This window comes from Haliotis rufescens, unplaced genomic scaffold (genome assembly GCF_023055435.1).
Source record: "Haliotis rufescens isolate VD_foot unplaced genomic scaffold, xgHalRufe1.0.p SCAF_46, whole genome shotgun sequence".
In the NCBI taxonomy this organism is placed as follows: domain Eukaryota; kingdom Metazoa; phylum Mollusca; class Gastropoda; order Lepetellida; family Haliotidae; genus Haliotis; species Haliotis rufescens.
In genome coordinates, this window is record NW_025964179.1 from 2,622,731 (window position 1) to 2,694,819 (window position 72,089).

General features: G+C 37.8%; 1 protein-coding gene across 1 annotated transcript; it reads right to left on the reverse strand.

Moving 5' to 3' along the window:
• Window positions 1-13,158: 13,158 nt before the first annotated feature.
• Window positions 13,159-15,021, reverse strand: LOC124141644 (ankyrin repeat domain-containing protein 17-like). Its single transcript, XM_046509675.2, has one exon. It carries the CDS (start codon window positions 15,019-15,021, stop codon window positions 13,159-13,161), a length of 1,863 nt encoding a protein of 620 aa, XP_046365631.2.
• Window positions 15,022-72,089: the final 57,068 nt, after the last annotated feature.

Genomic DNA, 72,089 nt, shown 5'->3' on the forward strand with positions numbered 1-72,089 from the left:
CGCTTGACTCGACTCTGCAAGCAGTTGCAGTTAGACTAACACTGCATATTGCCTTCACACTTTGCTCCTTATACATTCCTCCATCTTCAAATCTTCAGCGTAATGATCTACAAAATCTATACGACCAGCTCCCAAAGCCCTGTGTCATCATGGGTGATCTAAATGGGCATAATCCTTTATGGGGAAGTTCCACCATTAATCAAAAGGGAAAAGTGATTGAGGATTTTGTTTCTGATAATGACCTTTGCATCTTTAATGATGACTCCGACACTTACTTACACCCTGCAACTGGTACGTATTCATCATTAGATCTGTCTTTGACGGATTCAGTTTTGTTAAATGAATTCTCATGGTCTGTCCATGATGACCTATGTTGGAGTGACCATTTCCCCACGGTGCTTAAGCCCATTAATCCAGCTGTTGATCCACCTTCACCTCGATGGAATTTTGTGAAGGCTGATTGGCTTTTATTTCAATCTTTATGCAAAGATAAATTACAACCTACTTCTTTTCAGAATGTTACTGACCCAATTCAGTTGTTTTCAGATCAACTGAATGAAATTGCTAATGAATCCATACCTAAGTCCTCTGTCAACCCACGTGTTCGTAAACCATGGTTTGATGCTAATTGCAAACAAGCTAGGAAATGTCGTAAGAAGGCGGAGAAGTACTTCCGTAAACATCCCACTGTCCATAATTTAAATACTGTTAAAATTTCAAATGCCAAGGCAAGACGTCTATTTAAGCAAAATAAACGTCAATCCTGGCAGACTTATGTCTCCAAAATTAACTCCCGTACCCCTATGTCCAAGGTATGGAACATGATCAAAAAGATCAAAGGCAAGGGATCAAATTCTACAGTTAACCATCTGAAGGATGGTGATACTTTGTTAACTGATAAATCTGCCATTGCCAATAGCATTGGTGAAACTTTATCTCATCATTCTTCTTCAACTAATTACGCTCCTGTATTTCAAAAATATCAGCTCCAACAGGAGAAGAAAAAAGTAAATTTTACATCTGATAATGGTGAAGATTACAATGAGGTATTTTCACTACATGAGCTATATACTGCCTTAGGGCAAGCTCATGATACAGCAGCAGGCGCTGATAATATTCATTATCAGCTACTGAAACACTTGCCCGAATCATGCCTTGAAACTATGTTAAATATATTCGATGATATTTGGACATCTGGGACGTTTCCAACTTCATGGCATAATGCCATTGTTATACCAATACCCAAACCTGGGCGGGATCATTCTGATCCATCAAATTACCGACCTATATCTCTCACTAGCTGCGTTTGTAAAACTATGGAACGGATGGTAAATAATCGATTAGTGTGGTACTTGGAAACAAATAATCTTCTTACCAATATACAATGCGGTTTCCGGAAGAACAGAAGTACTATCGATCACTTAGTGCGTTTAGAATCATTCGTTAAAAATTCCATTGTAAATAGACAACATGCTGTATCGATCTTTTTCGATTTAGAAAAAGCATACGATACAACATGGAAACATGGTATTTTAAAAGATCTTCATGATTTTGGATTACGAGGCCGTCTGCCTCATTTTATATCCCAGTTTTTAACAGACAGGCAATTTCAAGTCCGAGTGGGTACAACCCTGTCTGATCATTATAATCAGGATCAGGGTGTCCCACAAGGCAGTATTTTGTCTGTCACTTTATTCAGTATAAAAATTAACAGTTTGTCAAAAGTTTTAAATGATTCAGTTGATGGATCACTTTTTGTGGATGATTTTAATCTATCTTGCCGGGGTAAAAATATGCACACAATTGAAAGGCAATTACAATTATGTCTTAATAAAATTAACAAGTGGTGTCTAGAAAACGGGTTTAAATTTTCCAAATCAAAAACTAATTGCATACATTTTTGCAGAAAATATAAACCGCATAAGGACCTTGAACTATTTCTGAATGGCTCCCCTATCAAAGTTGTTAAGGAAGCCAAGTTCTTGGGACTTATTTTTGATCATCACTTAACTTTCCTCCCGCATATTAAATACCTAAAAGCTAAATGCCTGAAGGCACTCGATCTATTGAAAGTTGTTTCTAATTCAAAGTGGGGAGGGGATCAAACAACCCTCTTACACTTATACAGGTCACTCATCCGTTCAAAACTTGATTATGGCTCCATCGTCTATGGTGGAGCCTGTAAAAGTAATTTAAAAAAACTTGATACGATACATCATCAGGGCCTGAGGCTTTGCCTTGGTGCCTTCAGGACGTCTCCAATTCACAGTCTATATGTAGAAGCGGATGAACCTTCTCTTAAACACCGCCGTCTAAAATTATCTTTACAATATGTCACTAAATTATATTCTAATCAGTCCAATCCAGCTTTTAATTGCGTCTTCAATCCTCTTTACCAAGATATTTACAATAAAAAGTCATCTCTTGTTCCACCACTCGGAATCAGAATCCAGTCTGCCTTGTTTGCTTCCAATATTCAACTGCAAGATATAGCTCCAACTCAACTGTTTTCAACACCTCCTTGGCAAATGGTACGGCCAGAGGTTGACCTTACATTAACAAAATTAAAGAAATCAGCTACAAACCAATTAATTTACCAACAAGAATACCTTCAACTAAGAAACACTTACGACACTTATAGATCTATATTTACAGATGGATCCAAGGATGGTGGCGCAGTTGCTAGTGCCACTGTCATTGGATCCAGAACAATATCTTCACGTTTACCTGATAACAGTTCCATATTCACTGCAGAAGCAAACGCCATTTTTACAGCACTTAAATATATCAGTAATCAAGCTAAACATAAACAATTCATACTGTTTTCAGATTCTCTTTCATGCCTTCAGGCGATTAAAAATATGTCATCCAAACATCCACTTTTAATCGAAATTCTCGAATTATTTAATGATCTTGCTACTGGCCAATATGACATCGTCTTTTGTTGGTTACCAAGCCATGTTGGTATCATTGGTAACACAATGGCCGATGCTGCTGCAAAAGCAGCCCTCAACAAATCTGTGACACCACTTCTGATCCCATACACTGATTTTAAACCCATGATTCGATCTTACATCAGAGATCTTATGCAACAGAAGTGGGACACCCAAGTAGGTATCAATAAATTACATGAAATTATACCAAATATCGGTTACACCTACTTGGGCTGTCAGTCTAGATTTGAAGAGGTCATTCTAAGACGATGACGTATTGGCCATTCAAGATATACAAATGAATATCTTTTAAAAGGTGAGGATCCTCCGTTTTGCATCCCTTGTGATGAAAGAATCACAGTCAAGCATGTCCTGCTTGATTGTATTGATTTTTCCATCACAAGGGATAAATATTATAGTGTCAAAACAGTCAAGGACCTTTTTAGTCAAGTTAATTCTCATTTAGTATTGCACTTTTTAAAGGAAATTGATTTAATACATAAATTTTGATGTACATAATATGTTTTTATATATTGGTAGTGCTAATATATAACTTAGATTGTTAGTGGCTGTACCCTCGAGGGGGGTTGAAGTAGCGTAAAATTATTGTCCCCCTAAGAGGGTATGTAAGTCCCACATCATTCAATGTATTGTTATGCATACCAGAATTTTAAAACGTAGTATTTTTGTCATTTTAATCTAAGGCTTAACTGGTCAACTATCGCCAGTGACTGAAGGACTGATATAAATCCAGCCAGGGTCCATGCAGGAAGCAAAGGCACTGTAAGTCCCCATGGTCCCTGGTATGGTGTTCTCCCTTTAGTTACTGACGATCTCTAGCCCATTTTTATATTGTGTTGTTAATTCTTTCTGCTTTTATATGTTCCTCAACTAGTTTTAATACACTCTGTGATATTCTAGTTATTGTACTGTCCTTTGCTGACAGGTTTTTTATAAATTATATATACTTATTTGTTATTAATGTATTAATTCTCGTCACGATATGGCTGAAATATTGCCGATGTGACGTTAAATATTAACTCACTCACTCACAGACACCACTTGCTTCAGTGTATTAGCTTCGTGTATTTCATTTGTGCATTTTGTATGTTTATGTTCATCACTCTCTTATATATATCCAGCTGTTGTTAAGTTGTTACCTGGAGAGGTATTACATAAGCAAGTTTTGCTTGTTTACCGATCCAGATTTCTTTTGAAATAAAAATACGTTTAAGCCAACACAGCTAACCCTAAAACACATGATTGTAAACTATTCAAAAAGGGGCACCAATCTCTGGCTTCTTCTCGGGTGTCGGACTCAAACTAAAACTCATTTATTCTTAGAATAACATGACATAAAATTATCTCCAATTTTTATTATGTACAATTTAACAAAAATAATGAAAATAGGATTCGTGGATACTAATACAATTTACCAATTGTATTGTACACATTGTTAAGGAATTTAGATAGGCCTTTTAAATTTCTACACTGTTAGTGGTCATAATTTTCTTAAATGTTTGGAAACTTAAGATATTGCTTATTTAAGAGTTCATATCGCCGTTGGTGAAAAGCTTCACATTGGAATAAATAATGCAATTCATCTCCCACAGCGAAAGATTCACAGAGTGGACACTGGCTGTCTTCCCTGGGAATGTTCAGCCATCGACCAGTTTCAACTGGTAATCCTTGGTTAGAAAGTTCTGACTTTAATTTTGAGAGCAGTAGATATTTCTCAAATGAAGGTTGATTCTTCAGGTAATACGACCTTTGGATTTCCGCTTGGGCTTTCTAGCTGCCGAGAGTCAATTTGCTCGTTAACGCAACCGAGCGTGACAAGAGACTGGGCTACGAGTCTGCAAGGACAGCTAAATAAGCTTACGCATTTTTGAAAACTGATTGGTTACCCGTGATCTATGAAGATTTCAACAAAGGGCGCATGGTAATTAATTTCTTCAGCCTAAACAAACAGACAAATAACGGCGAGAGCTCATCGGATGTCGTTATTTGGAAATACCCCTGATGGTTACAGTTTAATAATAAAAAAGTATCCCTGAGTGAAAGCATTTGCGGATTGCGGATTGCGGATTGCGTGGATGATACAATTACTACTCCCTTGTTGTCATCCACATTTTCTGGTATAACCCTACACATGTGTATTTGTCGTAATTCACTTGCAGCTCAGTTCATGAATTTATAACATGTATACTTAGTTGTAGCACCACTCAGATTATAAAGGTTCAAATTTGGTCTGTCTTGTACCTGGGGTAATTATTCAATCTAAATCCAGGTTTGAAGTGAGGTGGAATGTGAGTTATGTGATATGCACGTGGCAGCCCAGCAAGAGATGTATGGTCAGTTGCTTTACTTTTTTTTGTAAATCAACTGATCATTCCCAGACATCAGAGGATCAACAGGAAACACGTTGATTGATTAATTACTGTTATCTTGCACAGTGGATATGTCAAAAGTAAGTGTTTACATGTGAAGGTAGGTTTACTAAACCTAGGGAATACACTCATATCATGGCGTGAAGTACAGATGTAAAAACAACATACTTTGTTCAAAGGGTAACCGATAATACACTGACTGGTTGTTCATTGTTATCTAACTCAATGTATGTTTTTAAGAACCGTGGACATTATAAAAATAGTTGTCACGTGGGCTTTCTCAGCTAACTTGACACCTATGTGAAACAATTGAAACAAACTAAGTGATCAGTTAAGAAACAAACACGAGTAATAATATTCGATACATTTAAATAACGTTTAAAAACGATATATTTCAATATTTTAATATATTTCATATATATTCCAAATATTGTTTCCAAATAATTATTATTAAAGTATTTGATTCTCACATAGACATTTGACATCGAATAAGTATTTTTGTACAGCTGCAGACGCAATGGATATTGTTCCTTTATGTTGATATTCCCGGATACATTATAACTTTGGTAGGTTTTAATAATGATATTTGCATTTTGTTTTCATTCATTCGCTGCAGCTTTGAACAGAATCATTCTTGTTCCTTTTCGTTTGGTTGGGAAGTTTTTCGATGCGCGATAGACGTTGTTTTCACAAGTATTTTCTTTTGTAAGCGTGTATATGTTACAGTCAATGTGTAAAATATGATTCACTCAGGCAATTTATTAAATATCTAAATATTTCAGTCATTTTACAAATTGACTGAATAATCCATTCATTTATTTAACCGACTGACTAAAAATGATAAAGACGATCAAAAGAGCTTAAACACATCACAATATATTAATTATGCTAAGAAAAGAAGCCAAACAATATAGAACTGTACTTGGTGATGATATTAAACATAAACAAATATTTGGAATTCGTTATCATATTAATAAAATGGACATATTTGAATGTAAACATATACACACGGTAAAATAAGCAATGTTCAGATGAAATATTTACTTTGTGTTGCAAGTCAAAATAGTGTACACAAAGATTGCACAATTATCAAGCAAGTGACTTACGAAAACTGCATCACCATTACCGATGCTCCCCACAAATATACCTACATTTCCAAAACTGTATTTCATTTTTGTTGATCAGTGTGACCATACGTCCTTCTACTTTCAATAAAAATGCTCTTACGAATGGCGAGCACAGGTCGCGAACAAGTCTAGATTTCTGCTATATCATTCGGGTACTCACTGGGAATATACAGTAATGCACAGGTAACAACTACTCCCGCGGAATTGCTTTAGATCAGTGCTCCTTTGTACGTTGAAATACTATATATTGTGAATGCCAAAATGATGTATCAAGGATCAAGTAGAAGATGCATTGACCGTAGCGCTGCGAGTTTATTCAACAGACCCGTGAAAATAACACTGCTGTATCTTATTATTTATTTTAGATGACGCAGTCAAAGCTCACTGTTTACTTCTTCTGGCGGCCATTATCGAACGGCCAGCTAAAACACAACCCCGCGCTTACGTCTACAGGTCTCTTCCTGTAGTACGGTAATTAGTATTCTCTCCCTCAAGTGTATCCTCAATGATATAACCCACCCTCATTAATTATATGCTGCTCTTTTCCAGCCTCACGGCTATGGAGCTGAGGTAAAGAGTCCAAGTCATCATAAAGTAATTAGGGTCCAATAAAAACAATGCGCCGCCAAACCTCATACATATTATCACTGAAAGTCGTACTACAGACGGTTATTGTCAAATCACAATAAAAGCATTTCAATTGCAATAACATGTTCCAGGACCATGTATTCTCTTAACACCATCGGATTTAGAAGCAATGGTCGTATAAAACAAGACAGATCTATTTAAACACAACAGTATTGGTGTTATTCCCACAAAATCACATAAAGAAAGGAGACATTAGCAAATACATGTGTATTATCATTTTTCGTCAGGATAACAAAATTTTCTCTCCTTGTTACCACCTCCAGGTTCAGCTTGAGACGGGTCCTCCTTTGGTCAAAAGTTTGTTCCCCCTCTAATGAGTGTGTCACGCGTTGCACACGAGTGACGGACGGGGTGCACACCCGTGTGCAACGCGTTGCACACGGGTATCACACGCGTGACCAACCCGATGCACACTGGTTGCGTAACGCGTTGCCACTGTGTGTAAGGGGAATGAACTTCTAGGCAGTAGTGTACATCCTGCTACTGGAACCCATTCTGCCCTTCATCTGTCCCTCACGGATTCAAACATTTACAATGAATTTGATATGGTCTGTGCATGACGACCTATGTGGAAGTGATCACTTCCCTACTGTCTTAAAAACTGTAACACCGGATGATGACCCAACTTCATCACGGTGGAATTTTAGCAAGGCCAACTGGTCCTTGTATGAAAGTTTATGTGTTGATATATTACAACCTGACAACTTCATACATGTACCTGATCCCATCCAGTTATTTTCGTATCAACTCAATGATATTGCTGACAAAACAATTCCTAAGTCCTCTGTAAATCCTCATATTCGTAAACCATGGTTTAACTATGATTGCAAACAAGCAAGAAAGTGTAGGAAGAAAGCGGAAAAATATCTTCGCCGACATTCTACAGTTCACAACTTGAATACTGTTAAAATTACTAATGCCAAGGCACAACGTGCTTATAAACAAAATAAGCGTCAATCTTGGAGGAACTATGTCTCCAAACTTAATTCACGTACACCCATATCCAAGGTGTGGAACATGGTTCAAAGAATAAAAGGCAAAGGTTCAAAATCTTCTGTACACCATCTAAAAGAAGGTTACAGATTAATAACTGATAAATTAGATATTGCAAATAAACTTGTCGAAACTATTGCCAAAAATTCTTCATCAACAAATTATGTCCCTGAGTTTCAGAAATATCAGAAACAACAGGAAAAGAAAAAAAGTTAATTTTGATTCTAATAATGGTGGAGATTACAATGAAGTATTTTCATTGCATGAGCTACATACCGCTCTTGAGCAAGCTCATGATACTGCAGCGGGTGATGATAATATCCATAATCAGTTACTGAAGCATTTGCCTGAATCATGTCTTGAGACACTTTTAAATATCTTTGACCAAATATGGACTTCAGAGAATTTTCCTCCTTCGTGGCCTAATGCCATTGTAGTCCCCATCTCAAAACCTGGCCGGGATCATACAGATCCCTCAAATTATCGCCCTATATCGTTAACCAGTTGTGTTTGCAAAACCATGGAACGAATGGTGAATAATAGATTAGTTTGGTATCTGGAAACCAATAACCTTCTCACAAATATTCAGTGTGGTTTCCAGAAAAATAGAAGTACTATTGATCATTTAGTACGGTTAGAATCCTTTGTTAAAAATGCTATTGTTAATGAACAACACGTAGTATCAATTTTCTTTGATCTTGAGAAGGCATACGATACTACCTGGAAGCATGGCATTTTAAGGGATTTACTGATTTTGGCTTGAGAGGTCGTTTACCTCATTTTATAGCTCAGTTTTTAACAGACAGGCAATTTCAAGTCCGAGTGGGTACAACCCTGTCTGACCATTATAATCAGGATCAGGGTGTCCCACAAGGAAGTATTTTGTCTGTCACTCTATTTAGTATAAAAGTAAATAGTCTTTCAAAGGTTTTAAGTGACTCAGTTGATGGATCACTTTTCGTGGATGACTTTAATGTTTCTTGCCGTGGAAAAAATATGCATACAATAGAGAGGCAGTTACAAATCTGTCTGAATAAAATTCATAAATGGTCCCTCGAAAACGGGTTTAAATTTTCTACATCCAAAACTAATTGTATACATTTTTGCAGAAAATATAAGCCGCATAAGGACCCTGAACTGTACTTAAATGGTACCCCTATCAAAGTTGTGAAGGAGGCCAAGTTCTTGGGACTTATTTCCGATAGCCATTTAACTTTTTTACCACACATTAAATACCTTAAAGGTAAATGCCTGAAGGCACTTGATTTGTTGAAGTCGTTTCTAATTCCAAGTGGGGAGGGGATCAGACAACACTCTTGCACTTGTACAGGTCCCTGATCCGTTCAAAACTTGATTACGGCTCCATCGCCTATGGTGGAGCCTGCAAAAGTAACTTAAAAAAACTAGATACTATCCATCATCAGGGCCTGAGGCTTTGCCTTGGAGCCTTTAGAACGTCTCCAATTCACGGTCTGTATGTAGAAGCAGATGAACCTTCTCTTAAACAACGCCGTCTGAAATTATCTTTACAATATGTCACTAAATTATATTCCAATCAGTCAAATCCAGCTTTTAATTGCGTCTTTAATCCTCTTTACCAAGATATTTACAATAAAAAATCATCTCTCGTTCCACCGCTCGGAATAAGAATCCAGTCTGCCATGTTTGCCTCTAATATGAAATTGCACGATATTGCTCCCTCTCAACTGTTTTCATCACCTCCTTGGCAAATGGTAAGGCCAGAGGTAGACCTCACCTTAACCAAATTAAAGAAATCAGACACAAATCAACTTATTTACCAACAAGAATACAATCAATTAAGAAACTATTGTGACGCTTATAAATCTATATTTACTGATGGTTCCAAGGATGGTGGTGCTGTTGCTAGTGCCACTGTCATTAGATCCAGGACAATATCTTTGCGATTACCAGATAACAGTTCGATCTTTACAGCAGAAGCAAACGCCATTTTTACAGCACTAAAATATATCAAAAACCAATCTTAACATTAACAATTAATTATTTTTTCAGATTATCTATCGTGCCTTCAGGCGATTAAAAATATATCATGCAAACATCCACTTTTAATCAAAATTTCCATTTTTACAGCAGAATCCAAAGCTATTCTAACAGCCCTAGAATACATTAATCACCAATCTAAATATAAAGAATTTATCATCTTTTCTGACTCTCTCTCGTGTCTTCAGGCCATTCAAAATAATGCATGTCATCATCCACTTTTATTAGAAATTGTTGAATTATTTAATAATCTTGCTACTGGCCAATATGACATCGTCTTTTGTTGGTTACCAAGCCATGTTGGTATCACTGGTAACACAATGGCTGATGCTGCTGCAAAAGCAGCACTCAACAAATCTGTGACACCACTTCTGATCCCATACACTGATTTTAAACCCCTGATTAGATCTTACATCGGAGATTTAATGCAAAAGAAGTGGGACGCCCAAGTAGGTATCAATAAATTACATGAAATTAAACCAAATATCGGTTACACCTACTTGGGCTGTCAGTCCAGATTTGAAGAGGTCATTTTGCGACGATGTCGTATTGGCCATTCAAGATATACCCATGAGTATTTGTTAAAAGGCGAGGATCCTCCGTTTTGTATCCCTTGTGATGAAAGAATCACAGTCAAGCATGTTTTGCTTGACTGTATTGATTTTTCCATCACAAGGGATAAATATTATAGTGTAAAAACAGCCAAGGACCTTTTTAGTCATGTCAATTCTCCTTCAATATTGTGTTTTTTAAAAGAAATAGACTTAATTCATAAATTTTGATGAACATAATGTGTTATTTTATATATCTGTAGTGCTTATTAATAACTTAGACTGTTAGTGGCTGTACCCTCGAGGGGGGTTGAAGAAGTGTAAAATTATTGTCCCCCTAAGAGGGTAAGTAAGTCCCCCATCATTCGAAGTGTTTATATGCATGCCCGAATTTTAATACATAGAATTTTTGTCATTTTAATATTTGGCTTAACTAGTAAAATATCGCCGGTGACTGAAGGGATGATATAAATCCAGCCAGTGTCCATGCAGGAAGCAAAGGCACTGTAAGTCCCCATGGTCCCTGGTATGGTGATCTCCCTTTAGTTACTGACGATCTCTAGCCCATTTTGATATTGTGTTGTTCACTAATACTTATGACTTTTATATATTCTCAACTAGTTTTAAATAGACTCTGTGATATTCTAGTTATTGTACTGTCCATCGTTGACAGCTATATATATTGTCTAAATATGTGTATTATTAATGTACTTCTCGCCACGATATGGCTGAAATACTGCCGATGTGACGTTAAATCTTAACTCACTCACTCACTCACTCTAGTAATTTTATTGTCCTTTGCTATATCCTGCTGGGGAGCCGTGCAGGTAGCAGAAGTAATGTACTCGGTCCCTAGTAAGGTGGCCTAACTTTGGTTGCTGGTGATCTATAGCCCATTTTTATATTGTGTTGTTGATTATAAATGTATTGTTTTTACTGTTCTCAACTAGTTTTACAATTGAAACTGTGATATTCTAGTTATCTTACTGTCCATCGTTGACAGCTTTTTATTAAATCAAAATGTAATTATTATAACTGTTTTGTAGCGATATGGATGAAATACTGCCGATATGACGATAAATTTTACTCACTCACTCACTTATTGTCCTTTGCTGACAGGTTTTTATATAGTCTAAATTAATGTTTCCTTAATGTATGAATCGCTTTAGTCACGATATGGCTGAAATATTGCCGATGTGACTTTAGATATTAACTCACTCACTCACTCACTCTCCTTTCAGGCTTCTGTCTTCCCCTCCTTGGCAACTTATCAGACCGGAGGTGGACTTTACTCTTACACAATTTAAAAAATCAGACACAAATCAATTACTATATCAGCAAGAATATATTCAGGTAAGGACTAAATATGAATCCCACCGTTCCATTTTTACAGATGGATCCAAGGACGGTAGCACAGTCTCAAGTGCTGCTATCAGAGTGATGGTGTAAATCCTGCTGGGTTACCATGTAGGTAGCAGAAGTATCGTAAGTCCCCATGGTACCTAGTATGGTGACCTACCTTTGGTTATTGGTGATCTATAGCCCATATTTATTGTGTACTGTTCTGAATTGTTATGAATTTTATTATGATATGCTAGTTTTAAATTTACATCTGTGATAGTCTAGTGTTTTTACTGTCCTTTGTCGACAGATTTTAATGTCTAAATGTATTAATATATAACTTGATTTAGTCACTATATGGCTGAAATATTGCCGATGTGACTTTAAATATTAACTCACTCACTCACTCATATACTTATCTTTGTTGTAATTATAAAATCTAGCTTTAAACTTCAGAGATTGTTGTGTGATTCTTGTAATAGTTATTGGATGTATTAGCGGGAACCCCTGCCTTTCATCCCGGAGGTAACAAGAAGTCATTTAAAGCAATATAGCCAAATTACCCCTATCTGGCCCCACACTTCAGCCCTTTGGGGGGTCAGCCCCACCTTTTGTACAATTTTTAAATCCTCACCACCTAGGAATGCTTAATATGGTTGATATATATCTCCTAGTTCCAGAGAAGAAGTCGTTTAAAGCAAAATAGCCAAATTACCCGTATTTGGCCCCGCCCCTTAGTCCTTTCAGGGGTCAGCCCAACCATTTGTACAATTTTGAATCCCCACCACATATAGATGATTCCAGCCAAATATGGTTGATATCTTTCTCTTAGTTCCAGAGAAGAAGTCGCTTAAAGCAATATAGCCAAATTACCCCTACCTGGCCCCGCCCCTTAGCCCCTTGGGGTCAGCCCCACCATTTATACAATTTTGAATCCCCACCTGCTAGGGATGTTGCCCACTAAATATCATTGATATCTGTCTCTTAGTTCCACTTCCAATTCGTGGTTCAGAAGAAGAACTTGTTTGAATAAATTGTTGACGTACGGACGGACGGACGGACGGACGGACGGATGTATTCAAAAAGTGTTTACAACATGAATATATACAACATGTCAATGTCTGTAAGAATATGCTTGTCTGCACAAACCTGTCACCTAATACATTTGAGCACCATGTGACACAAGAAGATCAATAATGTCTCTTCGCCCTCGAGACGTCGCTTTATTGGCTGCTGTTTGTCTTTTGCTGTTCCTGGCGTTGATGTTCACCATATCCTGTGAGAGGACAAACTTCACCACCTCCACATTTCCTCCCCGACAGGCGAAGTGAAGGATGGTGTCACCTCCTATATCCGAGAGTGACAAATCAGCCCCTTTACTTACAAGTAACTCTACCACTTCTTCATGTCCCTTTTCTGCTGCCAGCATCACTGGTGTCATCTTATTCCAACATCTACTGTTGATGGACACCATGTCCATGACATATTTAACCACCTCCTCATGTCCTTCTCGACTGGCCAAACAAAGGATGTTGTTTCCACCATCATATACGAGCGACACATTAGCTCCTTTACTTACGAGTACCTCTACCACTTCTTTATGTCCCTTCGCTGCTGCAAGCATCACTGGTGTCATCTTCTTCCATCCTCTACTGTTTATGGACAGCCTGCCCAGTGAGAGGACATACTTCACCACCTCAACCTGTCCTCCCTGACTGGCCAAGTGAAGGAGGTTGTTACCTCTTTTATCCGAGAATGACACATCAGCCCCTTTACTTACAAGTAACTCTACCACTTCTTTATGTCCTTTCTCTGCTGCCGTCATCGCTGGTGTTATCTTCTTCCATCCTCTACTGTTGATGGACACCATGTCTTGTGAGAGGACAAACTTCACCACCTCCTCATGTCCTTCCCGACTGGCGAAGTGAAGGAGGTTGTCACCTCTTTTATCCGAGAGTGACACATCAGCCCCTTTACTTACAAGTAACTCTACAACTTCTTTATGTCCCTTCCCTGCTGCCAGCATCACTGGTGTCATCTTATTCCAACATCTACTGTTGATGGACACCATGTCCATTACATATTTAACCACCTCCTCATGTCCTTTTCGACTGGCCAAACAAAGGATGTTGTTTCCACCATCATATACGAGCGACACATTAGCCCCTTTACTTACGAGTACTTCTACCACTTCTTTATGTCCCTTCTCTGCTGCAAGCATCACTGGTGTCATCTTCTTCCATCCTCTACTGTTTATGGACAGCCTGCCCAGTGAGAGGACATACTTCACCACCTCAACCTGTCCTCCCCGACTAGCGAAGTGAAGGAGGTTGTTACCTCTTTTATCCGAGAGTGACACATCAGCCCCTTTACTTACAAGTAACTCTACCACATCTTTATGTCCCTTCTCTGCTGCCAGCATCACTGGTGTCATCTTATTCCAACATCTACTGTTAATGGACACCATGTCCATGACATATTTAACCATCTCCTCATGTCCTTCGCGACTGGCCAAACAAAGGATGTTGTTTCCACCATCATATACGAGCGACACATCAGCCCCTTTACTTACAAGTAACTCTACCACTTCTTTATGTCCCTTCTCTGCTGCAAGCAACACTGGTGTGAAATTCTTCCATCCTCTACTGTTGATGGACAGCATGCCCAGTGAGAGGACATACTTCACCAACTCCACATGTCCTCCCCTACTGGCACAGTGAAGGAGGTTGTGACTCTTTTTATCAACGTGTGTCACATCAGCTCCTTCATTCACAAGTAACTCTACCACTACTCTATGTCCGTTCTCTTCTGCCAGCATCACCGGTGTTGTCCCGCACCATACTCTACCATTGTTATTAACAATGTCCTGTGAGAGGACATACATCACAACCTCCACATCTCCTCCCAGACAGGCAGAGTGTAGGATGTTGTTGTCTAATCTATTGACGAGTGACACGTTAGCTCTTTTTCTCGCGAGTAGCTCAACCAATTCTCTATGTCCCTTACCAGCAGCCAACATCACCGGTGTCCTTCCAATCCATTCTTTACAGTTAATGTCCGCCCGTCCTTGGGACAAGATGAGTTTCACTCTTGACAGGTCTCGGGTCCTATTGGTTCTATGGCGGTCGCAGAACGAAGGTGCTGTAACACAATATTTTACTCTACACATCTGGAAAGGTACGAGATTGAAGTTGCAAGACAGATAATTGCGACAAAGCGAGGGTCTTTGACATGATACTATAAATACGAAAACGACGTTATTTTTTGTATACGGACTTTGGATTAAATAACTATGACAAGACCCGTGAAGGTCCGGGGTAGAAAAGGTCAGTATCCCATGCTTGCCGTAAAAGGTGACTTTGCTTGTCGTAAGAGGCGACAAACGGGATCGGGTGGTCAGCCTCGCTGACTTCGTTGATGCATGTCGGGATCGATGCTCATGTCAATCACTGGATTGTCTGGTCCATACTCGATTATTTACAGACTGCCGTCATACAGCTCGAATATTGCTGAGTGAGGCGTTAAACAACAAACAAACTATGACAAATTGGGGGGGCAGTGTTTTGATAACGGCACACGAATAAATGTTTCACGTTTACTATTAAACGTAAAAGAGGAAATCTGGCTTAACAGTTTAAAAAAAAAGAAAAGATCTGGGTCCGGGTAACACTTGTCAATTCATGTTTCAAACTTAAGTTTTTAAAGATGGAAGCTTGAAAGTCAACACCGCTTCCAACTTCTTACATTCGCTTCACCGTTTTAAAAGATGAATAGCTCAAAAGCTCTACTTTGAGTAAACATGTTTTCGGAGATATTTTGTCGTTTTGAAATTTAAGATGACGGAGACGTTAGAATTGCTTGTTTACTCTCGTTTTTTACAATGAGAAAGACCATGGTTTACACCATACACATGCGGTTGACAACAATAAAGGTGCGTACCCCCACCCGCCAACACAAAATAGCTCTAGAAATATTTGGTATTTGTAAGGTAGAATATAGCCCAGTTTTCTACGTCTCAGATTTTAGCATATGCTGGATGTAGTCATTTATGAACGCCAGGCGACTTTCATGAAATTCCAGTAATTTTAAATAAACTAGATCTTGATGACATGTGTCGAGTTATCTATAAAAATTTATATATTATAAAATCATATTGTCATACAGCTCTTTTGTTATATATTTATATCACTGAAGTTAAATCACTGAAGTAAAACACAGTTGGCGCACTGACGTCCCACAATGAAAGACTATTTTATGATTTTGTGTCACAGCTTGGCCTGTTCGTCCTTTGTGAGGTACCAACGTTGACGCACCAGTAACAATAATACTATAGTCATTCATCAAGAACTAACAATTGCCGTGAGACTCGGACTTTGTCATCACCTCCCAAGGACCGTCAGAAGATTCTAAGAAGGTGTCGGAAATGCAATCTCGAGGTACAAAACCTTTCATCATCTTCAGCGTGATTGCAACACATGTATCGCCTATATACTGCGCATGTACAGAGTATTCACCGGACCTCAAGTCACCGCTCATGCCTGAGTTATATGCAATGCATGGCCGACAGCTGCAACCTCACTTTTCTGAAATCTTCATAACTGCAGACGTATTTCTTAAGGAAACGCCACGAAATCACTGAACCATGGCCTCCAACAAGCGTTCACTATGTCCACTACTCGCTGATCGCCAAGCTGATGATGGTTTCACTTAGCTGCTCTCACGAGACAGAGACTGTTAGGACAACCTCGATCCAAGGATAAGGATCTTCTCCTCGCTGACTTACGATACATACGTGACAGTGTGAAAGGTTATTAGATACCAGTGATCACACTGCGTGTGACGTCTACTGTCCTGTGAACTTTGACCATTTGACATTGAACATTCTGTGACATTTGTTTTAATCATGTAACATGTTTCGAAAATATATATCTTCAAATGTTTGTAAGTATATCCATAATCACACTTATTTCAGAATAACCTATCAGTTGAATTTATGTCATCTCTTTATAGTTGCAAATCAAAATGTAAACTGTTTAATCGGTTTACTTATGAAAAGTCAACTTAATTTTGTTTTCCAGACACTGACGTGATACTATTTTTGTGACTCACAGCTACGTTACGCAGATATCCACGCAAGACGAGTTAGGCAAATATAATTATTACAATTTCGTGATTTCGAATCATGTCGTGACTTTTCTTGAAAAGCCATTTCTATGTATTGTAGTTATCATGAAGCTGCAATGTAGCATGGCAATGTGCAAGTACATCAAGAGAATCAAAATATAGACATGAGCGATGTGTATGCCTGTGACTGACTTTACGTGTATCAGAACGTTATTTGGATAGGATTATCAAGCTTCTGTCTTTCTACAAGCATTTCGTTTAACAAATCGTATTCTGGCAAATGTTACGTGTATTAACATTTGCCGGAACATCGATGTCAAAATTTGTTTTCTATTTACTTTTGAAATGTTTACACATCTCAACATTGTCTTGATAATGTATGTATCGGATTGGCATATTCTTGAAATTGTATAATACGATGTTTCAGCGTGTATGTGATTTATAAAGAGTCTTGTATATATCTTACAATCACGATATTGTGTCTTATCGTACATGTAAATGCTCGGTGTATATAGTAGCGTCATACCTTTATTTATTATATAGACCCTTAAAGTCAATTATTTTCAATGTAGAGCTAAGACTCACACCAGGCCGGGTAATGTCACACAGCTATTAGTTATGTGTGAAAGACTATTATATAAGTCAGTGTAACAGCTTGTCTTGTCCATCCTTTGTGACGGTGTCCGTCATTTGTAAATAATGATTGCTGATTGACGCCCCAAGCGACATGCCACCTGTCATGCATGTTAAGTCACAGTTTCATTATAGGTAGATAAGCATAAATTTAAAAAATTGGGACAGGTTTGGAAGATATTGCTTATTTAAGAGTTTATATCGCTGTAGGTGAAAAGCTTCACATCGGAATAAATAGTGAAATTCATCTCCAACAAGGATAAAATCACAAAGTGGACACTGGCGGTCTTCCCTTGGAATATTCAACCATCGACCAGTTTCAACGGGGAATCTATGGTAAGAAGTTCTGAATTTTAATATAGGGAGAAATATTGATTTTGAGAGCAATAGATATTTCTCAAATGAAGGTTGATTCTTCAGGTACTTGTAATACGACCCTTTGGAGCTCGATTCGGCAATGGATTTCCAGTTCTGACGGAATTGAGATATATATATATGTTGAACCATTGAAGCCAGCCATAGGGATAACAAGGGATGACTATTTCAAGGTTAAATCTATGAAGGATCTTTTTAACACTATTAGTTCTCATTTAATTATTGTTTTTTTAAGGAAATTGACTTGATTCATAAATTTTGATTATAATGTTTTGTAAATAAATAGATGCATTTTATAATTGGTTGAATAAATCAATAACTGAGATTGTTAGTGGCTATATCCTCGAAGGGGGTTAAAGTAGTGTAAAATTATTGTCCCCCTGAGAGGGTATGTAAGACCACGTCTTTCAAAGCATATTTGTTTCTTCCACGATTTAACTCGTTTATAAACTTTAATAAACCAAATTCGCCATTTAACATAAAGTTTGGAGTTGCGTTTTTTTCAGTACAGTGGCTAATTTATGAAATTTTAGATGAACCCTTTCTATAATAGCTACATTCTCGTATCCCCAGATCTCGACACCATATAATAGTATAGGGACGACGATTGCATCAAATACAGATTACAGGTAAGCAAATGGCAAAGTAACATTTCGGGACTTCATGAGAAGGCTGAAAATGGCTTTAGTTGCTTTTTTTGACAGAGATTTGACTGCTTGTACACATCGTATATTCCTGTGTAGTTTTAGGCCAAGGTAGTTTCATGCATCTTCAGTATCAATAGGGTCGGGGCCAATAGTGAAACATAATTTCGATTTGTTTGCAGGTTCGGCACCAAAGATCACAACTTTTGTTTCGTTAGATTAACATTTAACTTCCATAGAGCACAGTAGTCGGATTTAATGATTTTTGTAGGTCTTTAGGGTTATCACTTATCATAACAGTGTCATCAGCATAGAGCAGTATTAGGAGCTTTACAAACTACAGTTACGTTAGTATCGATCAGATTTCCAAGGTCAACACTTTTACGTTCATTGTTCAAGATGTTTAGGAATATGGAAATAGGAGAGATGAAAGGTTTTCATCCTGTCGTACACCATCATGACAAATGAAATCGTCAGAGAGCTGGTTATAATGCTAATTTTAGATTTTATGTTGTGGTACATATTCTTGACCAGGGTGAAACACCTCCCTTCCATTCAAGATTTTTTAATTTTATGCCATAGATCAACTCTGCATACTTTATTGAATGCTTTAGTGAAACCTATAAAAACCCGAATATAAATATGGTTATTTACATCATTTGCATCAACACTCGCATTGCATAGTTGTTATCACAAGTTGAAAACCCTTTTCTAAAAAACTGCTTGTGCAGGATTTAAAATGTTAGTATCATCAACAAATTCAGTATATCTGTTATTTAATATTCGGGTGAAAAGTTTACCGAAGCAACTCGATATAGTTATAAGTCTTCATGAATTAGGGTCTAAGCGGTTGCCCTTCCCTTTATAGATTGGGTTCACAATCCCCGTAAGCAATGTATCTGGCAAAAGTTCAGATGTAAATATAACATTAATGAAATTTGTAAGAAATGGGACTAGGGTGTCAATAGCATCTAAAAGTAATCATTCTCTATAAAATCCTACCCTGTAGCTTTATTCCTCTTCAGATATTTAGTTGCAAATTAATTTCTTCGGTGTTAAGAACTGTGGTATCTAATGTAAAGTTAGGCGTAAAAACTATCTGTATCTGGTGTAATTACTGTTTTATTGCTATCATTTCTATGAAACATTTTCCAAAATTCTCTCGGTGAGCGATTATATATTGTTTTCCCGTAAGGCGATATGTATAGAATTTTTGTAACATTTAATCCGTTTATCAATACACCTTTTATAATTCTTAGACATTTGGCGGTTATCAGCTCCATTTAGAGGTGAATTTGATTTTCTAATTTTATTTTTAGCTTTTTAAAACTTTTTCCGCTGGATTCTACATTTTTTGTGAAACCAAGGTTTGTCCCGTTTCTCATTGCATGCAGCATCAACACTTGTGTGTGCCATATTGCGGGCCATGCTGTTGATCACTCCCGCGTCAACCTGATGCTCCGTCAGTTCACTCATAATACCCCTGTTGATATATATATCTACATACTGAGTCAAATTAAAAACTTCACATTTTTAAAAGTAATCCCATATATGATATACAAGAGAAGGTAATTTTTAATCATTAATGTCCAAAGAAGGATTTTAATTAACGGTGGTAACCATAATTTGTTCCAAGCACCTACGGTATTCGGTAATAACATCAACAGTTTAAATCATAAGTCCAAGGCACGAGAATCCGATGGCACACAAGTTCAGTAGCGTGTATGGCCAACATGTACGTTGCCAACTGCCACACAACGCCTCCGCATGGACCTTGTGATGCTTGTGAACACATGATTGGGAAGACGACGCAATTGTTGCTGCAAAATGGTGCAGAGATCTTGCAAATTCTGTGGTTGGTTCTGGAGAGTGCGCAGACTTCTGCCAAGAGCATCCCTGACGTGTTCGATTGGATTGAGGTCGGGAGACCATGACTGCCAGTCCATGACCTTGACTCCCGCATTCTGAAGGAAATTCCTTGTCAAAATTGCTGTGTAGGGTCTGGCATTGTCGTGTTGGAAGATCAAACCGGGTCCATGTGCTGCCATAAAAAGCAGAAGTTCTAGTGCCAGTACCTGGTCGCGGTAAGCATTGCCCCAGAAAGCACCCCACACCATGACACTTCCGCCTCGAAATCTGTCAACTTCCTGTACACAACACTGGGCGTAACGTTCATGACGGCGCCTCCACCCCCTCGCCCTACCATCAGCAAATCGAAGATTAAATCGGGATTCATCACTGGAGACGACTTGATTCCAATTCCTTGAGTCCATCGTAAGTGTCGCTGTGCCCACAATTGACGTTGACGTCTGTGTAATTGAGTCAGAATCGGCCCGCAGCATGGCCGTCGTGCTTGAAGGTGAGCAGTTCTCAGACGGTTTTGAACAGTTTGCGCACTCAGTCTACCCCTCAACAGTTCATTTCCGATTGATGTAGCCGTCAAAAATCGGTTACGGAGGTGACGTAAGACAATCTTACGATCCTCTGCATGTGACGACACACGTGGTCGACCTGGCCGAGGGGTCTCCTCCCATTAGTTAGACAGCCCAGTTGTGAGACACCTTAAAACAACAATGTAATACCTGGTTGCACATGTTAATCAGGTAATTAACCCCTATAATGAAAATGGACTTGTCTTATTATAGACAAAAGAAATGACTCAAGATACTTGATACCCTCTTTTACTTTATTTCATTCAACATTTTAATTCATCCATCCCTTAAATCCATTGTTTTAACATATTCGCCACTTAGAGTTCACTTAAAGTTAATATCACAGTTCACATCACAGTTCACATCGAGGTTGTCACACTGACACAACCTTAATCCATCTTCCGAAGTTTGCCAACAGCATCCAAGAACTGGTGTGGTGTCTTGACACCCTGGGATAGCTGATCCTTCAGTCTTGAAAGTCGATTGTCAATCTCCTTGTACACACGCTTTCTTGCTGGTGGAGCTGCACCTAGGTCTAACTGAGATAGCTTGGTCTTCTCAGATTTCTCAATCTCCTTGATGATCTCGATGAACCTGTAGAGATTAGGATGACGATGTTTCAGTGATGCATTGAGGCGATTGTGGAAACCCTCCAGGTTGTTGTTGGTCCTTGGGCCAAATGTCTGGTCATGGTTCCACAACGAAAGAGGGAATCTGGCTTCATAATCCACCCAGTTTGTTACTATGTAGTCGCTGAATTCGTCAGCATTATATATATGAACCAAAAGTTTATAAACCTTATTTTGGAGCTACACTGCTTTGGGATCAGGCTAAAAGTCACAATAGGTATGTGTACCCAAATCACACACATGAGACCCAATGATACGGCCTCTTAAACACTAAAAGCAACAAACAACAACACTTAAGCAAAACGGAAAAGAGGGTCTTTCCTCATCCGTAAAGCACTATTAAACACTTTATTTAATGTATGCAGAATAGGATAGATGTAAAAGGTTTATCCAGAATTCGTTTCAGCATTTAATAGTATAATTTTGTTGTAAGATATAACTGTCAAATATGTGTACCGTGCTCACACACATGAGTCCCAAAGAGGGACAGGTCAGCGGAAAGGCAGATGGCGACATCTTGAACACTTAATGCAACAACATCCCCGTGGGGACTCGGGAGGGATAAACTAGAATGTGTCCTCAGCACACCATTGCTGGTCGTAAAAGGCGACCAAATTGGGCAGCCTATTTGCCGTGGGCTGCGATCCTTTGTCGGTAGAGGAAGGGAATGAGGGCGACGGAGTCTGAGCGTGTAGGGGTTTGATGTCCTGGGCAGGAAATGACAGTGTTTTGACTACTCGTCCTTCATTAATTAACGTGTTGGGCATCCCTAATTAACCTTTACTAATTCATGTTAAACCAACACAGGATGTTTTCTGGAAATGGACAATCGCGAATGTCATAGGGCTGACACGACACGTGTTAATATCTGTCCTAGAACTTCTAAAGTTAATAAACATTCTTTATATCTAACGACTAGTATTATATTTACCTATATACCACTTTATTGTCTCATATTGCGGTTGTTAAAGAAAACACAGTGCTCAAAGTGAAGCCCTTTTCACTCCACATTCACAACATCGTCTCCATCAGAAGTGTTTGGCTTGTCTATAGATTTAATCACATTTGATGATACATCTGTGTGTTTAAAGTGGATTTTGACAGTCCGGGCCAAGTCGGACCCAACACAAGCCAAACACAAGTATTTATAAAACGACCGGGGAAGGAAATATTCTGTGGGGAGATTTTATTTCGTAGGGTGGGGGAGAGTTTATTTCGAGAGGGGCGGAACTGTACCGGTATAAATTCGCCGGGGGGAGATTTTATTCTGGGGCGAATATATTTCGTGACACCGGCAATAGTGCTTCTTAGTCCAACACCACTTCGACCCTAACTTTGCCTAGAAGGGCGGTAGGATGGGCCCGATTATAGCAATTGGCTGGTCATGCCCTGTGCATAAACTATTTCGCGCACAAACATTTAGTATTTAAAAATCAATCTATTCAAAATGTCTAATATATACCCTTAAAAAAAAAGAAACTTGACATAGATGTAAAACCACTTTTTGCCAAATATTTAAAATAATTACATTAAATGAGAACCAAATAAGTCAAACAGAAAGATGATGTGTCTATAATTCGCGAAAACACATGCAAAGCACATAAACGTAGCGTTTGGGGATCAATTTTACAGCTTCATCCAAAAGCAACCGCCTGTAAAAAACGTGCAGCACAGGATCCTGCATTTAGGCATGCAGGCCCCCCTGCTGAATGGGTATAAAAATCCACATCAACGGCTGTTCATACAGTCCTTATAACGGCAGTAGAGGCGGTGACAGAATGCCAAGACTGAATGCAGCTCAACGGAACAACGCCATTGGGAGATTACAAGCTGGAGCAACTCAGCAAGAAGTAGCCAGACACTTTGGCGTATCCAGACAGACAATCTCCGCACTGTGGCCCCGATACAACAACACCAACAGAGTTGACGACAGACCAAGGTCAGGAAGACCAAGGGTGACAACCCAAGCACAAGATCGATACATCCGGCTGCGACACCTCAGAGACCGCACTACCACAGCCACGTCTACAACCACGCAATTACATGTGGTACGCAGAATATCAGATCAAACGGTACGCAACAGACTGAGGGAGGCTTGACGTTTTGCACGAAGACCTGTTCGACGTCATGTATTGACCCCATGTCATCTGGCGGACCGTCTGCTTTGGTGCCAACAGAGGGATAGATAGGCACGTACAAGGTGGAGAAATGTACTGTTTACTGACGAGTCCCGTTTCCTACTCACACGGGAGATTTAAGCGGTAATCCCCTATGGGGGAGTACTGATACAAATAATAAGGGAAAAGTTCTTGAAGATTTTATCTCAAACAATGATTTATCCATCTTCAATGATGGTAATAATACCTATCTTTATCCCTCCACTGGCACATACTCTGCCCTGGATCTTTCACTGATATTATAACTGAATTTAAATGGTCGGTCCATTATGATCTTTGTGGAGGTGACCATTGTCCAACAATACAACTCTTCATCTAACTGACGAACAACCTTCAACAAGGTAGAACTTCACAAAGGCCAATTGGTCTTTATTCCAAACACTATGTTCTGAAAAATTAAAGCCTTACGGTTTTAGAAATGTTACTGATTCGCTTCAACTTTTTTCCGTATTACACTGTAAACACGAAAACGTCGTTTTTCCCGTATATGGTCATTGGAAGGAAAAAAACGACTTAAAAAATCATTAAAACTGATTAATTGGTGAGCGTCCTGAAAGTGTCCGGAAAAGCGTCGAGTTTTTCAAGCGTAAAATGGACGGAAAAACGATGCTTTTTGCTCCACATTGTACAACTGTTAACGGCCAATCAGATGGCGCTGGTCCCCCGACGTACGTGTTGCCCAAGGCTTTCTTTCGGAAGCATTAGGTTTCGTATTTCTGGGATGCCTTGCTCTAGTATTTGTAGCGCGCAGTGCAGCGAGATTTGCTGATTAGTCAGTGTTAGGATATGTAACATGTTAATGGAATTCAGGCACGTGCCAAGATGTAACATGTTAATGGAATTCAGACACGCTCCAAGAGTTCAAACCAAACCATGTTACCAAGTTTATTGAGATAACTTATCCTTCCGCTATGCACAGGTACCTCTATAGGACGTTTTGTCACGTTACTGATTTCTTGAAATGACGTAAACACTGACTACTTTCACATTCCTGGGGAAAACCCTGGGACTTCCCGAGCACGAATTCATACAAAAGCGTTGTTTCTTATCATTTGGACCCTTTAATTTTGAACTTAGCTTCTAAGCATACTCTGTGACAAGTCAGAGAGTTTGATTGCATGCCCGTTCAAAGATACCCTCCCTACAACCAATCCCAGAGAAAAAAAACCCAAACATCCAAACTATCGTAGTGACAATCTACAACAATCTATGAATTTACCTTAGTATCTATTTGTAACATTTTTACAATCACCTTTCAATGATCGGCCAATTGATCAGTAGCCACAGGTTAATTAACACCTTCGGAAATATCTCCTGTCACGTTTATCGTGTCGGCCATTTTGACGTCTTGTTCTTGATGTAAATGTATTACGACGCTCTGCCATTGTGATTGACTAACTGAGGAAGTTCTTAACAGACCTCATCTAATGAGGATATTTTTTTAATACATTCCTTGTAAACAAACAGATGTTCCTCGCCTTGGGGGGAACTATTTTATTCCGGGAAGCCCTATTAAAGCTGGTAGTAAGTCAAGGCACCATGCGTGTATATGTGTTTAACAGATACGGTTTTGGGTGTTAATAAAATACACTGATGCATGTATATTCTAATCAAATCAATTGGATGATTGAACATGCTTTCTTTTACATATTACATGACATCACTATGTTTTATTACTTGCCCGTGAAGAGATCACCCGTTTAATAAACATACAGCTGTATAACACATCGTGTAATACCAGAACGCGTGCTTATGTACTCTCGGAACACGTTTCACGAACAAATATTGAAGCACTTAACATCCCTTGGCTTATTCAACGACATTGCGTGTGGAGATGATAGATCACTGAGAGGAGCTTATGCACACTCGATGACCCCAGCAACCTTGTTCCTAGGCTGACGTCACATGACATTGTTTAGCCGTTGGATCTTGCAAAAAAATTCCACAAATTACGTCTTCGGGTATTGTGACGTTATTGTAAATTTTGAGGTGCAAGGCCCCTTTCCACAAGGCGATCGTATTGAAGCGCAACGACAGTCGTTAGTCTTAGTTAAAGTATGTGAGTTGCGATAACCTTAGCTACGATAATTTTGTGGAACTGACGCCTGAAATCTAAAGGTGGACTGTTGTATTATATTAAATTCATACGTTTCAACTTTAGACGTGTTTGAAGTATTATTCTGTTAAACTCAATTATTTTGCCATGGATCGTGTATGTGTCAGCCTATAAGCACTGAACAGTACCATTCTGAAAACGTTATAAATGGCAAGTAATGACTAAAATACTAATCTTGCTCCCGTGTCAAATCGATTTTATGAAACTCGTGAATAGTTGTGGTATATCAGAACTACTCACTCGTTTCATAAAATTGGTTTTACACGGGAGCGAGTTTAGTATTCTATATATATCACGGCGTGTCAGACTGATGTGGGATAGAAATCCGAAGCGGTTCAGGCCATCCAACGGGTGTTCGCGAAAAGGTGAGTGTATTCTGCCACACAGGTGGCACCCGTCACAAACACATGCAAGGACAAGTCAGTTGTTCACCTGAACAGAGCACGAAAATACACAATGATGCCCGTCCTCACTATTACCGAGCATGTAAATTATATTGTCCGTCAAAAACATGGACGAGTATAAACTATATGTTCCTACAGGTAATGCTTGTCATACATGCAATAGCTCATTTTTACATTTTATCTTTTAATTGGCGGGTTAGACTTCATATTTCATAACTCAGTTTTATTTGCACGGATCACTACGGAATCATGGAAGGGACATTGTCGCGTTGTCGTACTGTCGCATTGTCGCATTGTCGACCTTACAAAAACAAGCAAAACGTGTGAAAATTAACCAAAGCGCTGCAATTCGACAAATTAAATAGGTAAGACTGCATATGGTTCAATGAGCTCTTTTACAAGTCGATATTTCAAGACATGTATTTGATATTCATAATAACTCCACAAAAGCTACACAATAGCGACAAAACGGTACCAGCATCACAGATACCAAAAATACAGTTTTGATTTTGAGATAAAAATAATTACTTAAAAGTTAAAACATGTATCTAAAAAGTAAATTAGAAGGATTAAAAATATATACTTCAGACATTTTTCGTATCTTTTTTTTTGTTTGGAGAGAGAAGTAGTGACAGTAGCGACTGGTATCTGATGGGTGCAAACAGGTGTCGAGTCGCTGTCTCAGATGGCTCAAATTTCGTAGCTCTAAAGATCACGACGGCGATACAGACCTTGAAGTAGTTTGTCTCACATTCCCTGAACCATATTATTTTCCCTTCCACCCCGGCCTTACTGTAATGCTTTAGCCACCAATGTATCAAGCCTAGATGTTCAACAGTGTAATAACCAAGTCTCTTGTGCTCTTAATTCTTTATTCTGGTTTCTTTCATTCTTTCTTATCTATTTTCTTTTTGCTCTTTTACACATATAGATTGACACAAACAGATGAGAAGCTGTCTCAGTGCTTAACAAAAACAAACAATTAAATGTCTATACATTTTAAACAATAATTAACTTAAAGAGAACTAGGCTCACATTTGAACTTCATTGGCAATATGGCTAGGTGAGCTTCAACAGATGAACTAACACACACATGGTAAAACAATTATCATTTCTACACACCAGAGAATTACTTAAAGTTTAGCATTATATATGTAATGTTACATTGCATTTACATTCATTGTTTGAGGCTTGGTGTGAAATTGTGAAACTGGCTCACCATTGATTTAGACTATAAATTTGACTTGGTGACTTGGTGACTTGGACATGTGCCTTCTCATACCACATGGCCTGAAACATTGACTCCAGAGCATTTACCTCCCCTTGTTATATATTTGGAAGGGTAGCTTAAGACCAGTTAATACAAATTTTAGAACTTAAAACGAAATGGGAATATTACAAAGGAACGAAAAGTGAATATACCCTTTTAGAAGCTAAATGAAAACGGGTGAAATTTTGACCACTACAAACAGGTTCAGGATGACATTTCCATCCCACTGGGGCTCCTTTTAAATTTAAATATACTTTCTCGTTTTAAACAAAATAATATATTTTCAGAGACTAAGCGTTAGTCTAACCGTGAAGTACAACTATCCAGAGATCCCATGCATGTCTATATTTTTTCAGACAGACTCTCCATGTTCCTATCGATACACAAATGAATTAAATATTACAGCACTGGTGAATAGGTAAAATGCGCATGTCAGCGTCGATCCTACAATTTGCTTTTGCGCAAAATACATATACACTGATGAATTAACGTAGTAATACTACGCAAATATATGTCAAGATGTATACATCAGTTTCATCTCGTGATCTTTATTCGTTCTTTCAGCTCTTTTTCTACAGGACATCACACCAGAGAGCCAGGTCCTAATTCAAATCATATTTTCATGGTACGTCTTGTATGTTGGAACCCAATATCGCAATATGGCTGAATATTTCAAAACGTGTTATTAACCCGATTACTCACATAATTATTCCATTTTCTTCATGCACGTTCTACAATCAGCTGGGATCACTATCTGTACGGAGGTATATCTATATTCATCCTCCAAATGTCCATACTTTTGTGTCGACATATATATGTATTAAGCAAGTCCTACACTCTTCCTTCCTCTGTGTATATTTGTATATGTAAATATCGTTTAATGTCAACACTGATGCAGTGAACGTACCATAGACCTGATGCTAGAATAACAGCTAATGTCTTAAATGAAAAATTTTACAGAAAAAACAGTGTTTAACAACAGTAATAAAATATAATGAAAAAGAGCCAGGAGGCTTTTTTTATTTTGCCAAATATCGGACTGTATTGGACATATTTGTTTCGGGGTCTGTATGACAAACCCGATGCTTTTAGTATAAAGATAAGTAAGTATAACTGTTGTATATATTCAAATATGTTTGTGGTTAACCAAACCTTGAAAAATATTGAAAGATGAGTGGTAACTATTTATGTCATTATTTCAAATTAGAATGATAGCACAGCATTAAAGCATAGCACTTTAATATACGTACATGTATCTTGTCAAGCGAATAGGTTTTTTTAAGTAAGAGCAATATGTATATCGAGAGTATAGGTTTGGTGCGTGACTTATCACACATTACTTTCAGAAAGTGTGCATATTCTGTTTATCGGCAATAAATGACATGGGACGATTCATACGGGTAAATACGATTTACTTCAGAGCTAGTATAGATTACTTTAGGTTAGGGGAAAATGTATATCATAAACAGAGCTTTGGATTTCGGCAAGCGTCGTGCTTAGGGGGTTGTTTGGGCGGGTTTAAATGTTTCGGGTCCTGGCTTGGCCTTTGTGTTGGACCGTGTAGACGGCATTTCCAAGTAAAACGTATCAATGACCAAAATGATGTCTGATGCAATTCTCTATTTTGACTTGTACCGTGTGTTCCCGTGCCGTCCGGTTAAATCTTTCAACGATAGCTTGACTACGATGGGCCTCTTTTTCAGCACGCCTGATTTCGACATCATGCTTTGTTAATAGTTTAGTTACTGATCCCATAAACTCGCGACCAGGATCTACTTGAAATAACTTAGGCCATTTTAGTGGTCCTCGTTTATATATGCGACTCAGTGCATAAGCTACTTCTGTTGAATCTTTCGAGGTTAATGGCTCAGCCTCTTTGTATCGACTAGCCACATCCACTACGGTTAAAGCGTATTTATACGTTTTGCGTCTTACCTTATCATGGGGAAGAAACAAGAGTTCAGCCTGATGAACTTCATTCGTTGTAAAAATATCAAATTTCTGCCTCGGGATATAACGTGGTGCTGGTAAGTATATTTGCCACATCGCTTGTTTCTTTAGCCAATCCTTGGCCACATCTTTAGATACCTTAGCCGCAGTGGCTATTTTTTTTGTATTGCTCCTATACCTTTCCAATATCCCCGGGGCTATAGTAAATGTTATCCATTATTAATTAATATTGATTTTTCTTTTAATTAGTCTCATGACGATCGTTGAATTGCATCATCATTTTTCCATAAAAAATTCCATCTGTAGTAGTGGTATAGGTATATAAATCTGGCTTCAGTGGGGGTTGCGGCAGAATCACCATTACCTAAACTACTTTCCTAAAAGTTGTTGTTTTAGAGTTCTCCTTCTGTCTTCGCAACTTCGGCTGACCTGTCCCTCTTTGGGACTCATGCGTATAAATAGGGTACACATATCTCCACTGCGAGTTTTATTGATATGATTTCTATTTTCGTGTATAGATATGATTTCATTTTGTCTTTGGCTGCTCTGTTTATATATGTTCGAGTAGCTTCCATCTCTCAAAAATTGAGTTAGTTTGGCCTCGTTATTGCATCTCTCGGCTACAGGACAGATCTCTACGACAGATAACGGATCTAATTGAAATAGTGTTTTAACCCAGCCCGGGCTGGGGCATGGTTTTGACATTCAAGTACCATATGAGCAATGGATTCAGATTGATTGAAGGATGGGCATACCTTGTCATAGTGCGTATTGTGAATTCCTCAAAGTAACATAGTATGGTACTTATGGTACATGTGAGATTATACTCAGGTTATGGAGAAGTTTAATCTATTCAACGTGTTCTTATTCTACCTAAAAAGGTATTTAATGAAAATAATGCAAAACAAACTCAGCAGTTACACAGTTTGTATTAATCTTCACTGAGTTTCCTATATTCTTTATCATTGGAAAAAAATACTCCTCGTCTTGCTTAATAAAACACCCGCAACCCGACACAGATCAAACACAATCATAATCTGGTCATCTGTATCACTTAACGAGTGGGAGTAGTTTACTCTGCCCACAGTATAGTGCCGCTCAGGAATTAGTAGGAAAGACCAGGCAGTAACACTGGACACACTTGACTGGTCTGCCTGATGATTGACAAATGGGATGTCTGACAATTGGGAGAGAACCGTGTTTGCCCTGTTGATATTATAACATAAAGAAACATGCTCATTAAGTGAGATCTTTAAGAGTAGATATTGTATAGAGGTTTTTCTAATATTGTAAACGAGTTTTTTATTTGAATACATGATGCCTTTTTGAAAGCAGTCAAATGTAACAAATGTCATATTTGGGATAACACTTTCTCAGTTATGTACAGATTCTCGTACTTTTGTGGGTTTATCTGATCTTTACTGAGAAGGTGTTGTCCCAAATTTACATTTGTTAGATTTTTTAATTTGTTCATGAATACACGTACATGATGATAGCAATCGAAATTCATTTAAACTGTATCTCTTTATATGCGGATTGGCTAATACTTAAGTAAAATATACTCTTCTTATAAATAGGTCAATTTACTCATCAATACACAATGTCACTCGCCGAAAACGAAATGGTATCTAATTATAGAATTATAGAGGCTAATTTACAGGTGAATCTACAATATCTGCTCTCGTTTAATAACAATCTGCCACACCACGCGTTAATAAACAGTTATGCAGGTTGGTAAGAATTATTAGAAAGAATCATTCAGTGATCACAAAGCCGAGATTTCTTCTAACACGGAATTTACTTTTCCAGGGTTCTGAAAATTACAGAATGATACAATGTAATTGGATGTATCCATCATTCACTGTCATGACTACATGTAATTAAACATGCTGACTAGTCTTTTATAATAAAATTGCAACACAGCAATAGCATGATACCTTACACTGTAATACAATGACTGCTCCCTTGCTACGTGCAACGTTGAAAATGTCATGTTTATTCAAAAATATGAAAATAAAAGAATTAACACTGACCATGTGCACAGTATGTTGCTTCTTAAACAATTAATAGTCTCAATAACACTAGTTTTATGGCATTAAACTTGCTATATATGAAGAATTTCCTGCGATAGCGCACCAATACAACGAAAACAGGATACACTATCGCACGTTGCTAAATAATTCAACTTTTCCATTAAATGTAAGAAATTGACTGACAACAGCTTATGAAATGCCCATAAATCATAACATTATCTCATATTCATCTCTTCTGTACCCGAAGAGTGGATCTCGGTCATGTAACAAATCTCAACAGTTGAATTTCAGCACTTCTCAAACTCCCTGACCATCGCGGGTCACTCACTCGCAGTGAAAACAAATACTCAAAGGAGCATCTATGTTGTATCAGAATGGTGCAAGACAGTCAGTGTAAAGCCTATACGGCTATGCACCTAGAGTCACAGAAATTAAACAAGTTAAAATCAAATAATATTCAAGACAATTAGTATACATGGTGCAAAATATTTTATATGAAAAAAACATTTTGCAAATATTAGGATTACATTACTGAGAATGCTAACACATCATCATTACGATCATAATGTTATTACTTATTCTCCAAGGTCTATACATGCCATCTACTTGGCATAATTATGTTTTCAAGTCTCAATCTACATCAATGATATGTGCATAATGAGATTAACAGTATTTGTATAACTATACAAGGACTAATCATATTGCAGTCTGGTATCATAACATTATGCAACGCGATGAATGAAATACATCTCTCTCTATAGATGGATCTATTAGCTCGATCATATAGCAGAAAATATATCAGGTGCAACCTAGCTCTTAGTTAACATCATATATTATTCCAAACACATGTTACTGTGGGCAAAAACCTTTATACGTGTATGTATATATTTTTGTAGATACATGTATTACATATTTTCGCTGATTGTGGATATATTAAGTACAAAGATACAAAAAGTTTATGAAAGATGATTTGGTGCCGAATGTTGCTTTTTTTTCTCCGCGATCCTGATGTGAATCATCGTATAATGGTTCATTCTATTACATGTATGTTTGAAGGCGATATCAAAGACGCCCCCCAACAGACACAGACAGTGTCGTCCGTTTCGCGTGAACTACCACCCCACTTCCACACGTCTGTAAGAGGTATGTAGTTGGTACACAAATAACTTTGATGCGGCGTCAGTGTGGAAGGTTTGAATTACGTCCGTCACTGGCCACAGAGATCCCGAAAGTATAGTAACATTCAACACGGCCCCTGCCGTTATCATACAATCCCCCTAGTCATAACTGGCGTTTAACTGTTATCAAAACATTTATTGTAAAAACTTCGCTAACAGACTGACACACATCGTACACAGACCTCTTATTTGATAAACACAGTAAGTAAGATAACCAGAAGATCAACTGGGTCCTATATATTAACTGACGCTCCTGTTTCAGAAAATATGGACTTGATATGCGATTTAAAGACTAACAATATACATTTTAAGATCGTTTAGACAATAAAACCAAATAAAATATGTCTTGGTATCATCTAGTAGTATATTAATTGTGAATAAACTCGAAAACATGATTTTACTGAGGAATACACCTTTCTATACTTGCATCATTTTCCCACTTAGACCATAACTTGACAATGGTACCCATAAGTTCACTCTATCTGCAGTATCTAAAGTCTTTCTAAATACCCTTAAGTGCTTTAATAATTTTTAGATCGTCCACTCCGCTCTGAGGTAACTAAATTATTAGACACAACATTAAGCTAAACTCTATACACTTCTCTGCGTTGGACACTTACCTTTCACACAGACATTTCCACATCGATCTTCCACACATCGGGAAGTCAGATTGCAGACCTTGGATCCACAGGGTTTAGTCGGGACCTTCAGACAGCAATAAAAGGAAACTTGTGAGACAAAGGGTACATCTATGATTTCTCTCAGTATAGGGTTTGTTATGTGTCCATATATAACTGTTTGTGTGAGGTCTGAAGTTATAAAACAAAAGACTGTTCAATGACCAGTATTCGACCTGTGACAATTAAATCATTTGAATACAATTCATTATTACTCATTATAGCTAAACTGGACAAATTATCATAAACAGACCACAAGTTTACAAACAAAGTGCGTGCCACTGTAATTATATAATGGTTTCATCTTGCCTTACCATGGGTCAGTATCAATCACGTTGTAAATATCAATCCCGTTGCAGGTGAGGTGAGGGAAAAATTGGGTTTAACGTCGCGTCCAAGATTATTGCACTTACATAGCGATGTGCATGCACGTGTGTGTGTGTGTGTGTGTGTGTGTGTGTGTGTGTGTTTGTGTGTCTGTGGCTGCTTGTACTAGTCCGGACTGATGCCGATTTATAGTGCTAGCCCACTTAATACCATGCCGCAGTTTAATATTAATACCCCACTCAGACATAGTATACTGACTCCGAGCCGACCACTCCTTGCTTTAACCCCTTATTGCCGAGCGCCAGTCAGGGTTACACCAAGTACCATCTTTTAACGTCTTTTGGTATGACGCGGCCGGGGATCGAACCCCGGACCTTCCGTTCTCTGGGTGGACGCTCTACCACTAGACCACGGAGGCGGTCCAATCCCGTTGAAATATCAGTGGCGTCACAAATATCATTCAAGTAGCCAATATCAATCACGTTGCCAGTATCAATCACGCTGTCAATATCAATCCCATTGTAATGTTAATGACGTTACCAATATCAATCACGATGCCAATATCAATCAGTTGTCATAATCAAATGACAATCTCCCTGCTACTGAAGCTGGTTGACAGTACGTATACGTTTTACTTTCAGACTGCCTAAGACTGGTTCGATCCCCGAAAGCATGATATGGAAAGACGTTAAAAGATGTTGACTATGCCCAACGTTCGGCATCAACCACTTTGAAGTTGAAAAAAGCTCTGAATATATCACGCTCAAAATACACCCCACAGTTCTGAATTCTCTGTTCTGTGATAGCATATGCTGAAATTGTAGGCAAAGCTAAATCCTGAAAATGCCTTCTGAAAATTAGGTGCATTGTCAACTTCGACGTTTTTTACATACGACTAAATCAGCATTCACGATGTTATTTCCTGTATGTAGAGGATTTTTGTTACAAAATTAACATATCAGAGCTCAGGAGTAAAATTATATCGCTAATAATCATTCTGAAACTTCACCGATAACGCGAATATTTTAGAAAAATACGCCGATGTAAACTTTTCTCCATAAAAGATAGTGTTTACAAAATCACGTCTTCGTATGTATTTATACCAACTACATTTCAATTTGAGTTATGACACATACATATCTTGAAAATGACGAATCTTTAAACGTAAGTAGCATATAACCGTTGAAATTAAAAGGTCTACAAGAAGATGTATTTCTTATAATAGAAGGTCCATAAGGGTATTTAGTATTTCGTTAGGAAAAAATAGTTCTCTTGATATTCAATACTGGACATTTCCCCACACCCCACTTTTTGTTTGTTTATGGTAAAAGTTAATAAGAGGAGGTTTGGTGGGGGACTAGAGGTATCTTTTCAAAGGATGTTATTCTGGCATAACCCAATATTTACTGGAGGATATTGGAATTGAATATAGACTGTCATGTTGTCTGACTACAGATAGGATTTGTATTCTTAACAATCACTGGGGGTTTCACATTAGAGGGGATTTTTACAATTGCCCAAATGATCCTGCTGAGTATTGGTGCTTAGTGATGTCAAATGGAACGATTTATTATTAGAGGAAATTGGTAGTGTATACTTAATAAAAACTAAACAGGATATCTTCAGGATTTGTTTAGCTCTTTCCTTCTGGTAAACAAACATGAGACTTGGTTAGAATCCGTGTTTATCCGCGACAACTTCCCACTGGTGACATCGTAGTGAACTTGGGAAGTGGTGATGATTTTTTATATTCATATTATTATAATCTGTCAAACTGTACATAAATTTGTGTGTGTCAAATTATAAACTTCAAAGGGAGTGTTCCCTACACCCATCAATATCATAATGAATGAACATTAGTTTATTGTATGGATTATATAAAGCTCTCACTAAGTACATGTTTTACGTGCATGAAAGATGGGATTATGGGAGAAAGGAAATATTTTCCTGAACGTTTCCTTGTGATCATGTTAACATTTTTGCTTAACAGTAGAGAAAAAGGAGTTATTTGAAGTGAACTACATTGGAAAATGAGAGAAGTGAGTGAGTGAGTGAGTGTGGTTTTACGCCGCTTTTAGCAATATTCCAGCAATATCACGGCGGGGGACACCAGAAGGAAAATGAGAGAAGAAATTAAAAGTCAATCCTTTTATCATAAAAACTCTCTGTTCAGTAAACAACAGTTGTTATTTTGGGTACTTTCAAGAGAAATCCCTAACCTTCTCTTACTCTGTTATGATATGTAATGTCAAAGTGAAAGCAAAAAAACATTATCGTGCAACAAAGCATTTTCAATGGACTTGTTTATTTGCTATTTTGATAGACATTCAGATTCAGATTGATTGAAAAATGTACAATATCAACTATAAATTTCTTCCGTGTGTGAATGTGTGTAATACTTGCATATTGGCTCCCCAGTTCTCATAATGCTTCATATGAAAGCAAAATTGTGTGTTACAACATCATCTCTTATGTCAGTGTGTGATTTCAAACCGCATGGCATGGTGTTACACAGCCAGTGTCCCAACTCTCGTGTATCTACATTAATGTTTCGCCCTCGCGATCTAACGTTATAACATTTCAGGTCATAGACATCCTCTTATACACAGCAGATGCGTTCTGGACATATTACCTTTCGGCTCCATAGTCTGTACTGTCTTAAAATTGACTTTATTAGTCATCGGATGTTACGTCTATTACACACAAACAGGACCGTTTAGCCTATATAAGGAATGTAGCAGGCAGTGGATATGCCAGTTGGCTAACTTACTGTTGGTAATATCCGTTTTCTTTTAGCAAATAAGAGGATAGTTAGTGACAAAAATATACGCTATACAACGCATATTTGCATAACTATCACAAAACCATTCGACACTTACACCGCATCAAACCCCGCGGTAGACTGGACACAGTTATGTGCTCACCGATTAGATAACCCCTACCGACAGGGTGGGGATGGTGGTTCAAAGCGAAACATACATATACAACCCTGTCTGTTGTCTAATAAATGCTGGGCGGCGCCTTTGATCTTGCCTCTAACCATGCATGAAGTAGGAGTAAACGGTGATCAGGATGGCCTAGAAATAAGCAAGATTCTTTCTTGTTGCATATCAAAGTACCAATTCATCGGTCACGGGGTTTTCTTATGTATATGTGCCCAGTGTATCCACAATTAACTAGCTAGAATGTTTCATATCTACCAAAATGTAGTCAGTGTGGTTTATCAACACATGTATAATGCTTATTCACGCTTGGAGTGCCAGACTGAAATTGAACATTATGATAGCGTCAGCAGGGATAATAGAGGTCATAAGACGTGGCATATGAAGATCATATATAAATATATTTAAGTTACAGAGGTAGCAGGCTGGATTATTTACAGCAATACAAGTCAAATATTGTGTTCAATAAAAGAAAACGTTAATTTTTAAAACACTTATTTTTGTACTATTAAACAAACTGTGGACTTTGAAGACATTTTCGCTTATTGTAATAACATCAAGGTAAAAATTATATCTTTCTCTGAAATCCACGGGCATAGTTGCTGTCAAACATAAGAACGTAATCAGGGCGGCCAGTTTTGACATGTCATGTGCCTTAAAGTGAGTTTATACATGTCAAATGCGATTGATCCTACAATATAGGGTCATTTACTCTAACTGTCAATCGTCTTAACAGGACCATAACGTTTGTTATATATCAACGACCTGTCTCTATGTCTTAAGTTGTTAATCGGTAACTGCGGTCCCCATTTATCAACTTATTCATCTATTGTTGCAAACTTCTGATTGATCATGCACTACTGAGGCAGTCAAGTACCTGTATAAGAAATATAAAAGCAGCCATGTTACTTGTAGTCCCAAAAGCTGGCAATTATTTCGACGCAATATAACTGAAAAAGTTTATGTGGCGTGACATATAAACTTACCCATAGACAATACATTTTCCCAGAGAGTGTACAATTTTATCACAGTTTTATTTACAATTTGAAAAACTATAAAAATATGAATATTAAAATTCATCATCACTTTTCAAATTTACTAAAATGTCACCAGTTGGAAGATGTCAAGGATTCTAACTTAGTTTGATCGTCACAGGTTTATCCCCAATTTGCCAGCACAATGCAGAGGATTAACAGTTACTGTGAGTGAGCATGGTTTTACGCCGCTTTTAGCAGTTACTGCGTTTATGCAAGCACAGAAGTCATGCCAAAACGCTCACAGTAGTTAGTGAGTAAAACTCAACTGAGGATTATACAAGTATCCATCACAACCTTTGAAAGCTAGCATGTGAATAAACTGGGAAATACTGGGAACGCTAAACAACTTCATTGTAAATAGACAAATGCACCTGTGAATGGTCAAGGTTTTAAATACCGAGTGAAACAAAGACGAGGTGCCAGCCTACACTGGAAATGCTGTATGCTGCATGTCAAGCCTCCATCAACACCTCTAGTGATCTTTTCGCGATTCCGAGTCTTGCGCATAACCATTGTCATGACCTGGTTGAGTGACTTCCTTCCATCAACGAGAAAGGATTACCCACAGAGAAAGAAAGGATAAATATCCTAAATATATCCTATCCAAATGGTATAAGTACTCACAACCAATTTCCTCTTATAGTAAACAGTCACCTTTGGTATCCCCAACAATACTCACCATGGTCATTGGGCAAATGTAAAAATCACAAACCCTAACGAGATTCTGTCTACATGGTCACACCCGGTGATTGTGAAGATCTAAAATTCAATCAACAGTGAGCCAAAATGGCTGTTCATATTCATTTCCAAGTATCCTCTTAGAATTAGTGATAAAAGTCCCACACAAAACCTTCTTTTAATAATTCTACAAAATACCAAACAGAAAGTAGGGTGTGGGAAAATGGGACATATTCCTACGTGAAATAATAAGACATAAGCAGTGATGACTGTTCTATCATAATTGTACTATCTAAAGCATACATTTGGCGAACGAAAAACGTTATATTTGCAGTCACCCTGAATGACTCACGTTGGCAAAACTTAAAACGAATATGTTCGCAATCCACAAACAATCACTTCATTAATGGCGAGCATTTACCAACCCGCGACAATCGTGTCAACTCGGGGATTCCCCTAGCAATAAACTCGCTTCTAAACTCACTACTGTTCTACTGTTGGGTAGCCACAATGGCTAGACTGGACCCTCGTGGACTGGTTCATGCCATAAAAGTCAAGCAACCGAACATTAATTGAGACGGGCCGACCATGTGTTCATGGTCTGGTGAACACAGGTCAATGGCCGCTCATTAACTCAAGATTCACATCTCACTGTTTTGATTTATCTCACTATTCATTTGATATATTTTCCAACTTCAACTGAAACCCGGTCCCGTGTTACACGCATGCATATGGCACACGCGTGTGCAACGAGTGACTCACGCGTGCTCAACGGGTTGCACACGCGCTGCACACCCGTTGCACACGCGTGTGCAACGGGTGCTCAAACCGTGTGCAACCCGTTGTGCACCCGTGTCACATGCGTGTTACACGCGTTCTCAACGCTTGTTAGGGGAATGAACTTTTAAGCAATAGTGTATGCGTTGCATGGACTTCAACAGTTTCGTTTTAGCAATAACCTAGATCAGACCTGGCTGCTTCCAGTTTCGCAGATTGCTCATTACATAGCCAACCTATCATTAGTGGGTAAGTCTCCAGCAACAGCTAATCAACATATCTCAGCTATCAGTAGGTATCACAAATTAGCCTCATTATCAGACCCTACAGAGAATTATGTCATCAAGAAGTTGTTACAAGGAATAAGAAGAGATGTTCAGAAGCCAGATACAAGAGCTCCTATCACCTTACCATTTTTAAAACAGTTAACGGAAGCCTTGCGATCTGTTTCAAAGTCGGTGTACGAGACTTTTCTGTTTCAGAGTATGTTCTCCTTGGCATTCCTTGCATTCTTGCGTGTAGGTGAACTAGTGAGTAACCGGGACTGCTGCTATCTGATGTGATATTAAATTCATCAAGTATTGTTTTGACAATTTGCATGTCCAAAACCGATTTGAGGGCAGCTCGACCCCACTGAGACAAGCCCCTCCTGTTTATGCTCTGAGCTGCTCACGTCTGATATATCGGCGCTCAGTTATTATTTTATTATTAGTCTTAAACCTAACCCAAGGGATTCGTCACAAATGTTGTAATAAACTGCGCCCATATTCTATTCCACACAAATATTGCTTTTGTTGTTTTTGCTGTTGATAGTGAAGCTTCACAAAGGTCCATATGTTGCTCAAGGTTCAATATTTGTTAAGTTTTGAATATTACCTTATGAGGATGATAATATATTTTTAAAAAAAGATAGTGTTGAAAGTGATTACCTGTATCATAACGCATGATACTTATTTCAAGATACAATTTTTTTGTAAAAACAACGGCAGTATCTCTTTGTCACTCTTTGATCAGGCATTATCCTGGTCAATTCTGATATAGAATAAATTATATAATTCTTAATACATTTCATATATAACTGTGATGAATATTGAAATGTATTTAACCCAAAATGTCATTCTTTACCTTGATTTCAGGAGATATTTAATAATTGAGTAGGAGCTAGTGTTTATTAAGGATGTTGATTATTCAGATATTGTTCAAGTTTTGACTATGATAATGTTGAGAATGAGCTTTACATTTACTTCACAGTGATTTTGCTGGCTTCAGGAGATTTTCAAGTGGGGTTTTTATCATTTGATATCACTTTACCAAATTTTAGAACAACTTTAGGACATTATGGATGACAATCAGTCAGTATCCTAGAAAAGGAACTCGTCTGAATTCCAGTTTGTGTGTATTTTCATTATTTAAGGAAAGGTCATGTTCACACCAGTATTTGTGAAGCATACTTGGGATGTATGTTTAAATATCTAATGAACTCCAGGTGTCCAGCAACCTGATATTTGCATTGAAATGTATGTTGTTTCATGCATTAGTAATACTTGTCACTTCACATGCTATTTTTAAGATGAAATATTAATTATTTAGTGTTATGTGCTATTGGAAGGTGGTTTCTGGAGCAATAAAGGAAATATTTATTCTCACTAAGTAACAGTCATGATATCAACAGGTAATTAGGTTGATTAAAGCTTTGAACTTTTGACATATCTAAGTCTTTGGATGACATTTAGAAGTGATACACATAAGGAAGATAATTTAAGGATTGTGGTGTTCCTCATAATTAAGAAGTTGAAATCCCCATAAGTTCTCTTCCTTAGGAGATATTTGTCGTACCTAATTTACATGTTTAGCTGTTAACAGTAATAATTCTTGGACTCATGACAAGTCTTTTGAATAAAAGATCATATATGAATTTAAATTTGTGTTGTAAATTTTATCAATGCAAGTTAATTGATGGGAAGTACTGCAGACCCTGTCTTCAAATACTTTTACCATCGCAGGTTTCCCTTTTCTGGAACATGGATCCGACCGATTTGATATAACCATGGCAGTTACAGGTGCTCATTTTATCTTGGATCCTCTCAATGTTTTCAACTGTTCTCACATCCATGTACCTAAATACTGGCAGTTTATTAAGTCCAATATTCTGGAAGTGTGACCAGGGATTTTTATCTAAATTTAGAATTCCAAACTTAAGTGCCCTTGGCAAACATATTGGGGAAAAACTACTAACATAATTTCCTTACATTCTGCATTATTTCAGGACGGCATAGATAGATATGTTAAGCCTTTGAAGATTATTGACAGCTGCTACAGATTTGGGGCTGAATATCAGCCTCTGAGCATGTCTAAATTTATCCCTGGTGACATGCCCTACCCCATGTTCAAGATGCTCAAATAAAATATGTTATTATTCATTTTTGATAATGTACTGCTTTGATTTTATCAACTATTCTTTTATGTTTATTCATTAAAAAGATCCACTAACTCTAAACCACTCAGGTTGTATTGCTTTTACTTAGAGCACCAGACAAAAAAGTGGGCAATGTAACTGTTGCCAATCTATTCAATCTAATCTATAGATATCCACATGTTTTGTAATTTGTGCTTGTGTTTCCGGTTTCCAGTACTTTCAATACACTTGAATTACGATGGAAAGTAAAAACAACGTTTAGTTTCTACGCCCTTGGATGAATAATATATTATTGACATGCTGTAAATTGACAATGTAGTATGCTCTGCCTGACATGAGTGCTTCGAAGTAGTGCACGTTTGTAACTTTCAGCCATGGTGACTTCCTCATTGACTGATACACCATTACATTGGACTTATGACTCATTCTCACTCCCGATATGAAAGTTGACAACTAAAGTTGAACCCAGAACAGATCATGTATAACTCTCTTCAGATATTTTTGACACACGACTGGTAACAAAGCATTCTGAGCCAAATTAATCGCCCATGCATTCAAGTTTAGTCGGCTGTGACACCATAGCGAATAGCCAGCTCATGCACTTGTTCACATATATATATGTGGACCATCAAAATGGCCTAAGTTATTTCAAGAAGATCCTAAACGCGAGTTTATAGGATCAGTAACTAAACTATAAATAAGCTCAATGTTTCAATCAGGCATGGTGAAAAAGTGGACCATGGTAGCCAAGCTATTGTTGAAACATTTAACTGAACATTAGCAGAACGCTTGTTTGGATATCAGTATGGCATTGAAATGAAATCAGATTGGTTAAGATCAACGGAATAGGTGACACAATTATCAGCTGTTGTATCAGTTCTAAATCATGAAGTAACAAGATTAATTGGAAAGAAACCATATTTATTCCAGCACGGTGGACTCGAAGGAGGCCAATGCTGTGCAACTGATCGGGTTTGGTCTCTTATGATATATAGCATTAGACGATTGGTTATGAAAAAGGGTGAGCCTTTTTCTATATTATCGTGAAGATGGGACAGGCAGGGGATTTGTACGAGAAGAGCTGCTCATAGTTCCAAGCGATACAGTAACCAAAAGCATAGGTAGTTACACCATACTTATCAATCCATCTCTTTGTATCTAATGGGGATAATGGTGTTTTGTTCATTCTTAATCCATATCTCATGTTTGAATGTTCTACCGTCGAATAATGCCACTTTATACATATACTGTTTGTGTTTTATTTGTTTTTTATCACATACTTCTAAACACCTTTGGCTTTTCCTATGACCGCATTATCAGACTTCTTTATGGAATACATCTTAGGTCTTAATTCAAAATACTCGGTAGTAGGAGTTCCAGCACATTCATCCTCCATCTTAGCTAATACCTTGTTTTTACTGCGCTGTGCAATGGATTATCTTTTGGGTGATCACTTGTATCGTCCATGGTCATTTCGTCTGCCATATCTTTATACACATTCCCGGTTTGTATTTCCATGAACAAAGAATCCGTATCGGTATATAACATCTCGCATCTATCATCGTCCTGCTTCTTAAGTTCAACGTAAGAAAAGTCATACATGAAGCGTTTTGACAAGTCAACTCATACCAACGAATACTGGTCTATTGGATTTTATATTACTCTTCCTCATATGTAATGCTGCTTGGCCATTATCAAATATCTTACTTCTGTTAATAGGGGGACTGGATATACGTTTCTTAAGTCTTTCTTCCTCATTAGATCTGACCAATCTAATATCAACACGCTTCCTTAGATTCTCCATAGCTTTCCCAAATACTGAGTTATTCATGTGCTTAAATAGATTCTTTTCGAAATCACCGGTTGCTGTCTCACTAAAATCTGTGTTTAGCCTTAAATACGGCTCAATCCAAGGAATTTGATCAAACTTAAGGCTTCTGTTTATGTTCTGAAGGTTCATGCCTAATGACAAATAGAACTAGATATTTCTATAGTGAACTATATATTTTGTCTTTTCCATCAGGTTTTGTACAGTTTTTCCATGTTAGCTAACTTAGTCTTTACCATCAAGTTATGCTGATATTCGGACGGTCAATCTTTATTAACCATAATTCTATCAGGAGCTAATAGATAACTGTTTTTGGCTTTGTGCAACTCTGTTGGATATTCTAAGTTGTCTGTGAGTTATCTGTGTAGAATCACCCTCACTCGCATGTCGAGCCATAGCGTATACCTTGAGGTTAGGAATTCAGCCAATGATACATCCACAAGACCCAATTCTATTGCGATAGTGTCAACTTCTGGACTACATCTTATAAAAGGGAGTATTTTTAACTTCATTACACTGTTGGTTGGCTCGCATGCCGTGACTATATAGTTGATTAGGTACACCCTCAATAGTCGCTTCTGATTTTGTAATCTGGGGGTTATAGAATGCCTCGGTATCTCTGGACCATGGTTAAGAAGGGTCCTGGAACAACATACCCTTCAATGATCCCACCGCTGGTCACTAACAACAACACTGTACCTGAAGCATTTTCTGATTTTGATAAAGCTCAAGCTCTCAACGATTATTTTACGGCAGTTTCCAATGTTGATTATGAAGGCGCCTCACTACCACCATTTGTTAAACCATGTGAACATGAAGTGGATTATACAGTTATTGAAAGTCAAGAAATAACAGATCTCATAAAGTCCCTACCGGTAAATAAAGCAAGCGGTCCCGGCAACCTGAATCACAGATGACTTAAATATATATCACTATCCATAGCCATTCCTTTATGCTTGTTATTTAATTTGTCTCTTGAACATAGAACATTCCCATCACAGTGGAAACTTGCTAATGTAATGCCTTTGTACAAAAAAGGGAGATAAATCCAACCCTTCCAACTACAGGCCTAGTTCACTGTTATCTTCTCTTGAGAAATTATTTAAAAGACTCGTTTTTAAAAGAATGTATAAATACTTTCTGGAGTGAGTGAGTGAGTTAATGCTTTACGTCACATCGGCAATAATTCAGCCATATCGTGACGAGATACTTTCTGGAGAATAAACTACTTTCCAAATATCAATCGGGATTCATGCCAAACAATTGTACAACATATCAATGAATTGAAGTTTACCATCACGTTTGTAATTCACTTGATGATCATAAATGTTTTTGTATGGTATTCTGTGATATTTCTAAGGCATTCGACAGGGTATGGCACAAAGGTATATTGCATAAACTTCAACAATATGGTATAACTGGTAAATTATTAGCTTGGTGTCGTAGTTATCTGTCAGCCCATTGCCAAAGAGTATTTATTAATGGTAGTTTATCAAGTAAAAAAATCACTAAAGCAGATGTCCCCTGTGCTCGGGCCATTCCTATTTCTAGTTTACATAAATGATATTACTGATCAGCTTCAAAATATTACTAGGTTATTCGCCGACGATACAAGGTAAAGGAACTTCATCTACTGAAAGGTCGTAATTGAAGACAGACTAAATCAAGACCTTCTCTCTCTCCACCAGTGGGCAAGCACATTGCTTGTAAACTTTAATCCGACCAAGACAACATACATGCTTTTTAGTCACAAACAGGTACAGGATTATCCAACTATTTGCTATGATAACAGTGCCATTGAAAATTTTGAAACCCACAAACATCTGGGGGTCACGTTATCTCAAGATACGAAATGGACTGCACATGTTTAAGTTATTGCTAGGTCAACAGCGAAAATGGTTTCAGCTATGCGTAAATTTAAATATAAATTAAATAGATATAATCTGTTAAAAATCTCTCTGACATTTATAAGACCTATTCTGGAATACTCATCGAAAGTATGGGACAACTGTTCTGCTTATAACGAAAATAAACTTGAATTAATACAACTTGACGCTGCCAGAATTGTGAAAGCCTTTGCCAAATTTGCTTCGAGAGAAACTTTATATTTCGCAACCGGCTGGCTACCACTAAAAGAGAGACGAAAAATTAAAAAACTTACGACAGTGCCCAAAATAATAATAAATGAATGTCCCTCATATCTAAATGATTTGTTACCCCACAATAGATCATCTGCTTCAAATTATAACCTACGTAACAAACAGAACATGACCGACTCTTTAAAACAATGGAATTCACAAAATGAAAATATTAAAGATAGTATCTCTGTAGCTGAATTAAAAACTAAAATTTATCCAAATATTATTAAATCTCCAAATTATTTCAGTTATGGAAAGCGTCAAATTAATATTATCCACACAAGACATAAACATGTAGCCTTCAAATGGTGATTTATTTAGGGTTAATTTGTCAGACACTATTTCTTGCCTTTGCAGTTTCCCATGCGAACATGCTTTTCACTATTTTCTTGAATGTAAAAAATATCCTTTAATAAGACAATCTTTGTTTATCAACATTAGGAATATAGGGACTCAGCCAAATTTAGAAACAATTCTTTGTGGTAACAACAATCTATCTGAAGAACAAAATAACTTAATTTTTAAATATGTCCATAAATTCATTGTAGAACCAAACAGATTTTAAATTGTATCCTAATACAACAAGAATTATAACAAGAATTATATTTCACGGGCTACTTTCAAATTATCTGGATTTTACAAGTGACTGGCACATATAATACATGGTTCTTTCAACACTCTGACTTTGATGTTAAACAATAGCATTCCCTGTAACTATCACAGCTTAGTTACATTCTAGATTTCCCGCCCTTCACATCAATTTAAAATGTCTATTACATGTAGTTTATTAACTCCTGTGTCATTTTATAAATATATCATAAACCATTGTATACCAAAAACGTAAATTCATCATATGTATATATGTAGATGTATGTGTGAGTGTATGTAGGTATAAGTGTTTGTGTGTGATACTGTATATATATGAATATGTGTGTGTTATTATATTTTCTCATTACTTGTAATTCCCATGCACTGTACATTTATTCTGCACCACAGAATTCACATACCAAAATGTAATGAAAGTGTGTCACTTTGTGTGCCTAATCCATTTGGTTTTCCGCAATAAAATATGTTTAAATCAGTGATCTAGCGGGCACATTAAGATTGGAGTTCCACAGTGTATCACTTTTGTCCTTGCTATGACGAAGCACAGGATCATACAAAAGGGCCAAACTTCCAGTATACTTGTAACGAATTTGTCTCGGCAATTTGGGATCTGTTACCATATCATACTCCAGTGAGATATATATATAGCTAGCTTTCTGTGCCGTCAGTGGTTTTGATTACTCTATTGTAGTCATTAAAAGTGAGTTCATATTCTGACCTTTCGCATATGGATGCTTGACAGAAGGGCATGTGACCATCAAGTAATTCAAAGTCACGTTGAATATGGAATCGGTTGCCTAGCATTATCTTCTAAGATGGCATTATCACTACTAGCAGAACTTACACGCAGTCTCGTTGAATTTCGTTTAGTGCCTCGATCAGTACCTCGATACAGTAAGTTTTCCCATTCTTTTGCTATTCTACAGAGATTCATGACAGCAGTAAACATCACTGTCGTCAATACTCAAGACCTCATTGCCACATTGCCACTAATTGTAATCGTAATTTTCTTTACAATTGTACCAACCATGTTCTGAACAAGCTCCCTATTAACATCAGTAGAAGACAAACTTATTGTAAAAGATAACTAACACACCATGAGCACTGATATAAGGAAAGCACAACAGAAATGTCTGATTCTGATTAATGGTAGTCGGGCTATTAGTTATAGTTACAGACTGACGAATTACTTTGACCCCTAATGTATCCCAATGTTATGTTCCGGATTTAACTTGCGCCCGTATTGCGAAGATATTGTTATATTGAAATTATGTTTTCTCGTGTTTTTAAGAGTGCACAACTTTGAAGACGAAAGATCATCCCGCCTGGAAGCAGCTTCCACGAATGGACATGCACTTTGGTCACAAAATCAGTCGAATTCGAGAAGCTATTTTTGAGGTCCTCAGTAATGATAGTGCACTGGCCGAAAGAAGAAAACATTGTTATGAGAACAGGGGATAACAATTACGAGTATTTAGCCGCATTGGGATGTATTCTATCAACTTTGTCTCTCGCGTTAACTGGAGGTGGTGGTACATCTTCACCGCCTAGTGATAAGGATGGTGTGAAAGAGTTGATTAAAACATTTAAAGGCATTAGGAGAAGCTCTAGCAAAGCTCGCTGTGAAAGCCACGTCTGCACTATTATAGGAAGTTAATATTGAATTTAATATCCAAGACCCTACTTGGCTAAGTCAGAACTTGTGGACGGTGATTGTAGCAACTGAGCTAACCCGCTGTGACTCCCCCTGGTATAAGCGCTCTTTGTTCATCTATACATATGGTGTTGATTTTGAGTTACAACATTAGGCTGTTGCTCAATCACTTCTATGTTTGGTTTAATTGCAGCAGATGACTGTGGCTTGACTATTCCTGTGTTGCCTGTGTTTGGTTGCGTTATTAATGCAGTTTTAAGACGAAAATTCGCTAATGCTCGTGACATATTTCCCATCATCACTCGTACCTTGTTGGTGAAACATAAAGGTTAAATTAAAAAAGGAGGAACCTTATTTAATCAATATATAACTGTGTGGCATTCAATGAGTTTCATGCGGTTCTAGCTACGATCAACACAACGCCGCACATTTAACCACGATCACTTGACATAAATATAACTTACATCGGTATGATTCTCAGAGCGGACATTAGATCCGCCCTTCTTCTCAATTTTCTCGGACTCCTCACATGATTTACAACAGGATGCGAAAATGAAGCAATCCTCGCTACAATCAAATTTGCACGACTCAATGTCAATATTTCTGAACATGACAGATCTGTCCTTCATGTTTTTTGTAAACTGAAGTCCGCATTCCTTTGTGCTGCATGTGGAAAATACAAACATAATGTAAACAGTTGCTGTTAAAGCCATCTGCAGAGAGTTATTTGAACACGGCAGCATATTCCTGAACAGAGGAGTGCAGGGTCCACAAACCTGAGGCTGCAACACAACTGTTAAGAGATCACCAACAGGCAGACTGCAACACAAGCGTTAAGAGATCACCACCAGGCTTACTGACGCCTGATTTTATGCAGCTAGTGTAGGGACATCACGTGACATATCACACACAACGACGAGGACTCGGAGAAAATCAATATTGCATGCATCTTTAAACATTTGCTGACATTAGCAATATAATGTCGAGACAGTCACTTGTTGCAAGCTGTTGATGTAAAAGAAATGTTGCTGGACTGCAGAAAAGTCTGTCATTGAGAGTTAGAAGGATTTCAGGCTATGTTATGAATAGTTCACGTACCTTTCAACATGGGGATCGAGACAAAGGTATCATATAGCTAGGTGTGTAATTTTACATATATTTGACTTTTGATATAGTAAGGTTGTGCTTTACAACCATCATCCCTAAACTCACCTGTCCCATCGCCTACAGCGCCATCAACCCAACAGTCCAATCACTGTCACGACCATCAACAAAACAGACGCATCACTTTCACCAATGCCAATCTAACGGTACAGTCACCAAAATCACCATAAACCCAACATTCCCGTCACATACACCACCATTAACCCATTGGTACAATCACATACACTACCATCAATCAAACAGTCTCATCAATACACAACCACCTATCCAACAGTCCCATCACCTGCACCACCATTAACCCAACAGTACAATCACTTACACCACCATCAACCTAACAGCCCCATCACCTTCGCCACCATCAATCTAACAGTCCCATGAGACGCACCACAATCAACCCAACATTGCCATCTCCAACACCACCATTAACCAAACAGTCCTATCACATAAACCACCATTAACCCTGCAGTCCAATCACCTACACCACCTTTAACTCAACAGTCCCATCAGCTACGCCACCTTTAACCCAACAGTCCCATCCCCGACACCACCATCAACCCAACAGTCTCATCACATAAAGCACCATTAACCCTGCAGTCCCATCACCTACACCACCTTTAACTCAACAGTCCCATCAGCTACGCCACCTTTAACCCTGCAGTCCCATCACCTACACCACCTTTAACCCAACAGTCCCATCGCCGACACCACCATCAACCCAACAGTCTCATCACATAAAACACCATTAACCCAACAGTCCCATCACATAAACCACCATTAACCCAACAGTCCCATCACATAAACCACCATTAACCCAACATTTCTATCACGTACACCACCATCAACCCAACAGTCCCATCACATAAAGCACCATTAACCCAACAGTCCCATCACATAAACCACCATTAACCCAACATTTCCATCACGTACACCACCATCAACCCAACAGTCCCATCACCTACACCACCATCAACCCAACAGTCCCACCACCTACACCACCATCAATCCAACAGCCCCATCACCTACGCCACCATCAATCTAACAATACACTGAGCTGCACCACCACCAACCAAACATTTCCATCACCTATACAACCATTAACCCAACGGTACAATCATTTACACCACCAGCAACCCCACAGTCCCATTACCTATACCACCATCAACCCAACATTTCCATCACCTACGTCACCATCAATCTAACAATCCCATGAGCTGCACCACCACCAACCAAACATTTCTATCACCTACACCACCATTAACCCAATGTTACAATCACATACACCACCATCACTCCAACATTCTCATCACATAAACCACCATTAACCCTGCAGTCCCATCACCTACACCACCTTTATCCCAACAGTCCCATCGCCGACACCACCATCAACCCAACAGTCTCATCACATTAACTACCATTAAACCAACAGTCTCATCACATAAACCATCATTAACCCTGCAGTCCCATCACCTACACCACCTTTAACCCAACAGTCCCACCGTCGACACCACCATCAACCACAAATCAATCTCCAGTAAGGGACGGAACTGATTTGCCGCTGAATGTAGAACAGCTCGCTCTAAAGCAAGGCGATTACTGCGTGCGTTTCATGCAACTAACAGCGAACTGATCAGGGAACATAACATGTTAGCTTGATCCATGTATATAAATCTTTGTAAACAGAAAAAGACATAATGTCGAGTATATTGAACAATGCGTTGTTGTAATAGTAAGTTATTTTGGTCAGCTATAAAGATACGACCACATGTAAAAGGGCGTTACACATCAAGACTGGGTTGTTCATTTTGATTCTAAATTCAAGGCATTAATGTCTGCGCAGTAGAAATTGACTGTATCAGTGTGTTGCAGTTTTTGTAAATTATATACATGATTAGACAACACACATCAGACAAGATTCATCTTGATAAAGACATTACTCAGGACGAGGTACTAGAACCTAAACATAATATGCATGCACTGAGTTTTTTTAAGAATGCACCTTGTTTCTTTATATACTTGTTGGTTGCCTTGTTCAATGCAATATTGTTATCAGGCATTTATCCAGAAGAGTAGACATTGGAAGTTATTCTTCCTATACACAAGAAAGGACATGTTGATAACCTGGCTAAGTATAGGCCTATAACTCTACTTGAAAAATATCATTGCCAAAGTAATTTGCTGTATTGAATTGATGGGCTGAAGGTGAGAACGTTTTTGTATCTTAACAAACTGGATTTAGGAAAGGTTTCCAGACTGTGGAAAATATTTGTTGCACTTGATACTATTATCTCAAAGTATTTGTTTCTTCATAAGGGTAGATAAGAGTATTGATTGGAAGCGTTTGTTCCACATTTTTGTCTGTTTCATAAATTATTGTTTGGAAATGTAAAACGTAAAACATTTTTATTAATGAACACTGGATAAGAAAGTGAAGTCTTGTGTTTAATTACAAGATGGCAACATAGTATTTTTGAATGTTAATTTGATGTTCGGCAAAGATGTCGCCGTTCTTAATTTCTTTCTTTATAAATGATTTAGTTTGTCTTTTGATAATCAGAGGTGCATTGATATCAATTTGTTGGAATTATATCTTACTGCTTTTGCACATGATACTTTATTTTGGATAGCACCTTTAGAGGTTTACAAAGCAGCAGTGATAAGGTAACTACTTATCGTGACAAATGTCATTTAAAAGTCAACGTGAATAAGATGAAAGTAGTTATATTTGGAAAAGGCAGGAGATTGAAGAATAATGAACAGTTTAAACTGAAAGGACATTTCATTGATATACACTAATGTCCAAAAGAAACGACACCTGGTACGTACCGGTGTTTGAAAGGATATGGAAGAAAACAAAAATCATATAGAAATTCATATTGGAATATATCACCAGAGCTATCTTTTAACGTGTACAAAACTTCATTTTAATCAAACTTTAACATGCAGACGGACATGCACATGAAGCCGACAATGAAGTCAACAATGAAAGTCACAGTCATTACACATGACGAGGCAAGTGTGTAAACTGTCAGAATACTAATCATATTGTCACGTGTATGTCCACCTTGATTACCATGGTCACTATCAGATACGTCACAGCCTGGTTTTAACAGAACTGCATTAGAATGGAGAACCAAGCATGTACTGTTTTCGCGTTTGTTGCTAAGAACCTGTAATTTCTAAAGGTATCAGGGAATTGAGTTTGAAACAGAGCACGACAGACATCGACTAAAATGGTTGGGTGTGTAAGGTCAGTCTCGTCTATACTACTTTCAGGACAAAACATTCCAGTCTTGTACTTGGCATTACTATTATACATACTGAAGTTATAATGTGGTGCCATTCTTCTCTAACAACGTGCTTTGTGGATGACTGCTTAACACATAAAAATCTCTTAAAGACAAACATTTGAACAACTTCTATTTCTTCGTAATTATGAACACCCCAAACTTCAGAGCCATACAATAGAATTGGGCTGATTTTGGAATCAAAGATTTTAACAAATGGATCATGAGGTAATGGATTTAACATATAAAATGATTTCATAATTCCACACAGAACCTTTTTTGCCTGACTTGATGCACTATTAACATGAGCTGACCACAGTAGTGATCTAGAGAATAATAATCCCAAGTATTTGTAACATGAGACACATTCAAGCTGGTGCTCGTTAAAATACCACTTTTCGACTCTTCATAAATTTCCACCATTTTTAAACACAACGATTTTAATTTTTGCTAAGTTAACAGACAGGTGGTATTTATCACAAAAAATCAACTTAAGACATTTGTGTAACCCATAGACAGTATCTGCAAAAAGAACGATATCATCTGCAAATAACAGCAAAAATACCTGTATGATATCAGGATGCAGTAGCATTTAAGTGCATTTAACATCTTGGGTGAAAATCACCTGTATTTTAATATAAACCACAATTTAGATATGTTAACAACGTCGAAAGCTTTTTTGAAAGTCCACAAAAAGCGCATAAAACTTACCACGCTTTTTTGAAAGGTAGTGTTGAATAATAGTTTGTAAAATGAAAATATTATCGATTGTGCTATATCCTTTTCGAAATCCCGCTTGCGACTCGCTAATTTTGTCGTACGAATTTGCCCAAAATACTAATCTTGCCTTAAAACCTGATGTATAAGGTTTACTTAAAGTGCTTCAAAGGAAAATACCTCTATAATTATTAGGATCAGATTTATCACCTGACTTATACAAAGGGACTATGATACCTGTACTCCATGATTCAGGGAACTAGGATTTTATGTATATGTCATCAAGTGTATTTTAAGGTCAGCTCTTATTTTAATACCTAAGTCTTAGCCCAACTTCAACCACCCAATCTAGCCTGCTTCACTATTACAATAGCACAGTCAGCCTTGTGCTTGCCTTCGCTATTGTTTCTCTGGTCTCTATTGTCTAGCCCCGGCCCCTTACTTTCAGTGACAGGGTGCATCATGGGACTGGTCAGTTTGAATTTACACTTGCATTTGACTCTGCATTGAAGCAAGTTTTAAGTTCATCACTGAAATAATTCAGTCAAGTGTCACAGGTTAGTTTGCGTCTGACATAATAAGGGGTTTCTAAGGTGCATCTGTATGGTTTCTTAACTTCTTTTAACAGTACTTTTATTGTTAGGTGTGATAAATATATATCATATCAGTCAGCGTATTCAGGTAAATGTAGTTATATGTGACAAATGTTCTTTAATATTTAGAGTAAAGTAAGATAAAACCAATTTCGACTGATCATAGCAATGTATACTACACAAAAAATGTTAGGGATCAGCAGATTCTTTCAAATTACTATTGTTAATCTGTAATGGCATGAGGAATACACCATAGGAATAGAAACGCATTTGGTGATCCTTAACTTCTTTTAAGTAGTATATGTGACCATATAAGATTCTAATATTTGTTAATAAGATTTAATGTAATAATTTATTTGTATGTGTAGGTATTGTGCACATTTTAACTCTGTGTATTTATATCCACCGGGCCTCTGTTAATATATTCTACTGAATTAAACAACTGTCATTCACGAATCAACCTGCTTTTGTGTGATTCACTCACCAAAACCACTCCGGTTACACATATAGAATATTTGAGTGTGTCAATCCATATTATAAATAGTGTTTGATTCTGCGGGTCCTGGAACCCTTCACCTTAGACAATGTAATACAGTTGCACTTTCTGATCTTGGAGACACAGAAGGATTTGATGAACCCGGTATTGAGGGCAAGTTATATACAAGATAATATATAGGCAATGCCTAAAAATCGGGCCGGGCCGGGCCAAGACGGGCCAAAGTGTTATTGGCTAATTACTTCATTATTGGCCATCATACCTACATATAATTGATGCAACATACACACATGACATTAATGAACAATCACCAAACAAAAAAGTCCAAAATTATTAAGTCATTCGGAGTAAATCACTTGAACACCAGAAAGTGGAGCTGTGTGTAAGCGTTGCTGATCTAGGTAGCATGTAAAAGAGCAATCGTTAAACGAAATAAGATTTGAAACGTATCAAATACTTCTAGCTATCGTGATACAAAATTCCATCTGTCGGCATAGCGTTTCTATTTATAGGAACGTACTATATCTAAGTAAATACCACTTTATAATGTCACTGTTCATCGTATTTAAAGCAGACACGTTGGTTAAAGCAGACCTCTTCTCCCTATACTCTCAACAGTCACACCAGTGTTCGGTCCGACTTGGCCCGGGCTGTCAAAATCAACTTTAAACTCACATATGTATCTTCAAATGGATTCACATCTGTATACAAGTATAATATCTACCAAAATACCACTTTATGGTGTCTCAGATCGCGGTATTTAAAGAAAACAAGGGGCTCAAAGTGTAGCCCTTTTCCCTCTACATTCTCAACATAGTCTCTATCAGAAGTGTTTGGCTTGTGTTGGGTCCGACTTGGCCCGGGCGGTCAAAATCTACTTTAAACACACAGATGTATCTTCAAATGTGTTTACATCTATAGATTAGTATTAAATCTACCTATGTACCACTTTATAATGTCACGGTACATCGTATTTAAAGAAAAAAGGTGGTCAAAGTGAAGCATTTAAGAAAATCTCTGTCAGAAGTGTTCGGTCCGACATGGTCCGGGCGGTCAAAATCAACTTAAACCGCACAGATGTATCATCAAATGGATTCACATCTATAGATTAGTATTATATCTACCTAAATACCACTTTAAAGTGTCACAGATCGCAGTATTTTAAGGAAACAAGGGGCTCAAAGTGAAACCCTTTTCCCTCTACATTCTCAACATAGTCTCAATCAGAAGTGTTTGGCTTGTGTTGTGTCCGACTTGGCCCGGGCGGTCAAAATCTACTTTAAACACACAGATGTATCTTCAAATGTGTTTACATCTATAGACTAGTGTTATATCTACGTATATACCACTTTATAATGTCACAATATATCGCATTCAAAGAAAACTGGGCCGTTAAAGTCAAGCTCTGTTACTGTATTTTCTTAAGAAAATCCCTGTTAGAAGTATTCGGTCCGACTTGGCCCGGGCTGTCAAAATCAACTTAAACCTCACAGATGTATCATCAAATGGATTCACATCTATAGATTAGTATTATATCTACCTAAATACCACTTTATAGTGTCTCAGATCGCTGTACTTAAAGAAAACAAGGGGCTCAAAGTGAAGCCCTTTTCCCTCGACATACTCAACATAGCCTCTAACAGAAGTGTTTGGCTTGTGTTGGGTCCGACAAGTGGAAATAAATTAATGATTTAAATGATGTCGAGGTTAGTAGACTCCATAAAAAACTATTTGTACAATCTTGTTTGCATTGTTGATAATAAATGGAATATGCTCGAAACAAAAATCGAATGACTACTAAATATCATCATTGGTCAGCCTTAAGTGATGACGATGTGTAAAGCACATAATTTAACTAAGATAGTGAATAGTAGGATTATACTTGGTGATTACATTCCTTCAAAACAAAAGAGTGTGTTAGTCGCTGAGCTGTGAATGCTCTTGACATAGTTGACACTGCACTTAGAGCAGCTAGCATGCGGCTTGGTGCAGCCGGTGTTGGTTTATTATCATCTATAATCGCTGCACCTATCATACTTGGCGTGGAAGTAGCAGCCAGATTCTCTGGACTGGCAGGAACAGTTTCATATCTTTCAAAACTTTTGTTTTTTCAACTTTGTACACCACTATCTCACAAGCCTAAATTAAAAAAACCATGTTAGTGATTGCTGTGTAAATGAGACAGATAAATAACTGCAATAATGAGATATTTAAATTTTCTTAACAGAACTATTCTTTTTTACGCGTAACAATACGGTAACTGAGTTATGCAGTTGGGGTGAGTGGACGGTGCTTTTCAGACGCGGATTCATAAAAAAAACATTTTTCAGGGACATTTTTTTCTTGAAACATGTCTTTAATGGGATTATGCGAAAGAAACAGAATAAGCCACTCGCTAATGCTCGTGACATATTATTGGTCATTACTCGTACCTTGTAGGTTAAAGATAAAGGTTCAATAAAAAAAAAGATGAGTAAGTGAGTGAGTGAGTTAGGGATTTAACGTCACATCGGCAATATTTCAGACATATCGTGACGAGAGGTACATTAATAATACATATATTTAGACAATATAAAAAGCTGTCAACGATGGACAGTACAATAACTATAATATCACAGAGTCGATTTAAAACTCGTTGAGAATATATAAAAGTCATAAGTATTAGTGAACAACACAATATAAAAATGGGATAGGGATCGTCAGTAACTAAAGGGAGATCACCATACCAGGGACCATGGGGACTTACAATACCTTTGCTTCCTGCATGGACCCCGGCAGGATTTATATCAACCCTTCAGTCACTGGCGACAGTGTACCAATTAAACCAAAGATTAAAATGAAGAATATTCTACGTTTGAAAACCTGGCATGCAGAAAAATACTTCGAATGATATGGGACTTACAAACCCTCTTAGGGGGACAATAATTTTACGCTACTTCAACCCCTCTCGAGGGTACAGCCACTAACAATCTAAGTAATGAATTTTGCACTACCAATTTTTAAAACAATACAGTAAATACATCAAAATTTATGAATAAGGTCTATTTCCTTTAAAAAAACATGGTATTAAATGAGAGTTAACTTTACTAAAAAGGTCCTTCACTGTTTTTACACTGAAATATTTATCCCTTGTGATGGAAAAATCAATACAGTCAAGCAGGACATGCTTGACCGTGATTCTTTCATCACAAGGGATACAGAATGGAGGATCCTCACCTTTTAACAAATATTCATGAGTATGACGAGAATGGCCAATACGACATCGTCTTAATACGACTTCTTCAATTCTGGACTGACCACCCAAGTAGGTATAACCGATATTTGCTTTAATTGCATGTAATTTATTTATACCCACTTGGGTGTCCCACTTCTTCTGCATTTGGTCTTTGATATAGCATCTAATAACAGGTTTATAGTCACTGTATGGTAGAAGAAGTAGTGTCACAGATTTGTTGAGAGCTGCCTTTGCTGCAGCATCAGCCATGGTGTTACCCGTGATTCCAACATGACTGGGCAACCAGCAAAAGACGATGTTGTATTGGCCAGTAGCAAGGTCATTATACAATTCTAAAATATCTAAAATGAATGGATGATGTGAAGAGCAGGATTTGATTGCCTGTAGACACGATAATGAATCTGAAAAGATGATGAACCGTTTACAACTTGACTGTTTTTGAATATATTCCAAAGCAGTTAATATGGCTTTGGCTTCAGTGGTGACAATTGAGCTATGGTCTGGTAAACGGGATGATACGGTTTTGGATCCAATGACAGCAGCACTGGAGAATGTGCTGCCGTCCTTGGATCCATCTGTAAAAATGGAACAGTGGGATTCGTATTTAGCTCTAACTTGTATATATTCTTGCTGATATACTAATTGATTTGTGTCTTGTTTTTTTAAATTGTGTGAGAGTCAAGTCCACCTCCGGTCTGAAAAGTTGCCAAGGAGGAGAAGACAGAAGCCTGAAAGGAGAACTATTATCTAACTCAATATTTGCAGCTGTTAACAGGAGATGTTCGAAATGCACCAAGACAGAGTCGTAGGCCCTGATGGTGAATCGAATCTAACTTTTGTAAATTGCTCTTATGGGCTCAACCATAAACAATGGAGCCATAATCTAATTTAGAGCGTATCAAAGACCTATACAAGTGGAGGAGGGTTTTCTGATCACCTCCCCACTTTGTATAAGCAACTACTTTCAACAAATCTAGAGCCTTCAGACATTTAGTTTTTAGATAATTAATATGTGGCTTAAAAGTCAAATGATGATCGAAAATAAGACCAAGGAACTTGGCCTCTTCAACAACCTTGATAAGAGTGCCATGCAAAAATAGCTCTGAATCTTTATGATGCTTGTATTTCCTACAGAAATGAATACAATGGTCTTAGCTTTGGAAAACTTAAAACCATTTTCGAGATACCATTTTTCGATTTTTTTAGAGATAGCTGCAACTGTCTCTCGATGGTACGCATATTTTTGCCACGACATGAAATATTAAAATCGTCCACAAAAAAGTGAACCATCAATGGAATCATTAAAAACCTTTGACAGACTATGAATCTTTATGCTAATCAGTTACAGACAAAATACTGCCTTGTGGGACACCCTGATCCTGATTATAATGGTCAGACAGGGTGGAACCCACACTAACCTGAAATTGTCAGTCTGTTAAAAATTGGGATATAAATTGAGGCAAACGGCCTCTTAACCCCAAATTGTTTAGATCTTTTAAAATACCATGCTTCCATGTGGTATCATAGGCTTTTTCTAAATAAAAAAAGATTGATACTGCATGCTGATTATTTACAATTGCATTTTTGACAAAGGATTCTAAACGTACCAGATGGTCAATGGTACTTCTGTTCTGACGGAAACCACATTGTATGTTACTTATAAGATTATTAGTTTCCAAGTACCACACCAGTCGATTGTTATCCATTCGCTCCATGGTTTTGCGCACACAGCTGGTTAGTGATATTGGTCGATAATTGGATGCATCAGTATGGTCCCTACCAGGTTTAGGTATGGGAACAACTATTGCATTACGCCACGAAGGAGGAAAATTTCCTGACGTCCAGATCTGATCAAATATATCAAGAAGCGTCTCTAAACATGAATTAGGCAAATGCTTCAGGAGCTGATAATGAATATTATCATCTCCCGTTGCAGTATCGTGGGCTTGACCTAAGTCAGTATTTAGCTCGTGGAGCGAAAATACCTCATTATAATCTTCTCCATTTTGAGAAGTAAAATCAACCCTCTTCTTTTCCTGTTGTTTCTGATAATTTTGAAACTAAGGATGGTAGTTAGATGATGAAGAGTGTTTGGCCAGCGTTTCACCCAATTTATTGGCAATGTCCGATTTATCTGTTAACAGATGGTCACCGTCTTTAAGATGGTGAACACTCGATTTTGAACCTTTGCCTTTAGTTTTTGCTATCATGTTCCACACCTTGGAAATCGGCGTGCGTGAATTAATTTTAAAGACATAATTCCTCCAAGACGTACGCTTATTATGTTTAAATGTACAGCGTGCCTCTGCTCTTGTGATTTTAACACGATCTAGATCATGGACACTTGGATGTAATATTTCTCTGCTTTTTTCCTGCACTTCCTAACCTATTTGCATTCTTTATCAAACCATGGTTTTCGAATGTGTGGATTTGCAGAGGACTTAGGAATGGTGATATCAGCAAATTCATTCAACGTATCAGAGAACAATTGGATTAGGTCGATAACAGTTCTGAACAGATCAGGTGTCAATGTGTCTGTACAGAGTTCCTGAAAGGAAGGCCAGTTGGCCATGTTAAAATTCCATCTTGATGTAGGTGGAACATCTGATGGATTAAGTGCTGTTAATATGGAAGGAAAATGGTCGCTTCCACACAAGTCATCATGGACCGACCACGTAAATTCGTTTAATAGATTTGAATCTGTTAGTGACAGATCCAAAGCGGAATAAGTTCCAGTAACAGGATGTAAATAAGTGTTTGATCCATCATTGAAAATGCATAAATTATTATCAGAAATAAAATCTTCAAATACTTTTCCAGTAGCTTTAACACCTGGAGGAGAAAATGGATGGTAGGAACTCTACCGACGCAAATCAAAGTTATCAGTTTCTTTGAGATGTCTCCTGGAGACAGATTGCCGATGGGTTAAAATCTTGTATTAATAAATGTATTTAATTAAAATTGGTCCTAAGACATCCGCAATTCCACTGATTCATAATTTTGATTCATAATGTTCAAGTAACTGGCGGGTGAACAGGAGATCTACGTCTCCCATTTCGAGGCGACTTACTTCTGTTGCGCCCATTAGGATGAGGAGAGACATCAATGTCCTCCAAGGTTTGATATCTGTTATAAATTTGTATAGGGTCACGTTGACCCTTTGGTACACGGTCTGATTTTTTGGTGTAATCAACGTTTTTGTTTGCACTTTTTACAACAGGAGATGGCTTTGTTGCCGGTGGTGTTGTTGCTACTGATGGTGTTGACACAGGTGCTTCATCTGTTTGGGAAGATGCACTGGACTGTAACAAAGAATAGTTGTCTGCCAAAACCCAAGTAATGTCAGTCTGGCACTGCACAGACATGACTGACTTTGAAGGTACACGTGAGACACATGCCGACTAGGATACAGCTGTACTTAGAGAGGTAGTAGCCTTGATTAAACGCTTTGCTTCAGGGAACGTGATGTTCTTCTCATGTTTTAACTGAACAATCTGGAGTTGAAGTTTGAACTGTGGACAGGTATTTGAGGAGGCCACATGACTTCCAGAGCAATTCGCACAGTTAGGTGATTTTGTACATTTGTCATCAGTTCCGTGGTCATGTTCTCCACATTGATGGCAGATCTTACGATTTTTGCATGATTGAGCACCATGCCCAAACTGCTGGCACTTGTAACATCGATGTGGGTTTGGAATATACTTGCTCACTTCAATGTTGAAATATCCTGCTTTAATGTTTCTAGGAGGAGTTTTGAAAAAGTGATGAGATAAGTATTTGACTGAAAAATTGTGTCATCTCTTTTGTAAGTGAAACGTTTTACATTTGTGACTCACTGATCTTGTAATTTGGCGGCTATTTCATTTTCTGTCATATCACTGAGACAACTATCCCTGTCTCTGACAATGCCTTTGCTCGAATTTAGAGTTTTGTGAGGAGAAATCAGAACAGAAGTTGAAACCAACTGTTTGGCAGCTTGCAAGATAGAAGATTGTTTTGGGGTTTTGCATTCCACCAGCAGAAATCCGGATCTAATTTTCTTGACATCCTGAACATCACCAGCAATGCCATAAAGTGACTTTGAAATTGCAAATGGGTTAAGCTTCAAGGGGGTACCATCAGAAGCAGTAACCACTAAAAATCGAGACCAACTGTTGTTTGAAGAATTCTTCAAAATAGTATTTTCCTCGTCTGAGGAATCATCCAGCGAACGTTTTGATTATTTGGATTGTGCCATGTTGATTGTGTATATGGTTCACCACCCCAGCTCCCCACCCACCACAAGTTTTGTTATATAAATAATTGTTCGAGACCTAAAGTATCAAGTAAATTTGAATACAAATTTTGTGCAAATACAAATAATGCACAGGGCTCGACATGACGAGCCGATTGATAGAACCGGGCCCATTCTACCGTCTAGGCGAAGTAAGGGTCGAAGTTGTGTATTGGGCAAAGGAACGTTATTCCTGGAACCAGTGCCTTCAACCACCAGACTCCCGTCCTCCGCCGACACAGGGGCGCAACACACGCCAAACAGGCTGCCCAATTCGGTCGCCTTTTACGACCAGCAATGGGGTGCTGTGGACAAATTCTACCCCGAGTCCACACGGGGGAAGAGCTATTAGCGCTACCCAGCACTCACCAAGAGGAGGTTGCTCTTCATGAGTGCCATATTTGACAGTAAAATAGCTTCCCTATTGTTTTATGGTTCGGAAATTTGTGGTTACCTTTCTCGTGCAAATATTGAAAAAGATTTACTTTAAACGATATTTATGTGTTAATAAAAAAGTACCAACCAATGTTGTACTAGGCGATGTAGGTAGAAACTACTTATGTGTTAATTATTTTAGCCGTTGTTTAAAGTATTGGTGCAGTCTATTGTATATGGATAGTTGTTGATACCAAAAAGCATGTTATGACATGTTGAAATCACAGAATGAAAACGGCAGCCACAACTGGGTAACGCATGTTCGTTTGTTGCCATTAGAAACCGGATTTGCGTATGTTTGGATCGCACAGGAGTGTTGCAGCATATCAAATTTTAAGCAAAGATGTAAAGACATAGAGATTCAGAATTGGCATGCTAAAATATTATTTCTTCATCATTTCTAAACCATTATTTTACATATAAGTCTGTACTCGAACCAGAGAAATATATTATGGATCCAAACAAGGATCTTATCAACATATTATTTGAATTCCTATGTTTGAGCCATAAGTTGGGTATTCAACACTTTAGTTACAATGACAAAGTAAAGACTGATTTACTTAAGTGCAAGATACACTACTGCCTAGAAGTTCATTCCCCTTACACGCATGGGCAACGCGTTACGCAACCAGTGTGCATCGGGTTGGTCACGCGTGTGATACCCGTGTGCAACGCGTTGCACACGGGTGTGCACCCCGTCCGCCACTCGTGTGCAACGCGTGACACACTCATTAGAGGGGGAACAAACTTTTGACCAAAGGAGGACCCGTCTTAAGCTGAACCTGGAGGTGGTAACAAGGAGAGAAAATTTTGTTATCCTGACGAAATATGATAATACACATGTATTTGCTAATGTCTCCTTTCTTTATGTGATTTTGTGGGAATAACATGAATACTGTTGTGTTTAAATAGATCTGTCTTGTTTTATACGACCATTGCTTCTAAATCCGATGGTGTTAAGAGAATACATGGTCCTGGAACATGTTATTGCAATTGAAATGCTTTTATTGTGATTTGACATTAACCGTCTGTAGTACGACTTTCAGTGATAATATGTATGAGGTTTGGCGGCGCATTGTTTTTATTGGACCCTAATTACTTTATGATGACTTGGACTCTTTATCTCAGCTCCATAGCCGTGAGGCTGGGAAAGAGCAGCATGTAATTAATGAGGGTGGGTTATATCATTGAGGATACACTTGAGGGAGAAAATACTAATTACCGTACTACAGGAAGAGACCTGTAGACGTAAGCGCGGGGTTGTGTTTTAGCTGGCCGTTCGATAATGGCCGCCAGGAGAAGTGAGCTTTGACTGCGTCATCTAAAATTAATAGCAAGAAACAGCAGTGTTATTTTCACGGGTCTGTTGAATAAACTCCCAGCGCTACGGTCAATGTATCTTCTACTTGATCCTTGATACATCATTTTGGCATTCACAATATATAGTAATTCAACGTACAAAGGAGCACTGATCTAAAGCAATTCCGCGGGAGTAGTTGTTACCTGTGCATTACTGTATTTTCCCAGTGAGTACCCGGATGATATAGCAGAAATCTAGACTTGTTCGCGACCTGTGCTCGCCATTCGTAAGCGCATTTTTATTGAAAGTAGAAGGACGTATGGTCACATTGATCAACAAAAATGAAATACAGTTTTGGAAATGTAGGTATATTTGTGGGGAGCATCGGTAATGGTGATGCAGTTTTGGTAAGTCACTTGCTTAGTAATTGTGCGATCTTTGTGTACACTATTTTGACTTGCAACACAAAGTAAATATTTCATCTGAACATTGCTTATTTTACCGTGTGTATATGTTTACATTCAAAATGTAAACATATTTCACTAAGGAAATTTATTAAACGCCTAAATATTCAGTTTATTTTACAAATTAACTGAAAAACATGTCCATCTTTATTAATATGATAACGAATTCCAAATATTTGTTTATGTTTAATATCATCACCAAGTACAGTTCTGTATTGTTGGGCTTCTTTTCTTAGCATAATTAATATATTGTGATGTGTTTAAGCTCTTTTGATCGTCTTTATCATTTTTAGTCTGTCGATTAAATAAATGAATGGATTATTCAGTCAATTTGTAAAATGACTGAAATATTTAGATATTTAATAAATTGCCTGAGTGAATCATATTTTACACATTGACTGTAACATATACACGCTTACAAAAGAAAATACTTGTGAAAACAACGTCTATCGCGCATCGAAAAACTTCCCAACCAAACGGAAAGGAACAATAATGATTCTGTTCAAAGCTGCAGCGAATGAATGAAAACAAAATGCAAATATAATTATTACAACCTACCAAAGTTATAATGTATCCGGGAATATCAACATAAAGGAACAATATCCATTGCGTCTGCAGCTGTACAAAAATACTTATTCGATGTCAAATGTCTATGTGAGAATCAAATACTTTAATAATATCTATTTGGAAACAATATTTGGAATATATATAAAATATATTATAATATTTAAATATATCGTTTTAAACGTTATTTAAATGTATCGAATATTATAACCCGTGTTTGTTTCTTAACTGATCACTTATAATTAGTTTGTTTCAATTGTTTCACATAGCTGCCAAGTTAGCTGAGAAAGCCCACGTGACAACTATTTTTATAATGTCCTCGGTTCTTAAAAACATACATTGAGTTAGATAACAATGAACAACCAGTCAGTGTATTATCGGTTACCCTTTGAACAAAGTATGTTGTTTTTACATCTGTACTTCACGCCATGATATGAGTGTATTGCCTAGGTTTAGTAATCCTACCTTCACATGTAAACACTTACTTTTGACATATCCACTGTGCAAGATAACAGTAATTAATCAATCAACGTATTTCCTGTTGATCCTTTGATGTCTGGGAATGATCAGTTGATTTACAAAAAAAAGTAAAGCAACTGACCATACATCTCTTGCTGGGCTGCCACGTGCGTATCACATAACTCACATTCCACCTCACTTCAAACCTGGATTTAGATTGAATAATTACCCCAGGTACAAGAAAGACCAAATTTGAACCTTTATAATCTGAGTGGTGCTACAACTAAGTATACATGTTATACATTCTTTAACTGAGCAGCAAGTGAATTACAACAAATACACAAGTGTAGGATTATACCAGAAAATGTGGATGACAACAAGGGAGTAGTAATTGTATCATCCACGCAATCCGAAATCCGCAAATGCTTTCACTCAGGGATACTTTTTTATTATTAAACTGTAACCATCAGGGGTATTTCCAAATAACGACATCCGATGAGCTTTCGCCGTTATTTGTCTGTTTGTTTAGGCTGAAGAAATTAATTACCATGCGCCCTTTGTTGAAATCTTCATAGATCACGGGTAACCAATCAGTTTTCAAAAATGCGTAAGCTTATTTAGCTGTCCTTGCAGACTGGTAGCCCAGTCTCTTGTCACGCTCGGTTGCGTTAACGAGCAAATTGACTCACGGCAGCTAGAAAGCCCAAGCGGAAATCCAAAGGTCGTATTACCTGAAGAATCAACCTTCATTTGAGAAATATCTACTGCTCTCAAAATTAAAGTCAGAACTTTCTAACCAAGGATTACCAGTTGAAACAGGTCGACGGCTGAACATTCCCAGGGAAGACAGCCAGTGTCCACTCTGTGAATCTATCGCTATGGGAGACGAATTGCATTATTTATTCCAATGTGAAGCTTTTCACCAACGGCGATATGAACTCTTAAATAAGCAATATCTTAAGTTTCCAAACATTTAAGAAAATTATGACCACTAACAGTGTAAGAAATCTAAAAGGCCTATCTAAATTCCTTAACAATGTGTACAATACAATTGGTAAATTGTATTAGTATCCACGTATCCTATTTTCATTATTTTTGTTAAATTGTACATAATAAAAAATGTAGATAATTGTATGTCATGTTATTCTAAGAATAAATGAGTTTGAGTTTGAGTCCGACACCCGAGAAGAAGCCAGAGATTAGTGCCCCTTTTTGAATAGTTTACACTCATGTGTTTTAGGGTTAGCTGTGTTGGCTTAAACGTATTTTTATTTCAAAAGAAATCTAGATCGGTAAACAAGCAAAACTTGCTTATGTAATACCACTCCAGGTAACAACTTAACAACAGCTGGATATATATAAGAGAGTGATGAACATAAACATACAAAATGCACAAATGAAATACACGAAGCCAATACACTGAAGCAAGTGGTGTCTGTGAAATAAGGTAATGCAGTTTTCCTTTACTACATGCATAAAATTAAGCTACTCAAACCTTTTGCTTTTGACAATGATGTCGTGAACTGATTTAAGAAGTCATGTTTGTAGAACTGCTTAACTACTGCCACGTAATATCATTTTTAGACCATACCCATGTGTGTAGAAATACAGTGTTTCTGATATTATCGTATTTTTTGACAGTTATAGAAAAAAAGAAGTTGCATCTTCAAGGTGATATCCACAAGTGCAGTCTGGTATGTCTGATACATGTCGTCTAAAGTTATCAGCGTTTAAGTCACTGCATCCGAGCCTAAGGCGACAGTGGACAATTTGGCATGATCTATGAAAATATTTGAAGTCAAAATTATTAGTAATTGCATCAGAACGATTAATTAATGATTTGATTTCTTTTAATGAGCGAGCATTAGTTACTTCATCGGATAGAGGGTTCCGCAGGTTGATCATATCCAGAAGAAATTATTATTAAGCATAGGTCTGTGTTCTACATTTGATTGTTTGTATGTTGAATCTATTTCTAAGGTTATATTTGCTGTTATCAGAGAATTGAATATACACTTTTCAAATATTTTGGCTGAGCAACTTGTGAGAGCTACAGGTCTATAATTTGAGCATTCATGTTCATCGCTGACACTGACACCGCATCAGCCCGGCAGTGGACTTGACACAGTTATTTGCGCACCGATTATATAACTCCTACAGACAGGGTGGGGTGGTTGTTTAAAGCGAAACGGACGACCCCGTCTGTTATCTAATAAATGCTGTGCGGCGCCTTTGATCTTGCCTCAAAACATACACCTTATAGTAGTAAACGACGATCAGGATGGCCTGGAAATAAACACAATTCTGTCTGCCCAGTGTATCCACAATTAACTAGAATGCTTCATATCCACAAATATATATATAGAAAATAGATATTTGCCCACAGCAAATATTCATTTGCTTAATTGCATCAGTATGGTTTATCAGAACATGTACAATGCTTTCTTACGCTTGGTGAGGCAGACTGAAATTGAACATTAGGATAACGTCAGCAGGGATAAAAGAGGTCATGCCAAAGAACTTTAATTACCAGTGGAAAAGTCAGACATTCCGATCAACCACTACCAGGCCCGGCCGGATCTCAAGGTTGACCAGATCAACACCCCAAAGGAACATCTCTACGCCAAAAAAGGAGTCCCTTTCGTCATGGTGCACAAGAAGGGGGGACAGGACATCGAGTACGACATCACAAACTACACAGACTTGTACCACTTCTTCCAGAGTAGTGGCGTACCGACCTCAAACCACTTCGTCGCCAATACCGCCGCCCTCCTTGCCAAGAGTCTCTACCAGAATCCCAACCCCCAGGATGAGAAACTGACCAAGAGACTACTAGAAGGATACCGCCGCTAGACTTCTAGCCACACATGCTCGCCAGCCGACGCCGTGCCTTCACACGCTTGCCCCCCCCCCCCCCCACACCCTCCCACACACCCCCACCCCCCCCCCCACCCCTCCCCCCGCCAGGCCCAGGCCCAAACTTTTCCATATTATTGATTATTCTTTTATCACCCACTCCCACCCAGCCAAACCCCAACCCCTTTAACTTTATTAGAATAGGCTGTAAACTTATATTATTTTATTTTTTTTTTGGGGGGGGGGTGCACTTCTTTATTTAATCATTACGCTTTTTTACCCTAATAGTATAAGTGCTTCCCCGTGTGCGAGATAGGCTTAAGTCGGAAAGCGCACGTTAAATCTCCGAGGTACCTATCTACCAGAACTTTATTTGCTGTTCTGGTCATACATAAATATATGTAAGTTACGTACATGGGGAGGCTAGATTATTTACAGCTAACAGCAATATAGTGCAAATATTATGTTCAATAAAAGAAAACGTTGATAGATCTATAACACACTTTTTGTACTATTAAACAAACTGTGGACTTTTAAGACATTTTCGTTTATTGTAATAACATCTAGCTAACAAATCATGTCACAAAGCATAGTTGCTGTCAAACCTAAAAAACATATTCAGGGAGGTCAGTTTTGACTTGCCAAGCACCTTAAGGTGAGTTTATTTTTAAACTGTCAAAAGCGATTGTCCCTTCAATACTAGTATATGGCTGGAAGCTGTTTCTCGGACTGTTATGAGTTATGATGTATTTTATGATATTACTGGGGAATGTTCAAATTAGTTACTGTCATTTAATCCAACGTTCTAACTGTCAACTGTCTCAACAGGACCATAGGTTTGGTTATATATCTCCTCCCTGTCTCTATGTCTTAAGTTGTTAATCGGTAACTGCGGTCCAAATGTATCAACTTATGCATCTATTGTTGCAAACTTGACTGATTTAAACATATCTAATTGATCATGAACTACTCAGTCAGTCAAGCACCTGTATCAGAAATGTAAAACCAGCCATGTTTCATGTAGTCCCAATATCACTGAAAAATGCCGATGAAACGTGACATATAAATTTACTCACAGACAATATATTTTTCGTGAGAGTGAAGCACAATTTTATTAAAGTTTTATTAACAATTTCATAAACTATAATAATATTAATATTAAAATTCATCATCACTTGCCAAGTTTATGAACATGTCCCCATTTGGGAGATGTCACATATAAACAAGGATTCGAACTAAGTTTGATCGTCTTTGACACTGAGGTTTATACCCACTTTGCCAGCAAACTGCAGAAGATTAACAGTGAGTGAGCATCGTTTCTATGTTTATACAAGAAAAGATGTTATGCCAAAAACGCTCACAGTAGTTAGTGAGTAAACTCACGACCTGTCATGACCTGGTTGAGTGACTTCCTCCAATCAACGTGAAAGGATTACCCACAGAGAAAGAAAGGATTAAAGTCACCCATAAATCTTATCCTAACGTAGTACTCCAACTTCTAAATGCCTCTAAAAGAAGGATTAAAATCCTAAATATATCCTACCTACGTGGTATAGGTACTCACAACCTCTAATAATAAACTGTTACGTTTGGTATCCCCAGCAATACTCACTATGGTCATTGGGCAAATGTAAAAATCACAAACCCTAACGAGATTCTGTCTACATGGTCACACCCGGTGATTGTGAAGATCTCAAATTCTATCAACAGTCAGACAGCATGGCTGTTCATATTCATTTACAACATCCTCTTATAATTAGTATAAAAGTGTCCCACACAAAACCTTCTTTTATTTATTCTTTCAAAATACAAAACAGAAAGTGGGGTGTCGGGAAATGGGACATATTCCTACGTGAAATAATGAGACATTAGTAGTGGTGACGGCTATATCATAATTGTACTGTCTAAAGCTTAAATTTGGCGAACGAAAAACGTTATATTTGCAATCAAATGGAATGACTCGTGTGGGCAAATGAATATGTTCGAAAATCCACAAACAATCATTTTATTAATGGCGAACATTTACCAACCCGCGACAATCGTGTCAACACGGGGGTTCCCCTAGCAATAAACTCGCATCTAAATTCACTACTGTTCTACTGTCGGCTAGCCACAATGGCTAGACGGGACCCTTGTTGAATGGTTCATGCCATAAAAGTCTAACAACCGAACACTAATTAAGACGGGCCGACCTTGTATTTACGGTCTGGTGAACACAGCTCAATGGCCGCTCATTAACTCAAATTTCACATCTCACTGTTTTGTTTTATCTCACTATTCATTTGATAATTTTGTCAACTTCAACTGGAACCCGGTCCCGTGTTACACGCGTGGCACACGCGCTGCACACCCGTTGCACACCCGTGTGCAACGGGTGCTCACCCCGTGTGCAACCCGTTGAGCACCCGTGTCACATGCGTGTTACACGCGTTCTCAACGCGTGTTAGGGGAATGAACTTTTAGGCAGTAGTGTATGTGATCATAATATAACTGAAGATGAATACCATTTCCTTTAGTTTGTCCATTTTATTTGGAAAACAGAAAGCTCTACATCCCAAGCTGCTATTACCTGTATCCATCACGAGCAAAATTTAATCAACTAGTAGCAACAAAAAATGTTAAGCTATTTAAAAATATTGCTATATATTTGAACAGAAATCTGCCTGTATAATGTATCATAAACATTGTATTGCGATAGTATAACAGTTGTCCAATTTGATTTATCTCATGTATTGTACTCTTGGCCAATTTCTTCTTCATCTTCTTCGTCTTTTTCTTCTTCTTCTATGGAAGTGTATTTTATTGTTTAACAATGATTGTAACTGTGTTACATTGTTTCTTTTGAGATTCGGTAGATGCTCATTGATTTGTATCGGGCTGTGATAAGTCGTCAGGAATGTTGTACTATTTAAGGTTAGCAGTCGCGAGGAAGTTACTATATTTACATGCTAGAGTGGTGTGGTTACTCCCGGAAATGGCAAGACATAAAATAGGTATACATACCTTCTTGTGCTACAGTGCTTCATGTATATTGTCAACCATTTAGGCCAAGTAAGCCTATTCTTGATACATAAACCCAGGTAGGTTTAACAACGGACAACTTCAACTACATTGCCTTAAGATATATGGATGAACAACTTCTTTATTACAATTAGGAGCGATATTTTGGTGTAGGTTCTAACACCGTTATCAAGCAAGTGATGTTTTTTCACTTGCTTGATAACGGTGTTAGAACCTACACCGAAACGTCGCTCTTAATTGTAATAAAGAAGTTGCTGATCCCTATATTTTATCCTTACTTCGTACTACAACTTCTAAATGCCTCTCAAAGCAGTTAAATTGCCTTAAAAAAACATTTCTCAAAATGAGACAGTTCACCACCATTTTTTAACTCGACAATGTTAGCTTTATATATATTGAACATAATTTTTAAAATTTCACAGAACCTTTGAAGAATATTTAACATTTTGGAAGATTGAAATCAGTTTCACCGACAGCATCAACTATACAGCAAATAAGAGAAGTAGAATGTGAATCACATCTGGATGTAACTACACAGCAACTGGACACTCCTTTTCCATCTCAAGTACTAATTCATTTATGAAACAGGGACGGTCTCATCACTCAGCCTTGTCTAAACTCCAATAGAACAATCAAATGCACCAGTGTGTGTGTGAGAGAGAGAGTAAGTCAACTGTGACATTCAGAATCCTTGTCAATACAAATATTCAAACAATGCCTTGCAATATGATTATTGAAAGGACCATCAGCACTTAATAACACTTGAAGTTTTATACTATGTTTCTTTCCCTTTTTTTTAATGTTTAGGATTTGTTTTATGATTTTGATATCCAATAGTGAGTGAGTTGGGTTTAACGCCGCTTTTAACATTATTCCAGTTTTTCGCGGCGTGTCAGCTTAATATGGGAGTAAAGCCACATCAGAAGTGATGCAGGTCTTAGACGTTTACCACTTCGATGAAACCCACGAGCATGGGTATGGTGCTGACAAACCTAGAAACATAATCGGGGTGAACCGGGATTCGAACCCACAATCATAGGTTTCTGGCGTGTCCAGGAGACGCAACTCTGCACAGCGAATCGCGGCACCTTAGACGACTGGACCACCCGTGGCCCCGATATCGAATAGTAATGCTAAAAACTAGTTTGTATATATCTCAAGTGATATCCGTGTCAAGGCTC

What these genes read in the sequence shown, in the direction of transcription:
- LOC124141644 (XM_046509675.2), bottom strand. Translation starts at nt 15,021, where the DNA reads ATGTTGGCTGCTGGTAAGGGACATAGAGAATTGGTTGAGCTACTCGCG.